Raw genomic sequence first — 72,089 nt, 5'->3', positions numbered from 1 at the left:
GCTTTGCAAACACTGCTCAACAATAAAGCATCGGTGTGTTATCAGCTCTGTTTTGGTCACAGATTCAAAACAGCATTATAATTTACTTATGAAGAAAATTAGATTTATTCCATACAAAACCAGTACACAGTCACAAGACTTGTGGGGAACAAGCTTGAAACCAGTGCCCAAAGTCCACTTATTTAAGGCATCAGGCATTTTTCTTTTCCTTTGTTGACATTATAGTCTTTTTTTTTGTTTATTTGTTTTCCATAATTTCTCTACAGTGTATTGTGACACAAAAATGTACACATTTGCTTATTAACATTCTGTTTTATTTATTAGAAATCAATGTAATATGCAAGAGAATGATGAAAAAAAATAAATTTTTGGTGGAAAAGAAACTAACAAAACAAAACACCCTCACATATTAAATATATACATATATTCCCCAGAAAAATAAAAAATAAAAAAAAAGCAAAGAAATTGCATTAGTATTGTGATCAGTTTAAGATGTTCGGGGAATCCAGAGCATAGAGAATAGCCATTTCATTGTGAATTCTTGCAAGCCTGACCCTGTGTTAGGCTGGTGGGGAGGCAGCTGGGGAACTAGCAAGATCATGCTGGATGTGGTTATTACAGATATCAGCTACCAGGCCATGGATGGTCCACATGGTCAGCATGTCTAAGGTCAGGGAGACACCTATACTAACAGAGCAGGCATCTAACTTATGCATTATGTGTCTGATAACGTGTTTCTAACTTATTTTCATTTCCTTTTTTTGTTTTTTTAATAATTATTATTTTTTTTAATGTATATATTATTTGCAGATAGATGTTATGGAGGCACCAGTAACATGAATAATGGAGATCCAAAGATACAGAAGCTTTAGAAAATCGGAGCTTGCAGTCAGAGTAAAGAAATATTTATCAGGTCATAAAAACTCCTGTATATATTTATAGCTGATTTTTATTATTTGTTGATTTAGAGGAATGCATTTATGATTATTATTGGGAAGTAAGAAAAAGAGGATAGTTGGGACCAATTAAAAAGATGTATTCTAAAAGTTAGTTGTTTTTGTATTATTATTTTTTAAACTGATCATTTAGAAAAATATTTTGTTTGCTTTATGTATAGTTAGTGTAACATTATGAATAATAAACTCAAATCACCAATGTGTAACAAAAAAGAGATTTTAATCCTTACTGACTTGTTTAAATCAAATTCAATGTCATCTCTCAGGTTGCAACAGATGTCTGTATTGACTGGAAACTGAAATTCCTTTTCTGATAATATTCAAAGCACTCAGTGTTCATTCCACAGAACCTGTTTTCATGTTTGCTGTCTACTACAATGAATTTTCTCTCCATTGGAATGAAGAGAAGTTTTACATATGACTGTAGTAAACCCAGTTTTCACTTCAGGACTCTAGTTGTTATTTTGCAAGCAGAAAACATAAGAACTGGATCTTAAAAGGCCAGAGTTTTTGTGTTTATTTATATATATTTATATTTTCCTGTTTTCTTTTAAGTACTTACCCTACTTTCCCTTCTTTAATTACTGTCTCATTAATAAGAAGTCCAAACTATTAAAACAAGTACTGTTTTAATGGTTGCTTGACTTGTAAAATGACAGTTTATGTACTAAATTATTCAGGTTAAAATAAACACGGCCGGCTTGGTAACAATCTGAATAATGAATTCATGAAAAACAGTGTAAATATTTATAGGTAAATTTAACTGTGAGGATTAAGTAAAGGGAAGAGAGATAATTTTATTTAAAGAAAAAGATAAATTAAAGTAAAGGTTCTTCCTTGTGTTAGGTTCACAGGGAGACAGTACTGGGGGAAGAAATAGCTGTGCATGCAGGGTATTGCCAAGGATTATTCCACATTCCTAATGACTTCATGGTCATTCCATAGGTGGTTCAAATTACACGAGGAGACCTTTACATAATGGTTGGTTTTAATTTAGGTCATTTCATTAATTAATCGCTCCCTGAACAGGTGCAAAAGGAGGGAAATTTCTATGTCATCCCATTAATACATAGATACTCTGTCCTGTTGTATACACCTAGGTGTGCACTGCTGTTTTTTAGGTGAATTTATTTTTAATGTTGATTGATTTCTGATGTGGCTCCGGTTGGGTTTCAGTGTCACAAGTGCATATTTCACCTGTGCAAAGGACACCTACAGATGAGATATTCAAGATCTGGACTCTGAACATTTGTTGTATGTCCATCTAATTACTGTGCTAATTACCATACAAGTCAACATCCCCCAAGAGGCATCCACAGCTGACAAATTTTCATGCTCAAAATTTTCAGATGCTCTCATGCCTATGCTGCTGGTAGACACCCTCATACGGGGGCTGCAAAAGCTCCACAAGGGGTGCAAACAGTCCCCATGACACCTGTGCTCTGGGTGCAAAGTTTGGTCAGGGTGCAAATGGTCAGGATAGACACTTTTTAATGAGGGCAATCTGACATAAATAGAGCTGTTTATATAGAGAAATGGATGGCATCTTTCTGCACATATTTATGTTAACTAGATGGGACCCAGAGATTCCTGTGCAAGTAACTGAGTTAATTGTCTATTTTTCATCAAGTTCTAAAACAGAGAAGGTAAATTCAGAGGGCTGAGTGAGAATCCAGTAACTCATGAAGAAAAGGTAGTTGTTTTGAATTAGATGATCCGAGGAAATGGGAAGATTGATACCAGTTATAAGTAAAATGTAAACTTATAGTGTATAGGTAAAATAGTAAAGTGTCCAGGACAAAGAGGTACAGTGCCAACCAGTTCAGACTGGGCAAGCCAAAACATGAGGTCTTTTTTTTTTTTCAATTACATAGATTTTTTCTGATTTTGTTCCTGGACATCCTGCACTAAGACGAGGATGATTTGTACCTTGCTGTTATATCACACAATGCTATTATGTTTCTGAGGCAGAATTGTGAAGACCTGTAGTCTTTCATTTAACTGTTACTGTGATTTGTGAGCATGTGTGGTAGCTCTTCACAGTGCCTATGAACTGGGATTCCGTTGTGATGTCAAAACAAAGTTCCAGCCCCGAGGAATAATCTAAATTTCCCAGTATTTCCAGATGTTGCAGAGTACCTCCTGCAGAGCCCCAAATCCCACTACTTATTACTTATTACAATTATTTTAGACATTATTCATATTTAGACAGCACTCTGTACAAAATACATTTATCAACTGACTTTTTTTTTTCCACTGTTCATCAAATAAAAGCAAGGTATGTATAAATTCATATATACTTCAGTCATGTAAATAAGTTTCCAGGCACACGTAGTATTTCATTGTGGCTTATGTTTTTGATTACATTTTAAGGACTGCATTATTCTCTTCTATCTGAACTTAGAGATGCACAGCAGAGAAATATGTGCAGGAATTAGCTTTTATTTATTTCATTTTGTTTGTGACAGATTCATTGTTTGCTTTTGCCAGGCTGCAAACCACCCACTGAACAACATGAATATTCAAGAGTTGTGAGCAGCTGCAGCCAGTTTGATTTTTCTCAAGAATTCTAATACATGCAATGACAATGGATTCACTTTTGTATGCAGTGTTTGCACATGAGATGTTCCTTGATATTATTATTTTGGAAACTTTTTTGGCAAAGACTGAGAAATACTCATGGTTACGCTGGAAATCCATCAGCTGGGGTGGTGGCGGGGGATGGAGTGGGGTGGTGGTGCAGGAATCCACCAACCTAAAGATCTCTCTGTCTAGACATGAATATCTGCTCCATTAAAGACAGATTTAGGAAAGCACACAGTTGAATAATTTTATGCATACAGGCAGGCACAGTGAACTCAGCAGGACACATGAATTAAGTTACTTGTGTGTGATTTAAGAATAGGTTATCAGTCTTCAGTGAATAAGTAAATGTTCTTGGAGGAGATGGTTTGTGATTAACCAGAGAAAGAAATCACAGCATAAGCCATAAGATTCTGGACCAGTATATGAAATTTTTAATGGATTTTGTGAATGCCTCTTTGTCAAATTTCTGGAGACCTAATATATGTGTATACACAATGTTCATGTTGCAGGAAGAAAGACAGTGGTGACTGCAGCAAATAATGGGATCTGTGCTAACAGAAAAACAGAGCAGCAACAATAACCTGAAAAAATCTATAATTAGGTGTGCTTGGGAATGCTGCAGTGCTCTGAGAGATCCCAGATATACTGTTACAGGAAGAGAACAGATTGCTCTCCATACTTGGGAAAGAGTCAATAATATTCAATCAGACTCCTAAACAGCATAGTATTTGCTGTAAGAACAGCTTAGATTTTTACAAGAACTAATTGAAGTTTCCTTTTAAGAGGCTATTGTTTAATACCAACATGGATAAGAACCTGCCTTTACTGAAGAGTTTGGTCAATGTGAATATTCCCTTATGGGCCATGTCTACTCTTTTGAAGAGCACCGCTATCCTTTAAATGGACAAAGTTAAAATAGATTCTGTCTCTTTGAAATAAATTAGTAACTATCATTTAGGGTGGAGAGGTTTTTATGTAGTTAAGTTTGTGGAATAGTCTGCTATCTATAATTGAACTCTAGTATTGGTTACTCCTACTTTCCTGAAACAACACTGAGGGGTGGGGATTAAATTTTCAATTCTTGCTAGGAATTTATTTGGAATTTTGATTGCAATGCAGGTGACTTTATGAGGAATATAAAATTATACAATTGTGAGTGTCCATTTTAAATAATGGTCTTTCACATTAAACATGAATAATTACTAGCAAAGATGATGCTAATAGCCAGTAAAGTTTTTCCAAATTCAGAATATAACATAGATGGCAATTGTAAAAGACACCTTTCCTGCTTGTTTCATTGCCATCTTATGGACCTTTAATGATTTTCTTCATGCTTCCACTACAAGAAGGTCTAGCTCTCCAAACATTGTTTCACTGGATCTTTGTATTTAGCTTGTTTTCAGTTAATAATAGAGAATCAGAGCAACATAAAACGTACCTAAGTATAGTCCTTATGGTATACTTGTCACTATTCATATGCATATGTAAAAACAATCAATAGATTAAACAAAGCAAAGTGCATCTTCCTTTCCTGAGAGATCTTCCCCAGACTCTGCATTGGGTAGGCATTCCCCAGGCAGCACCACATTACACAGAACTGTATCAGGACTTCAGTTATTAACAGTTCATTTTGTATGTGGTTATCACAAAGGAAAGATATTTTACCTCATTGGGCCTCAGCAAAATAAATCTGAGAGCCCTGAGCACTGAGAGCTTGAAAAATATTTCCTCTAGCCTATATTTTATCTCAGGAGGAAATGCTCCAAACCTGGCTCAACCATAAGCAAAGCAAACAAAAATAAATAAAACATGACACTGACACCAAAAGCCTGACTGCAGTGAAAGGCTTTGTACCAAGCCTGTTCTATCTTGCTGCCCATTGAAAAAGAAAGAACATGATCTTAATGCTCCTACAGGTTCCTCACTATGCAAAGTTTTCCAAAGGCAGTTATACTTTCTTGGCTGTTTGTTCTACTTCTCTTACAGAAGATGATGATGATGAAAATGAGAAGATGATGGTGATGACGATGATGATGATGATGATGATGAATAGCAATGAGAGGTAATTAAGGGGAAATCTGAATTTATTATTTGCATGAAATAAGTAGCCAAGTAAACAACTGCTATAAATCAAGAAGACAACTGGAATTTACTTTCTTATTGGTACAACCTCAGCTGGCTTTCTCCTTCTGCTCTTTCTTTTCTTTCATGCTTTGATTACTAAGTATTCATACAGATTTGGGGCTCCTACAAATTTTTCAGCTGCACTTTACTGTGAAATACTGAGGATAAAGACCACCTGGAAGTGAAAAAACTTCCTATTTTGGCTTTGAAAAATTCTAGCAACACCTGTGCCAGGTTTGCCACTGTAGACTAATTCCAAGTCTCCACTGTTCAGCTTTCACTCACTTTCTTTGTATTGCAGCTTTGAGGGTTTTAATAAATTTGCAAGAAGTTTCATTGTAGTAAAAATTGATTCTAAGTTCCAGCAAACTATAAAACTCTTGGGGTGAAGAGGGAGAAGTAAAAAGAAAGAAATATGGAGCAATAAAACTGCATGGTGTTTGCAAACAAAGCAGAAAAAAAGGTTTTAAACAATACTTGTTACTAATGAAAGTTAATGACACAGAAACAACTGAGTGCCATTCAAAACCCTCTCCAAAGCTGCTTCTGCCTTTGATTCTTCTTCCCTAATCAAAGTCATTCCTCAGGAAATGTTATGATGATGTTGAGCTATTTCTTCTTCCTTCATATCTGTCATGTGCAAAACTTTTTCACCTGTTTAATAGTTTGTATGAAGAATGTATATGGTTGAGCCTGAACCACAACATCATTTAACAGTGAGAATATTGAAATATTTAATTTTGATACAAAGAATCTTTTTTTTTTTTTTGGGGGGGGGTGGGAGACAAATAGTGCTTTTGTTTGTTTGTTTGTTTTGTTTTGTTTTGTTTTTCAAGCGAAGTACCAAAAAAATAATTTCATAGACAGACCAGTTTTGGCAAATAACCTCAGGGGGCCACCAGGACTCCTGTTTTCCTCAAAAACTGGGAAAGTTTATTCTGGGTCTGTGACCAGGTTCAAAGCTGTTCCAGTGTTGGGGGATCAGTCCAGCAGGAATCTAGAAATAATTAATCTGACACCTGGATTGCATTTGCTAAAACTGCATTGATCCTCAGGTCTTCCGAAGGACCTTCAGACCTGTTTTATTTGAAAAGTTCAAAACATTTGTTTTCATACTTGCTTCACTTGTTCACCTTCTTTCTTCATGTCTTAACTTGAATAATGATGTTGCTGGGAGACAGAGACATCTGATTTTTTTTTTTTTGAAATAAAAGTTTGATCCCTGTATTGTCAATTTTCTGTTTAATTTTCTACTTAGACTGTGAGAATAGCTTTTTATACCAAAGTGTCTTTCTTTTAGTTGTATGCAGGACTTTGTGGATGCTGCAAGAAATTCTTCTTAGATGCTGCAAGAAATTCTTCTTAAATACAGCGATTCTACAGCTTTCTTTATTTACTTTTACAGATTACATTTCATAATAGACACGCCTAATGTGCTTCTATAATGCAGTGAGATAACTTGTTGTTTCAAGCACTTTGCAGATCAACCTCACATGAACTGCACGCAGAGCAGTTCTTTTCAGAGTTCACTTCTTAATAATTACATTACCTTCATGGAGAATTGGCTGGAAGTCACACAGTTGAAAATAAATATTGCTATTACTTTGCCTGTTCATTTATAGACAGAAATTGACATTTGGTCCATAGTATATTGATATAAACTTATCATTATGTTTACTATAATACTTCAAAGTATTTTTTTTTATAGGCATTTGACCATAGTACCCTTTTTCAATGCTCAGAGTTGTGTGCTCTTGTGAAGGACAAAAGAAAAGTTGTTTTTGTAAACATTCAATAATCTAAATCTAAATCTCCCACAGACCACCTAAAGAAAGAATGGTTCTTTCTCTGCTATTACTCTGTTGTGTTACTCTGTTGTCTCACTTGGTAAGGCTAAAAACTTATCACACGAATTATCCCTATTTTTCGTACAACGTATGTAACAACTCAAAAATTACTTTCATTGTGGTCTTGAAAAGTCATTTTGGAGATTTGTTTGCAGTCTTCCAGCCATCATTAACATAATGCCAAGGTTCGTGTGACCTTTTATATGCCAATATTATATTTTAAGGCCGGAATATGTTTTAAATAGTATAACCTGCATGCATTAGCACGAGTATAGAAGAATCTTGATTATTAGATATTTAGATGTTAAAAGTTGTCTCCTTCTTTTCCCTTATGTTTTCCACCTCTTTAAATGCATTACTTTGTTCGGTCAATAGAGGAGTAAGGGGACAATAATTCATCAGGCTCTGCAAGTCTGTACACACTGTATTGCAAATGGTACCTCCTTTCCTTAGTGGAGAAAGGACTGAAGTTCTCAGGCTCTCCCGTTTAAGAAGACTTAACATGCTTAGGTGAGCTAGATCAAGTTTCATGAACTTCATAAAATGTGTTTAGTTTACTTTGAACTTGTGAGTTTTTCTTTATTCTTCCAGAGGGTTCCATTTGAACATGTTGGTCACTTAGCATATATTACTCTTTGCTCAAGCCTTTTATGAGCAAACCAAATGGCTCAAACTAGTAGGTGGAGAAGCTCTTCTACAATAGTTCTGTAATGTGATTCAGTGTTTTCTCCTTTACAAAAATTTATATTTGGATGCAGTAGTAAGCCTGCTGTTTGCAGAAGTCTCAAAATTAACTTTTCTTTATATGCATATTGAAAATTATTCAAAAAAAATAATCAGAAAATGTCACCAATTACTTTGGAAGATTTTTTTCTCTGATCATTCATAATAGATTGACTCTTCTATTGTCTGACACATGATCATTAATTCATTTTGTAGAACTTTTCCTTAGGTATCACAAGGATTTCCATAGTCTGATATAGCAAGAAAAAATTTTGTTGTTGTTTCTGTAAGAATGGTTCAGTAGCAAACTCATAGTATTTATTAGGCCTTTGGTCTCTGTCCCTCTTTTTAAGTTCTTTTTTGGAAAGTCCTATGTAAGGTCTGGTATGAGAGGTATTACCAGAAACAAAATTCTTACCAACAAGCTTTTAATATCATAGATCTTGCAAAGTTTACACCCAGTCACTCACTAGAGAAGAAAAATATATAGATATCTATAGATGAATGACAAGCAAAAGCAAAAAATAAAAAAATAAAAAATGAGGAAATAAAAAGCAGTTCATAATATAGATTTCTTCTGCAAAATTAAAAGTATGCTAGTATATTTATGTGAACTGCTGACTGTGAAACAATTAGTTCTCTCTCCTTCAAGGAGTTCAACTTGTTCAATGTGGGACAACGTCAAAAATATATGTTTAGTTCATAGTTAAGTACAAAATATATGGGATCTCTGCAGTCCTGCAAGCAACACATACCAAATACTTGTGATGTTCAGAGAGATGCTCTGCAAAGAGGCTTTAAAATTTGTTTGGAATGAATGTGTTGTTTTCTACCTGTAGCCATTGGACACTATTTCTGTAGAAGCTGCAGTAATATGAATGAACTAGCTAGCAATAGATGTTTTTGTTTGTTTGTTTGTTTGCTTGTGTTTTTTTTTTTTGTTTTCATTTTTGTTTGGTTGGTTTTGCTTTTATGTTGATTTTTTTTTAAGGTAAAACCAGAAAGAAATGGTAAAATATAAAACAGTTCTTCTCTTAGGTATGTATAGCATAGTTTTTCCTCAGAACATAAAGAACTCCTTTCAGGTACCAGAAGATTTATAACATTTTATTATTAACCATTTTACTCATGTTTTATAGCATACATTTTGGCAGATGCCTGTGATTCTCTTTCACTGAGGAAACATGATTGTTAACTCACTTTGTAGACGTTTTCCTTAGGTATCACAAGGATTTCCATTTTCATCTGACTGAAGTAATACAGCTCAATAAATAACTAAATTCTGATAAATTATCCAATTTTGCTCAAGTAATGAGACAGAAGACAAGAAAAAAATGAAAGAATTAGAATAAATAGAGGAATTAGAGGGTCCAATAATCCAAGTCTGATCAGACGTCAGATTCCTAGGGATCTAGACATCCTTCTAGCCTATTAGAAATAATAATCAAATCTTTAAATAATAATGAACAAATCTTTAGATACCATGACTTGCTGTAAAAGCTTGATTCAAAATAACCTTGTAAAGCTAAAAATAGAAAATATATGCAAACTGATATAAATGTATGTATAAATGTATTATATTTCTCAAACAGCATTGAAAAGTACAACAATCAAGATTCTAGTTTGGCAATCCCACTTTTACACTTCAAAAATGTGTTAAAAGGAATACAGACATTTTACTTACTTTTGTGTGTGTGTGTGTGTGTGTGTCTGAGGAATCTAAACATTTTGCATTCCGTGTTCTAATATATGTTAAAATGAAACTTGATCCTTAGATGAAATCTTGTATCGATCTTCACTATTTAAGATATACTTATTAACTTTGAAAATGTGTGTTATACACAAGAATCTAAAAGTTACTGTAGAACACATTATTATCAACTTCTTCAGTGATTCCTGGTTAATGGTGCAGATCAGAAATTTGTCATGTCTGTGGTACACACATTCATAAAAAGAGAAAACATCATTCAGACTTATCTTAAGATATTAAAAATGATTGAAAGCGTGATTCATAGAGCATGCCCAGTTTGTCTGGGCATGAATACTCTAGACAAGCCAAACTGACAAATATTTTTACTCTTGTTGAATAAAGGATATCATCTATTAATATTATTTTATTTGTAACATATAATTCATTCTCATTGAAAGAAACTGATTACTATGTATATATGACAGACAAACCTCTTTCATATGTCTTGATTTACTAATATATACAGATATTTTCTTGTGGACAGTGCAAACAAGTCCATTTTCTGGTTTGGCTGTTGTGTCTTTCAAGTTATGCAACACTTGCTTTGGCTTTATATGCAGAAATCAGTCAGCACTACCTGGTAGGATGTAAAATTTTGCTCCAGCTTATGCAGAGAGCAATTCAGACTAGTAAGGAAAAAAAAAAAAAAAAAAAAAAAGGAGGATGAGGACTCCACCATTTGAGCATCTCTTATTTTCTCCTTTATGCCATGGTTGTTGTATCTGGCTTTGTCATTAGGGAATGAAATTTTAGTTCCCACTGCACATCCTTAGGGAACAAAATCTATAGTTACCTGCTTCCAGTCCATGTCTATTTTTCTCTTTCCTCTCTCCTTGTAATATAAAACACAGATGGTAACATTTAGTGAGCTTTTACACTAAACAATTTTGTATTTTGGGGGTAGAAATTGATTTTACTTATCTTCACATGTAAATACTCTGAGTGCACTCCTTCTCCCTCTCCATGGGTGGTGTTCAGTGAAACCAGAAGCACAGGATAAGAAGGCACTGCCTTTAGGGCACAAACAAGAAAGAGCAAACTTCCTTTAAGGTTGTTTTCTCTCATTTTGGAAGGAAGGAACCTGAATCAATTATGAAACAACAACAACAAAAAAAAAGTAATAAAAAGTATACTGTTCAGATGAAAAATAAAGTATATCAACTGAAATTGGAAGGAAAAAAGAAACAAAGAAAGAAAACCTATAAATAAGACAAAGGTCCAGCTAAACATAATGTTTACATATTTTGCTGAGCTGGATTATGGGGATGGCATGCATATTCATTTTTTTATGAGAATCCTGTGTCTTCAATCAGTGAATGTAAATTTTTTTCCTCGTGGACAAAACCTTGATAGAACCTATGCAATACTTCCATTTTATTGTTCTGAATATCTAAATAGGATTATAATAGAACAAGGACCTTTTCCTGGCCTTATTCCACGGGCTTGCTTTTACCCACCACATCTGCCAATTCTGATTTCAAATGTAGCACAGCATTGTATGGGACTCATTAGTCCTATATACATTCAGGAAATACAGTTTTCCTATGGATAACTGCAGGTAGATGAAGGTATTTGGACCTAAGGTGATTTCCTACATTAAGTCAATAGTAAAATACTCCTAGATGACACAGAGGTAAGGATTTCACTCATTAGTTTGTTACATTTATATTTTTAAAATATATATGCAAAAGACAGAGGGTTAATTTTAAGAAAACTTGTTTTCTCAGTGATCTTTAGACATGATTCCAGGAAATCAGACAAGTTCAAAGTTTCTGTCTAATGCTTGTGGCAAAACTGCCCAGGAAAAAGGGATAGATCAAGACTATATAAAATAAAACTTTAGGGAAGACATGATCTACAAGTGATGCTTGTAGTGCTCCATTTATGGTAAACAACTGTGCAGTTAAATGCTCAAGATGGAAATAAATAGCTTTCAATGGATATAAAATATGATCATCATCAGTGCAGAAGGGACATAAACAAATGTTAAGAAAAGTGAGAATCATACTTTGTAACAAATAGCTGCAAAGAAAATGACTCACATTCTAGATAATGGAAATAACAATTACAGTATAGTAGACAACAATAAGGGAATGAGTCATAAACTACTTGAACCAGAAGAAAGAAACATAACTGACAGTTTTGTAGTGGGGAGAAATGCAGCGACTGAGATTTCTGAAAAATAATACTAATAATAACAACAACAAAAAATGTTGTGAAAAAACAATTCTCTTTGAAGAGGCAAAAAATGTGACTTTTGGTTTATAGCTCCAAGCGCTGTCTCTGTCATTCTAATTTAATGGTCACACAGTGACAAATTTCTCTGTATTTGCATTTTTTTCTCACTGAGCACAAAGGATGGGCGATTCTTCATTCATGCTGTATAAGTCATGAGCAAGAGCACTGAAATGTCATTAAAATGGCTAAACCAGTATCTCAAAGAATAAAGATGCATCTGATTGAACTTTGCTCAGCTCAGCGGGGTTTAGAAAATCAAATTGCTCTGTGAGCCCCAAATCCTCTCTGGAGCTTTCCAGTTCCTTTGCTCCAAGCCCCAAAGTGATCATCATGTAGCAAGGGACACTGGGCACAAGGAAAGCACAAGCGCTGTGGCCTGTTTTGGTGTGCTAGCTGGTGCTGACAGGTATGCAGACTCACATACATGGCACAACTCGCCTCTGAACTTGATTCTCAGGATTCTCTTCATCAAAAAGCAAAAAGTGAAGCTTGTTGGGAATATCCTTTTCACTATGTCAGATCCACAGTAATCTGGCAGAATTGCCAGAGCAGGAATACTTCTGGTGGCAACATTTCCTTAATTTCCTTCATGCCTGTGAGTAACCAACATTTGAAATTTATGATTCTTAAGAATTTGAGTTAGTTTTGGTTTAAAATTTTAAGGATTAAATTCATAACATAGTGGTGCCTTGGAGTGAGTTAGCAATCTCCTCATGCATTCAGATATTACTGAATTTGAATTCACATCTACAGAGACAGCTTGGAGAAACTTAAAACTCTCTGTAAAACTCCACCTGCTGTCAAATCCCTGAAAAATACCAGTTTGACTTCCAACTTTCTCTGAATGCTCTGTTTCCAGATAAGAGACCAATACTTTCCAATTAGCTTTCATATCTCTACAGAGCACTTGGCATCTGATCCTTTTCCACTCAAGTTCCTGTCTGTTCTTCCTCCGTGCCACAGAGATGGTCAGGATGGCTGCAGGCCACATACTGAAAAAACAAAAAAAGCACCCCAGCCCTCATTGCTTAAAACAAGGAAACCTGGAATATTCCATAGTTCCAAAAATAGGAAATAGAATATGGAAAGATAGTAATATAGGCTAAGATCCAAACGAGGAAACAGCAACATACATGGCACTAGTAGATTCTGATGGACTTTAAATACCTAAGATCTATCTACTTTTTTTCCTTAATTTCAGAAAATTGTTTTCTAATTATTTTGTTAGACACATTCAGTTTAGGAAAAAAAAAAAAAAAAGAAGTTCAGATTTTTCTTTATGCCAAACTGCTGTTTTAAAATTTCTAGTAAAACAAACAATATTTGAAGCTTGGCCAAGTCTTAAGCCCAGACAAGAATAACTCTATGTGCCACTGGTCTGGAAATAAAGGCTGTACCATGCAGTATTTAGGGACTTTCCACCAGTGACTAGACCCAAAATAATTTTGTCTGGAATTTAATTCCTATCAAAAGATATTCTGATTCTATTTTCTGATATTCTATTAAACTTGAAATACTTTTTTTTTTTTTTTTTAATGGAAGTAATGCAAGTTTTGTTATATGAAGCTTAAGAAATTGCATGAATTCCTTCTACGAGACTGTACAATTATTCTGGAATTTATTTATTCCTTTCAACATCAATTTCCTTTGTGTAAATTTCCATAGTATAATAAGGAAGTTGCACTTGCTTTTTGCCTTTCTTATTATAAAATATTATTGTCACAACTAGACTATCAGAAAGAAGTGAGGAAATACTTCTGAACTAAAATGGTTATTTATAAATCATATTTTTTTCTATGTTGATATTTTCTTGCTTTGAGGTTGGTTCCTATTGTATTGATAGTATTTTATGAAATCAGACTAGATGGAGTCAATGCAAATCTGTTTTGTTGTTGTAGTTACTGTTGTTATTTTAAATTGGAATAGGGTAGAATCTTGAAAAAATAAAGCCTAACATTTTTACTTTTACAAAACATCATATGCAGTTCATTTAAATCTAGAGAACCATTTTCAAACAGAGACAGTGCAACAGAACATCATGCCATTCTTTAAGTTATTTTGGGGAAAACAGTAAATAAGCAATGTCAAACAGTATGATGATTTTTTTCTAAGTATGATTGTTTAAATTTTATAAAAAAATACAAGGAACTAAAAAGAAATTGAGGAGGAGAAAAAAGTTATTAAAAAAAAAAAGTTGTTCTTGTCTAATTATACTTCTCACATATATTTTGAAATCACCTGTATTTTACATCTGCATTAGTGTATTTGTCACTACACATATCACTCTGTAGAAAATATTGGACTGACTGTGAAAGACAGGATGTAAAATCTATCAGAAATAAATGTATTGGGCTGAAGCATCAAGAGTGATCTTGGACAGCAAACTTTGTGTTCATTTTATTCAAGATCAGATATCAAAAGATTGAAGTACAAGCTGAAAAAAAGAAAAAGCTAATGAAGATCCGTGTTAGAGGTGAAGGAAAGTGATAAGGAAAACTCTTATTGCTGACAAAGGCTTAGATGTTCAGACACACTTACTACTTGAAATATAAAGAAACTCTCTGAGATTCTCAGCTCCTGCAGCTCTACTTAACAAAGATTTTAGTAACGTAAAACTTAGTAAAACTGCTTTTGATTAGCCCACAGTTTGGTCCTATGGGACAACTGAGTATTGCAGAAACATATCTGATGGGGAAAGCAGGAACTGCAAATCTATTAATGCTATGCCATGCAAACTTCCCCCACATCATGCACAGGCCTGCTTGAGAGCATGAGATTATACAATCGGTATTGCAGTGCATTTCTCTGGTTGCCCTTCAAATACCTAAAGAAAGCTCAAGAAGGAAAGCAAACTGGAGAACTGACTACCGTACACATGCCTCAAAACTCAAGGAGGAACCTAAAGTCTAGTAGTGTTAGGGCTTACTGGGCTTGGCTGACTAGAAAGTACTGCACAGCTCCTTCACACTGATTTCACAGTTTTTTATAATATAGCAGTTTTGAATGGAAAACAGATTTTCCACACCTATAATTTTGTCACTGTGCTGTGAAATGACAACAAATTACATGGAATTGCAAAGAGGATGGAGTTAATGGAGGAAATGCTGCAGAATTAATAAAGAATGCAAGTAGGAGTGGGAGGTAGTTTCTAGGCACAGTGGGAGGTCTGAGACACATCTTTTTTTTTCTCTAATTGGGTGAAAAAGAGATCACTCATGCATGCCCCATGCTGGTTTTCAAAACACTTGAACTAAAGTCCAATTTACCTTTATGGACTAATCAGGGGAAAAGAGTGTGCAGAAAACACTCTTCAAAATGCAGCTGAGAGAACCAGATCCTCAACCTGTGGTAAAGTATCCGTTGCCGTCAGTGGAACTCTTGTAGGGAATCTTGCCCATTGAACTAACTCCTATTATTGTCTAACCTGATTGCCAGGTTTACACTGTAAGTTAGAGTACTTTTCTATAACTACTGAAGAAACTCTCAGTGGGTTCAGCATGTGCTGCGTCTCCCCTACAGCACAGACCACCTAGCTGAAATGAACAGTGTTTGGTGTTGGTGTGAAGAACTCAGTAGAGCTTGGAATGATATGTGTAAAGTCTTTCACTTGTGTGATTGGAATGAGTTTTCATTAACCTGCAAACTTTATTTTTTTCCTTTAGTATTGTCATTGAGGAGTTTTTCCATGGAAATCATGGTTCACAAAAAATTATTAGTATTTTGGATTTTTTTTTTTTTAACTCATGAAAGGTTTCTATACTGATATTGATGTCAAAAACACTAGACAAAAAACGCACTGTACTTTCTCACAATTGAGCTTAAAGGATGGATGAGTTAGTAAGAAATTCTTCTCAGCATACCCAAGACTGTAAGTTGTGTCATGCTGTGACAAACCTTTTGCTTGGAAACTCATTTTACTAACATATATCTTCAAATCTGTATGAAGTACAGAAAGAAAACACACAAAAATTAGGTTAGTTTCTGTCTCATGACAAATAGCAGAACTTAATCAGGAGTCATCTATCAAAATGAATTCACAGTATAAAATTTGTTCTCAGTAGAACTGGCAATACTGTGATTTTATTGACACTTTAAATTCATTCCACAGCATTCTTGCTGACATACTTAGAAGAAGTCAGAAGTGCTTGGATGTACATATAAATCTTTTGCTTCATTATTCACTCGTGAACCTGAAAATAGAAAAATGTCCAGCCTATGGACAAATATCTATGAATTCAACCTTTGCAAATAACTGTATTTAAAATCATACCCATTGAATCATATCAGTGAATTTTTTTCCATTTCTCTATTAGTTTATTATGCAATAGTTTGTAAATACATTCTAGAAAGGCCAAGATTTTTTCTTTGCTTGTTTACAAAACATAAATACAAAAAAGTTCAAAAATTTACTCAGAAGAAAAGTTGTATGGAATTTTTTTTCCCAAAAACATTTATTTTTTTTGGGAAAAAAATAATAATTATCATTTTCTGATGAACACACACACACACAAAAGATGGTTATGTGTATAATACCTGAATAGCTCTAAAGAATGCTGCTGCTACTACTCTGAACGAGTGCGTGAGTGTGTATGTACATGCATAAAGCAATTGGTGCACTCTGAAATCAACACAAACCATTATATTTGGTACAGAAGTACCATAAAAAACAGCCTATATCCAAAATGGTTTTCAAAATAATGAACCTTTTCCTGAAGTATATGGGAATGGTAATATTTGTCTGACTCTGAATAGTGTATTAATCTGAATTTGTTCCTGTTTGCAGTCTTCAGAACTGTGTTGCTCCTTGATCACTATGCTGTTCTTCCTCACTGGATTTAATCAGTTTTCCAGAAACTGTGGTCTTAGAAAGGCCAGTTGTTGTGAATGTAAACCTGCTGTAGAAATCTGAATTTCCTGTGAAATAAACATCTTGTTTTCACCTCCATGAAATTTCTGTGATTAACTTTCAGTGACTGTTTCTACAATGAGCAACTTGTTACACACACCCATTGGCCATCTCTGTGCTCCTTACGGACCTGGAGACATGATGCACACCCAGCATTGGAAGGGAGATGCAGCATCTTCTAAACTGTTTTGTTGCTTGGGACTATCAATGGATCATGCTGTTTTTTGTGAGATGCACCACAGAGAGAATCTGCTAGTGAGGTAGGAAGGGCCAACAGTGTATTGATTTCATTCATTATCCTAAAGATGTTTGTAGACTGGGCCTCCACAATGAAAATATGGTGATCTGAGGTCTTCCCTTCCATTTTTGCGCTGTAAAAATAGTTCTTTCAGGAACTATGCAGACAAATTTCTACCTTGGTATAGATAAAGCATTCCTTATTTCTTATTCACAGTCTTTCCTGTCCAGACCCCTCCTGCCTGCAGCAGGACTCCTCTGACATAGAAAATAGAATCCTGAAAATTTGATTGCACAAGGTTGTTTTTCCTCAGAGCAAATGAAATATAATGTTATGCTGAAAAACTATTTCTCATGCCTTTTTACATGCTCTGGTCAGGTTCCCCACTGAATTCTGTTTCTTTTTCTGATAATTTTAGCAGCGGAAATCATATCAGATATAATCAAGGAAATCTTTCAGTAGAAAGCATATTCTGTTAATTAACAGATTCATCCATGATGTAAGAAGAATTCACTTTTGTGGATATTTCTGTTCAAATTAGTGCTTTTGTGTGCTTCAGAAACATACCACGGTTTTCATCCACCTTTAATATTAGACTGGATATCACCTGATTTAGCCTCTAATTTGTCTCTTTTGTTGTTTTACCCTTAGATTGCCATAATGTTATGTCATAACTTGTTGAGCTTTCTCTGAGGATATCTAGAATCTCCTTTCTTTATTAAATAAACTAAAATAACCCAAACCTATTTAGCTTTACAGAGATTTCCTATTTGTTTATTTATTTATTTTATTTTCCTTCTGAAATAACAGACTTAGTGTTGCCAAGTTTCCTGGCAAAGGGAGTTAAATTCATGAAAGCTCTTACGAAGTCTTTTAATTGTAGGACCTCTGTTCTCCTATATAGACAAGTAACAGTTTAGAAATACTTTCATCATTCGCAGTAAGATGTTTTCAAACATGAGCAACATGGCTATTTTTTCTGGCAGATGATCAACAAACTTCTTCAAAGGCATTACATCAAAATGCTCTGATGAAGCTTTTGAATTTCTGTTCTGGCACAGTTCAGGCAAATAGGAACATTCAACATTCAAAACCAAGTTAAAATTCAATATGCCATTTGTTGCTCATGTGTCCAACATTTCTATAATAGACGTTCTCTCAAATACAAGCTCTTTCAAGATTTTTTGACTTACTTGATTTCAGATAAATCTTAATACTTCAGTGTGGACAATTTCTTCCATATCACTCCAGTTCTTTTTTCTCTCCTGTACAAAATGATATAGGATAAGGAATACCAGACAGCATTGTTAAAAGGAAGATTTCTTTGCATTTAAATATTGTTATTCATATAAAACTTGGTTACTTTTTACCAAATAAAACAAGCACCAACCACAAACATTATACTACTCTCTCTTGCATGTGTGTATGGGATGAGGAAGCAATTATATTTCAGAGCAGAACAGATGCAAGAGGTGACAGACTCTTTCTAAAATTCAGTGTAGTCATCTAAACATCAATTTCTCTTGATATTCAGTTCAGAAAAGGAAGCTGCAAGTGCTCAGAAATGCTGAGCAAAACTTTCCTCTCTAGCTAAATTGAAGTTTAGATGGCTGACAGTTCTCCTAAATGTTAGAGTGACCCAGTCCTTTCATTATGCAGTACTACCTATTCTTACATTTGCCTAAATCTACTACACACATTAAACATTTTGTACTTGATATTTTCTGTTTGTTTAAGCTTTAGTACCTGTTCCTCACAGGTGTTTGGAATTCCTTATCATTCTCAATATAGCCAGAGGTCACAGGAGTTCCCTGGTTAATCTGAATCTCACTTTAAAGGTACTCACCTCTTTCTTTTGTCTTTGGAAGGAGTTGAAGTGTTTACTTTGCTAAAGATATTTTCATCTCCCACAAGAACAGAATACAAAAGGTGAGTAAATCAACAGAGGGGGGGAAAAAAAAAAAAGCATCAATGTCAGATATATGTCAAAGTGTCTTAATTTCTACCCGAAATTAGTCTGATATATTTTCTGACATCCTACTTTTTATTTATGTGCATCTTTCAAAAACCTGAAAAGCTTGGTAAGATTTCAAGGTTTTATTTGCAACAGTACTGATGAGTCATAGTAGCGAGTCCTGATATAACAGTGAAAGCTTCTATAAAAATATGGTCTCTTAACATTAATGGACGTTTGAAAAATGTAGCTCAAAATCTTCCTGGACCTCAGTACTCCATTGATAATTTAGAAATAATCCCCTACGAAGAGTCCTGGTTTAACCATTGCTGTGAACATCTGTCTGAAGATCTGTTTATATCCAGTGCTGTGGGATCCATGTGGAAGCTTTCTTATTATTGAGGAAAAATCTCTATGATTCATCTTGTCCATTGAATCCTATGGGAATTTACTGTCTGTCCAGGTTTTTGGCACAGTGTCAATGGGATCAGAGGGAGACTGAACTGGAAAATAACAGAAAGCAGGGACTATGGAGAGGAGTGGAGTCCATCGTTTTTCTGCTTGCTGGAGAGGTTAAGGACAGGTAGGGAGTGAACTGCTGGTCCTTTCCTTGAATGGAAGGCAGCCTTCCTTCTGGATTACTCAGCCTTCCCTCCCCCTTCTTAGCACTCCAGTGTTTTCTCCCTTAACACTGCCATGTCTTCATACCTACCACCTTTACAAAAGTATTCCACATTCTCTCTCTCTCTCTCTTTTATTTTTTTTTCCTTCAAGGGGAAAGAATATTCATTGATACTTGTGAGGCTATTGGTTGATATGGAAATTAACACAAAGGAGGATCTTATATTTAATATGTGAATACATAATTTGCTCAAAATCAATGTTAAGGGAAAATATATGTAGCTGGGGAACATTTTTTGTACATTCAAAAAAACAAAAAGGAAAAAAAACAACAGCAACAACAAACACCAGAAAATATTAATGTTTTGTCTGGAAGTTACTCTTAGAAATTCTGGCAATTTGCTTGTAATAAGGTACAGATTTTTAATTGTTTGGCAAAAGTAACACATTTAGCCCTGCTACATAGAATTACATCCTAATCTGTCATGTTGAGAACAAGAAAAACTTGTAATACAAGCAGAGTATTTCAGTATTGAAATATTTATTTACCAAGTCTTTGGGCACTAGAGTTTGTTTTGTTTTGTTCTAACAATCACATGCTCCATTACTGATTTACAGGATTAATTTTCCTTTCAAGGTTTTAAGGATCTATTCTGAAAGCTTAAAAAAAAAGTACTTTATTTCAAATGATAGAGTTTGAGGTTTCATCATTTGAGAGAGCTCTTATCCTGAAAAACTTACAAACTGGCATAAAACCTAAAAGAGCATCCACCCCTGCATGGGCTGCCATGTAGAGAAATACATGTGCTGGGTTTTGAGAAACCAACAGTTAAATAGGTACCCATTGTTAAATGAGAAGACCTGTGAATGTCATTTTGTTTATTTATTTAGTCAGTTATTTTAAGTTATTTTCTGGTCACATTTCTCTATGAAAACTTGAAAAAATGCATATTTCCATTCCTGGGAAGGAATGACTTATTCTATTTTATTTGCTTTTATACGGTTTAAGTTCCCACAGCTATGCTGTGTCCTTCTGCTTCATGGCTCATTCTGTGTTCTTGGTTTTCCTGATTCCCTGCCCTCTCAGTAGAGTTCCAATAAATGAGTCAGTTAAGCTGAACACTGACTTTCACGATACTAAATAGAGACTACTTATTTATAAGCGTCAAGTAGTGTTCTTTAGAAAGTCTATGGGCCATATCTAGTTAGCTTAAGTGACTAAAGTTTTCTGGTGAGACCTGGCAGCATTTCCACCTCCTGAATCTGAATGTGACCCTGTTAGGCTATATCCTAACTCAATATCAGGATGAGATCTCAGCATGTGCTTTTCTCCACCTCCATCACTTTGGTTTCTGTGGGTAATAAACTCAAAGGCATAGCCCTGAAAGCAGTCATGGAGGGCTGTAGTTGGTCTCTGATTGGTGCTGAGGGAAAGCAGAATAGGAGAAGGTGGCAAGGACTCTTATTCTTCCATGGAAGAGGAAAAGAATATCTAAACCTGGCAGCACAGACCAATGATCTGGGCTGTGACTGCCTAATGCCAAGGCCACCTAAGAGACATAGGTGACACTGCTTGTGAAATTAAAGTTTCCCATGCATCTGAAGTTTTTTTGTTTTTTTTTTTTTTCCTGCACAGATGCAGAAGTGCCCAAGCTTCATAGGACTGAGGAGCTTGTGCTGTCATTCGTACCAAAGCCCAGCTTTCAGAAAATATGACAACTTCTGCATAAATTCTGTTTTATATAGTACATAAAATCGTTATTGGCTATCACACATCAGATGTCTTCTCCCAGGACTATATATTTTTTCCACTGTTTTATCTCCCATACTTTGGTCACATACCACAGATCACACTGCGTTATAGTAAGACATACTCTGTGAAAGGATGTGGGAGAGAAGATTAAAATAAGGACACAGAGTTGTAGGTGGGGGATGCAGGGCAAATAGGAATTAAAATCTTGATTCCTGGATTCTGTGTGTAGTATAATAAAAGATGGCAGTCTATTGGATTAGTGTGGTAAGAGATATTGAATTTAATTCCTGTAGACAGAATGAAAAGATTTCTGAAAGAATGGTTCAATTGCAAGAGTAAGGAGCACCATTGTTCTCTTTCATAGCACAGTCAGGAGCTCTTGCATCAAGCAAAACTGCAAAATATCATGGAAATCTTAGAAATCTTAGAAACATGCTCTGTTATTTTTCCTCTTCCACCCCCCCCACCCCCCCCCACACCTTGGTGTTTTCAACTGATTATGATAAAAATAATCACATGAATTTTATTTTGATCTGTTGAAAGTATATTAGGAGCTTGGGTCTCATTCTAATGCCCACAGGAATTTTACTCTTCCTGGAGTGCTTTAATGTTCTTATTCTATGGTACTAATATGGCAGGAATCTAAGAGAAAGAATTTAAGCAGAATCACACTTGCTTCATTTTCAAAGTTAAATTTTTTTTGACCATATCTTTTTTGAATTAGGCAAGGCCTTTATTTATTCTATTTAGAATAGAATAAAATCATAGAATATATCCTGAGTTGGAAGGGACCCACAAGGATGGATCATTGAGTCCAGCTCCTGGCTCCACACAGGTCTACCCAAAAATCAGAATTCAGACCATATGACTGAGAGCATAGTCCAAACGCTTCTTAAATTCTGACAGGCTTAGTGCCGTGACTATGTCCCTGGGGAGTCTGTTGCAGTGCATGACCACCGTCTTGGTGAAGAACCTTTTCCTAATATCCAACCTGAACCTCCCCTGTCGCAGCTTGACTCCATTCCCTCAGGTCCTATTGCTGGTCACTAAAGAGAATAGATCGGTGCCTGCACCTCTGCTTCCCCTCATGAGGAAGCTGTAGACTGCAATGAGGTCTCCCCTCAGCCTCCTCTTTTCCAGGCTGAACAGGCCGAGTGACCTCAACCGCTCCTCTCCCTCGGGCCCTTCACCATCTTTGTAGCCCTTCTCTGGACACTCTCCAACAGTTTCACGTCCTTTTTGTACTGTGGTGCCCAAAACTGTACACAGTACTTGAGTTGAGGCCGCACCAGCACAGAGTAGAGCAGGACAATCATTTCCATTGACCGAGTAGCAATGCTGTGCTTGATGCACCCCAGGGTACGGTTGGCCCTCCTGGCTGCCAGGGCACACTGCTGACTCATATTCAAACTTGCTATCTATCAAAACCCCCAGATCCCTCTCTGTGGGGCTGCTCTCCAGCATCTCGTTCCCCAGTCTGTACGTATAGCCAGGGTTGCCCCTTCTCAAGTACAGGACCTGGCACTTGCTCTTGTTAAACTTCATACAGTTGGAGATTGCCCAGCTCTCCAATTTGTCCAGATGTTTCTGCAAGGCCTTTCCACCCTCGACAGAGTCAACAGCTCTTCACAGTTTAGTATCATCAACAAACTTACTCAAAACACCTTCTAGTCCTACATCCAAATCATTTATGGAAACATTGAAAAGAACTGGCCCTAAAATGGAGCCCTGGGGGACCCCACTGGTGACAGGCTGCCAGCATGAGGTAAACCTGTTTCCCATGACCCTTTGAGCCCTACCGGTCAGTCAAATGTTCACCCATCATATGATGTTTTTATCTAGCTGTATGCTGGACATTTTGTCCAGTAAGATCCTATGAGAAACCATATCGAAAACTTTACTGAAATCCAAAAAATAACATCAACTGGCTTCCCTTGATCAACTAGATGGGTGATCTTATCATAAAATTAAATTGAATTTGTTAAGCAGGACCCTTGTGAACCCATGTTGGTTGTGATTTATGACTGCATTGTCCCCCAGGTGCATTTCAATAACTCCCAGGATAATCTTCATAATTTTACCAGGTACTGACATGAGACTGACAGGCCTGTAATTAGCAGGGTCTTCTTTCTTGCCCAGCTTCCAGTCAACTTTCTTGCCCAGCTTCCACTCAATTGGAACCTCGCGAGATTCCCAAGACCATTGAAAAATAGTTGAGAGAGGTCCTGCAATGATGTCAGCCAGCTCTCTGAGCACCCTGGGATGAATTCCATCAGGCCCCATGAACTTGTATGGATCCAGGTGGAGCACCAAATCCAGCACACGTTCAGGGTTGGCTGGGAGATCCCACCAGCACAGTCCTCCAGCTCAAGGCACTTCAGGTCCCAACGTCCATCATCGGTGTTGAAGATAGAGGCAAAGAAGGCATTAAATGTCTCTGCTTTGCCCATGTCCTTGTTTGTGAGGTGACTATTCCAATCAAGCAGTGGACATATGTTTTCTCTTTATTTTAATTGCATGTGAAATTATAGTAATTTTAATGGATAATGAAGATTTTGAATTCAGAAAACTTAAACTAGTTCTTTCTGGGTTATAAGTCATGGGGGAACTCTTTCATAAGTGTTTTATGATGAACTGGAACTGACCTCTTTTAATCTTACTGAACATAAAGGCAGGAACATTTTGGGTTCTATTTTAGGGAAAGGAGACTGCTATTTCTTGCCTGTTCTTGAAAGGTACAGGTAAAAAACAGTAGTCCTACTTGTTTATTTTTGGATCTGAAGATGCAAGTGCATAGTTTCTATAGATACCACTGGGTAATCCAGCAAATATGTAGGCTGCTCTGTGTAGAGAGTTCAAATACAAGGCTGGTCAATCTGCTCAGGAGAGCTGCAAGTCTCCTTTTCATGCTGCCTCTATGACTCATGCTTTGAGCGGTGCATTTGCTACTAAGAAGTTTTCAGATATTTATTCTGAAAGCAGCCACCTATCCTCCCAAAATTAATTTCTCTCTACAAATTTCAGCATACTGAAACGTATCACTATTCTTTGCTTCAAAATGAAAAGAGGATTAAAAACATTTTTTTTTACTGCTTCTGACTGCTAATGTTTGAAAGAGATCATAAGAAAAATATAAGAAAAATACATTTTTTATTGATTAAAATGTGATGCTTTTTCTTTCTTCTCCTTGATGTTATTATGTTCCTGTTGAAGTCTAAGTTGGTGACTTCAGGAAAGTAGGTGACTGGAAAATTTAAGTAAGGTGACTCTGAAATCTAACTCACCCTGGGCTAGAAATATTTCTCAACTGATTGCAGGAAAATAAAATAAAATAAAATGCTCCATTCGTGCAGTGTTTGACTAGTTTGTAAGAGGGAAACCACCATACAATAATAATGAGCGATAAGAATGCAGAGAGCAACTTTGAAGCTGATACTTGGGCATTCTTAGTGAGACACAACTCCCTGCAAACACTGCATTTCTATTCCTGGGAAAGAAGAAGCCCACAGGCAGTTGCATTCAGTGTTGGGTTGAAAGGCATGACGTAGTGAGGATGCCATGCTCATTTTGTCATTTTTCTGTCCAGTTTGCTCTGCATTAAAAATGTATCTCTCAGATTTGCAGATTGTATATGATCTGAAAACCAAGCCAGACTCATACCATCACTAATAACAATCACTACAGAAAGAAAATATTGGCAAGTTCAATTTGCTAAGTTTTGCAGTCAGATTTTACTTGATAGTCAACAATTGCATATAAACACAGCTGAGTTCTCCAGTGATTAATTGGTCTTAGAGGTGTAACAGTTAGAAACTTTTTTTTTTTTTCTGTCAATTCAACTATAATTAATCACAATTGGAGGTCACTTTGAAAAGCAGAATTGGTACATTGTCTATTATGGGCATGTCATTTTAACCAGTCATTTTTTATATGTAAACTTATGTTAAAATGTGGCCAAAAAAAAAATAATAACAATAACAATAAAAACAGCTTAGAATAAACATTATAAAGCAAAAGATAAAAAGGAATCAGTCACTTAAGAATTTTTTTTTTAATGAACTATGTTGGGTTTGATGTTTCTCAGTTTTAAACATCACAGATTTATTTAGTATTCCAATAAAAAACTGCATATGAATTTTTTCAATTAAACCAGGCTAGTGGTATTTCCTTTTTACATAATAAGATGGAAAGGCTGAGAAACTTTACTTCAAGATTAATTAGCTAATTGATCTCCATTGCCTTTTACTTCTGTCTTCCTTATTGCTTTTGCACCTTTCATGTGCAAATTTATCTCTGACATAAATACATTGACTTTCAGCCAAGTTGTATCATAGATTTCTGTTATATCTTTCAATTTAAAGGAGGGCTGTAAGCAGTCAGGAGTTGTATGGGATACCTTCAAGAAGAAATCAGATGTTGTAGTAAAAAAGTTGATGATTCAATAGGGGATTTTTTCTCTGTGACAGATTTAAAAAGTTCCTCAGTAATTTCCTGGCCCAATAATATTTTCCCTCAACAACTTCTTAAATTCTCCCTTCTGAGTTCACCTGTAAAGATAAGCAACAGTTTTCTATGCTAATGAACCCTCAAATGTAATATGATTGTAAGACACAGACCATTTTCTCTGAATTTCACCCTGAGTGTCCTAGGGATCCAAAATCAGTGAAAATGAAGACAGAGCGAAGAGATCATTCCATAGCAGAGAAATAGTCCTGGATATTCCTTCTGTACTGGAAAGGGCAGTAGGTGATCTCCCAGAGACCAAGTGGTCTTTCCTTCTGACCTTTTTAGACAGGCCAGGGCAGAACAGCAGCTTGTTCCTGTGCTTAATTGCTGCAGAACACCTTAGCAATGATTTATACCAACATATGGAAAATAAAACCTTAATTTATACAGATGAAATGTTTGCCTACCACAGATTTTTTTTTTTTTTTTTTTTAATGGTGGATTTGGACAATAACCCTGACTCACCCATGTCTGTGACATTTCCAAGCTTGTAAATTGTTCACGAGTTAACATCCTATTCAGTATTTGACAAACAGGGAGTCAGGGTTGACAGTTGCTATCCTTTCCTCATACTGCCTAAGGCTAGGATTTGTCTCTGGTTTCATTTATTAGTTATATAACCTACATGCTATTTTTGAGCTATTAATAAATAAATATTAAAAAAAAAAAAAAAAAAGAGAGAGAAATAAGCTGATGTAGAGAAAGAGAAATCCCCATCTGGGAATTACCCACCAGGTAACTGCTACATGCAGTGGACTGATCTACATATGCATGTATTAATTTGCAGTTAAAATGTTCAAGTCAGGGAAAACTGAGCCAACAAAGCCTTTTAGGGTTATGTAACAATGATAAATGTACTGCAACAGTTCCGGGTGAGTACTGGGCCCCTGAAATTTATGGTTTGTTTGTCTCTCTCTTTTTTTTTTCCTTTTTTTTTTAACCCCTTAACCAGAAAAGCTCAGCTGCAGTGAAGTGTCTGTATTTTGCAACGTGATCTTGCTTATTTTTATCTTATTGCCTGAACCCTGTCCAAGTCATAAAAAGAATCTGAATCTCAGATACTATCAGCCACCACCTGACTCCTAGTATATTCTCTTATGTTAGCAAGGAGCGAGGAAAACAATACATGTAGTGCCATTAGCTCTCATTATTGAGGTAGCATCCCAGGCCAATTTTGGTGTACAGCAATGAGGGCAGCAGCAGGGGACATTAAGCTGAGTTAGGTAAAAAGGCAAATCAAGCAACTTCACCTATAAGTAGACAGCTTTGCTGCTCAGGGCTTCAAGTTGGGCATTACAGCTCAGATGCCACAGCAACTGTTTGAAACCACTGTGCTGGCAGCCCGTGGCTCTGCTTTCCATCAGAGGACACAGACTGCAGTGTCAACAATAAGGAAAAAAGTGATTAAATGAGGAGGAAAAGTGTACGAAACGATGTCAGAGGTTCTTCACTCCAGTACAGCTGATGTGACTCAGTTCTACAGAAAGAGCTGTAGCCCAGCTCTTCGCCCAGGGAGGGCCTGCAACTCTTCACTGGTCGCAGGTAACATCTCAAAGGTAACTACAGAAATAGTTATTGTCTTTGGAAAGTGTGAAGGATTTGCCTTACAAAAGTTTTGTACAAGTATACAGACATTCAGCTAGGTTTTGCTCCTTAAAAGGAAAACTTTGATTTAAATTTAGTTTACCATCTCTTTATCAGTTCTGGGGCTGAAAACACTCTAGGGAATGGGTAAGTCAGTCTATCAAGTTTAGTTTCTTTGTTTGTTGTGAAAGAAATTAAATATAAAAGACAGAGCCAGCAAAGTAAGTCACCTTACCTTGAAACTGCCTGTCACAGCAAGATAAAACTGAAAAAAAGACTTTCAGCTTTGTCAGCAGAGGAACCTATGCATTATCTGTTACTGAAACTAACATTTTTTGTGCTACCTAATGATTAAACAAAGATGATGGCAGTAATAGAGCACTACTAGCAGAAAACAGTTTAAAAAATATAGTTTCTGCAAAACTCACAGTCCCAAACTCTCTGATCATCGATACAGACTGTTTTCAGAGAGGAATATAGCACTTCAACTTGATGAAAATGTGAATCATATTTTCAGGTTCAATTGCTTAATTATTTTGCTTTCTTTCTATCACTTCTACCTTCAGGTTGCAGCTTAGATTTTCCCTCATGGATTTGTATGTGCAATGTAATACCAGCTTTTCAAATTGACAAATGGGTTTTCTACACACTTGCATTCAGTAAGTTAACTGTTCTGCTGCAGGCCTTAATTATATCATCAGTTTTAATTTGTTTTATTTTACTTTAGTTTGTCTCATTGAATGTAAGACTGAAATATTTAAGCTGATAAAACTCACACTGTTATATCAGACTGATTAAACTGTTTACATATATATATGTTTAATAACAGTTATAACAGTTTAATCAGTCTGTATATATATATATATCCCACACAAACAACCAAACTGGGATTGCATGGCAATTTATCAAATATTTATGTTTTCAATAAATTCAATAATTCAATTATGGGCATTTTTATTGCACCACTTTTTGCCCAAATATCATGCTGTTGTGAAATATCACCAGAGCACTTTCCACAGAAAAATTATTTTTTTCCCATGGGAAGACTTTTCTCTCTTACTCTGCCCAACATACAGACAAGAAACTTAGGATGTCTGTTCAATTCTGCCCAGTCCTCTCTGCTCAGTAAAGGGGAAATCAATTCGAAATAGTCAATAGTAGAAGGTCCACATAGAAGTGTAACTATGATTTGATGGATTCTCCTGTGTAATATTTCAATATGTCTGATTTTTCGTTAGATTTCTAAAATCCACATTCTACAGCTCTTTGGAATACACACCTGAACTGAAGATGCTTTGAAATTTATGGAATCATCTTAAGCTGATTAACCGCTCTTTTGTGTCAACACAAGCAAGAATAAGTTTAGCTTGATCTTAGATCCTGCATTTGCAGAGAATTAATTTAATTTTGTTCAGCTCAATGGAATAGTGCAACTAATTATTTCAACTCACTCTTTTATCTGAAATACATTCTGGTGACTGGCCATGCAGTGACAAATGTTTGGCAGCCCATCTGTGCCATGACCTGCAGTTCAGTCTGACAATTTTAATGGTATACGGCTAACTGCACCTAGCTAATTTAAATTGTTTTTCATGCCATTACCGGTCTAAACACTGCATTCTATATGTAGACAAAATAAATAAATCTTTTTTATTTTTATTTTAAAATATCTGTCTGTGAAAATGGTGGTCTAAGGAAACTGAGATTTTAGCCACATGAGGCAACATGACTCTAAGCCACATTATAATGTCATTGTATACTTAGAGGTGGAAATCTTATGGCAATTTCCAGTCTCTTTAGAACTGTCAGTTTGATATGTATGACAAAATAATCAGTATAATTTTGTAGTGACATTGCATACAGAATTATTTATTTATTTATTTATAAGAAATAAAACACAGTTTATATTCCATAAATATTTTCCCTAAGAAGATAAGCAGCCAGCATCCTTCTACTATGAATAGGAGTATGCTGGCATCCTTCACCTGAAATCATAATGGCTTGAAACCGGTGTAATTCTAATGGCCCGGGTTTACAGGGAAAATGAGAGCTTTTTCAAAATACATGTGTTGTTCACAGAAAGCTTTTTAATTTCTCACAGAGATTGTAAGAAAAATATCACACAGGAAAAACACATGAAATGTGAGATTTGGGATGTCTGACTTCTTCCTTTTGTTTGCACTGGTTTTCAGCAGTGTTTCTGTTGTTTCACTGTGGTCACCTCTCCAGTAAGAGCAGAAGAGAGCAACTGAATCACAGGAATCATAAAATGCTCTCAGGAGAACCAGTGGGGAAGCTCAATCATAGCAAAGAGTGTGAATGAGAACAGAAAGAAAATAAACAGTACCTAAGATGAGTCACTACAGAAGCCAAGCCAAGTGGAAATATTTGGGATTTGTGCTGACACTTCTTGGTTTTGGTTCAGCTTCAAAAGAAAAAAAATCTCACAAGAAAAAATAGCAACCTTAACTGAACAAAAGGAGAATAACAATTTAACTAAAATCAATTTTACATCCAATACTTTAGACAGGGATTTTGAACAGCCTATATTTATATATCGCATGTTCTGCAGAACAAATGTATAATCAGTGAAGCAGTCTATCTATAATTTTCAAATAGTTTTTCTATGTAAGTGTCTCACTTTGTTCAGTGTAGTTCAACTTAGCAGGGACACTTCACTAAATTATTCTGTTCTGCCACATAACTCCAGTACTGGAAGAGACAAGGGACTCCAGAAATGTCATAGACATGCTTTGAAAAAACTTGCAGAAAGAAATAGTGATGGGATAAGCAAACCATAAAAACCTGCCAGACCGAAACAGGTACTACCCTGGGCTTGTCTCAGAATCTGCACGTATGCAGATAATTCAAGTCTTGTTTACACTACAGAACTAAAAAAAAAAAAAAAAAATCTTATAACACATCCTAGCACCGAGTCTCATGCAATTTTGCAGATTAGAAGATACATGACACAATTAAACATGCATGCAGGTATATTTTAGTTATTCATGAATAGCTACGTAGAAAGATTAATTTAAAAACTTCACTGCTTTCTCTTAACAGATCTCAACAAAGTACTGGGAAAGGATTTGATAAGAAGTAAGAACAGACTTTTCTCAAGACAATGCAGCTATAAACAAGAGTCAGGAAAACAGATTAATTTAGTGGTCAGATAATCTTTGAAAATCCTTGGATTGACTATGGTATATATCTGACTATGTACTGGCATTTGAAAAAGAAAATGGAAAATTAGATTTTGGCTACAGTACTTGTTTCCTTCTGTTTTTCTTGTAGTCTAAACACGCAAATCCATACAGTGTAGTGGAAATTTAGCAGTCATATTATGTAGCCATTAACACCAGAAAACTTTCTATGACCATGGTACAGCATAAAAAAATAATCAAAATCTACCAACACTTCCTCACGGTGGATCATATATTCTAAATGTAGCTGGTTCTCTGATGCCGTGCCTTGAAGCTGTGAATAAACCCTGATACTTAAAGACAGCAGACTAGATTTAAGCTTTTTAGTAGAAATAATGAGCTAAACTTATCTTCCTTAAAATACTCTATGAAAAACAATTTTGTCACAAGAGCCTGCCTATGTAGGCTTTGCCCTCAATAAAGTCCTGATGCCTGCGGCTACAGATTCACAGCACCTAATTTTGGAATGAAAGGCTGGGAGTATCAGGACACTGCTTTCAAACAGAGTATCAAGGGTTTATTTTTCCCAGCACTCTGAGGCACAGGTCATCTTGATAATCTCTTCTGGTGCCTGAGAGACACAAGAGAAGTTTTCACAGAATGGCCAAGGTTTGAAGGGACCTCTGAAGATCATCAATCCACCCTCCCTGCCAAGCAGGATCATCTAGAGCACATTGCACAGGATGGCATCCAGGCAGGTTTTGAATATTTCCGGAGAAGGAGACTCCACAGCCTCTCTGGGCAACCTGTTCTAGTCCTCTGTCACCCTCAAAGTAAAGAAGTGCCCTCTCATATTCAGCTGGAACTTCCTGTGTTTCAGTTTGTGCTCGTTGCCTTTCATTCTGTTGCTAGGTAAAACCGAAAAGAGTCTGGTTCCATCCTCTTGACACCCTCCCTTCAGATATTTATACGTGTATTGATGAGATCAATATCATGCCTTACCTACCCAGGGCAGTAAATTGTTTTCTCCATACAACAACCACATTGTAGATGTTAAAGACAAAACCAGCTCAGAGAGATTTAATTGACACTTGCAGAGCTGAGGTTTGCTGACCAAAGGATGGGTGGCCATGGCAAAGCTAGACCTCATGAAAAAAAAAAAGGGGGGGGGAGAGGGAGCTGAGACAAAACTGTACTCTGAACTTTGGTTTCTTGTTTTTCATTATGCAAGAGGAACAGTGGAACAGTGAGAGATGGTCCCTAGCCACTGAAGATGACTTCCAAATATGACATTCTCATTTAGGAATAATAGCACAATCCTTTCCCCAGCATCAGGTTCTTATTTAGCTTTCCAAGGCTTTGGCTGAAACAAAATTGGAGTGTCAAAATGGCAGTGGAGCCTGCTTGCTAAGAGATGGTGCTTAATAATGCCTGAGCCTAAAGACAGCCCAGACAATCAAAGCGGTACATAGGAACCAAAGTGCCACCCCAGGCCTTCTACACTCTGTGCTCTTCTTCCATTTCTCATGCCATGGATGAGCACCACAACATGGAAAGCCTTCTTGCATACAAACACACTTCAACAGTGAGGATTGCCTTGACAGAATTCCCTTCAGGGTCACACAAACAAGGAGATGCTGTGTTTCGACTGATCCTAAGCATAGGTATAATAAGGTTAGAGGATCTAGTTCTTCACATTGTAAAGCCTTTTCAAGTGCTGACTTTGATATATCTGTGCTCTCTGTAGTCATGTGTGGATTTGTAGTGCTCTACAAATAACAATAGAATATGGCAGTGCAAATATTTGACTTAATTTTGCATCCAGTGTGATTTAAGGATGCTGACATACTCAGATATTAATTCCACATACTGTTTGTTTTTTTTTTAATTAGAATTTGCCAACTGCAGTGCATTAAAAACAATCATATATATATATTATTCCAGAAATGTATATATTCTATATTTTTTAAATCAGTCAATTTTAGCTTATATATAAGGCAACATATTAATTACACTGAGTACCATTTTAAATTTAGTATCACTTTTCAATTATTTTATAATATTATTTTGCATTAATTCATTTTCTAATTTGTAAGAGCTATATTTTTCAATACTTAAGTTTAGCAAATGTTGATTTGTCAAAGTTGCTTCAAGTGACTGTTGCTGGAAGCCTAGGCAGGTATTCTGAATAAAAAACAAGGAAGGAGGTATGAGTTTCACCTTCCTCAGGAACCAAGAATTTCAAGCATTTGTTCTGAGTTCAGGCTGGTATTGGTAGCTAAGCATATATATTTTCTCCTTTGTCTACTTGCCAATTTAAGTGTCCAGAGTAAACACGGCATGATAAAAATTAATATTTTGCGAGTTTGGAAAAAGTAACACTACTCACTTTTCATTATCACTTTTGTTATCATGCCAATGCTATTATGTATCTCCATTTGATAATTCCTTTGTAATTATAAATATATATATATATATGTATATTGCCAATCAATGTGGTAAACTCCAATGGTTATCTTTCCCTTTTTCAGTAATTCATCCGACCTTGTGGAAGATCCTGCATTTATTTGAATTGTTCTTGGCTGGGATTTTCTCAACTCTATATCCAACAGATCAAAGCTGAACTGATTTCTGCAAGCCTTGTGATCAGAATAAGCCATGAAAAGATAATATAGATATATTTTGAAAAGCAACAACTTTTTTCAAAGACAGAAAAAAAATAAAAATCTCCTATTCATAATTTAGTCTTAGACTGACCCCTGAACCTAGGAAGGGACCTACACCCTTGGGTCTTCAGATTTTGCTTTTGCTTCACCTGTCTCCCTTGAGCTCAAAGAAGATGTTAGCTAAACTTTTCTTGCAGCTTTCTCATACAGCTGGTTTCTCCCCTTCCACCTCCTGGAACAAAAAGGCATGCCAGCTCTGGTGTGCCTGCTGGAATTTCACAGATGTGGGTTTCAATGCCTATTCTGGCTTTCCTGGATGTTAATTGCCCTCATGAAAATTCTCGCAGTACTTTATTATTGGTTGGGCAACACACAACTATTAATTTAAAATAATTTTACGAATTAGCAGCTTGTTGTAGTCAGTGGAGCTGAGAATTTAAGGTCAAATTATTCATAGAAATAGGTCTCAGTAGAGCTACATTAGGAGAGGATTTGTCTTTTGGTTTTCAGGTAATGTGGTATTTCTGTGAACTTTATAATTGAAGAGGATGCGAACTTGTTACTACATCACTCTATAGACAAAGTTGCTGTACAAATGCTAATGACTTCACCTCTCTTACCTCTTGTAGAAAAACACTAATGTCTTCTTTTTTATTGTCATAAAACAAAGGTTCCATGAAACTGTCTCATGGTTATGGACTGCAACCTAATAAATTTGAGAATACATGGAGATCGTGTGTATCCTTTAACTTAATATCCATTAAGCTTCTGGTGCAAATTGCATTCCCTACTTTTTTTTTTTTTTCTTTTTTTTTTTTTTTCCCTTTGGTATGTATGTGTTATAGTTAAAAATTAGGCAAGCCATTGAAATGATGGTCATGGCTTTGTGAGAAATTTGTCATGCCAAGTTGTGAAGACTCAGCTGATAACTTAATGATGAATTCCCTGTGGGCTATTCTCTTCCCCTCTCTCCCAAGAGATCTTGATCTTTCATTTTCAAAGATGCGGTATTTTTGTAAAATGTGTAATTAATCAGGGAACACAATGTAATTGAAATACTAATTACAGTTGCTTATTCAGGTACCAACATTTCTGTTACAATATTAGTTGCTTAAATAATTTTGTGACTGTGGATTTTGAATCCACATTAATCCAATTACCTGGAATCAGTTGCAAAATAATTTGATATGGACAGTATCCTAAGCCAAAGCAAATTACAATTAAGGTTAGTGAAACTTCTGGAGGCAAAGGAGCCTTGGAGACAGTATAGCAAATTACAACCCAATTGTATCTGGATTCATGATTTTTCTCCATGATTTTTAAAATGAGTGTTTCACCTTTATTGTTTTTAACCCATCCTTCTTATCACCTGGGACTTGCATGTTTGATTTAAATGTTCTGAGATAACCCCCCATGTTCTAGTATGTGGCTGTAAGATGACCTGAGTTTGATGTCATTATCATATCCTGTATGATAGTTTCTCTGAAAATAATGATTGCTGTTATTTTTTGAGCCTGTTATTTATCCTGTGACATGTTTCTGTATGTCTGTGGGTACTTCTTGTGCTGAGGTGCTTGGAAGTGATGTGGGATTTGAAAGAAGGAAGTCAAATTGGAGTGTGCCATTAAATTCTTAGGTTGGACACAACGTGTGTGATATTGCCAGCATAAATTGATAGAATGTGCAAGCCTGTGGTGATCATGAAACCTCTTTTTCCTCCAAATCCACCCTTTGGTGGAAATGAGCCCTCTTATATTATGTGCAAATGACCCCTTCTGGAGCACACTTGGCATGGCCCTGCCATATACACAGCAGCTTTGCCAAGCCCACTGCTTTTAAACAGTTCCCCTTCACATTGGCATGTATAAAAATAGGGAGCATAAGAACCCTTAAGTGTACTCACGACTAAAATAAAATCAAACTGTATCACTGAAAGTAGTTCTCTTGTGGATTACTCCCAGGTAGCTTTTTTCCACCAATGCATTTCTGTGAAGCTTATTTCTTGGCTTACCCACACACCATCTGCCTATTGCTATAGTTGTCTTATGATTATACAGTTCCAGCTCACATGCTGACTGGACAAAAAAGGAAAACAAAGCAGTTTAAAAATCTGTGTGGTACTTTCTGTCCAATGTATTTCTAGTCCAAATATAATGTTTGTTGGATTAGTTGCTTGTGGGTTTTTTTGTTTGTTTTTTACTTGTCATAGTGGAATGGAGTGATCTAGGAATTTCAGGTACCCCCAATTCTACCTGTCTTTGTTTTTACAAGATGAGATGAGAATATATTCCAGCTTTAAGAGTAGGATGGATTTTAACCCTGAGAGTGAGCAAAATCTGATAGGGACATTAATGACAATAAAATAATAATAATAATAAAAATGGTCAATAGAGTTTGAATACTAATACATGAGATTTAGTTCATCTATAATAAACAAAATGTTCTCTCAGTGGCAACTTGTTGTTAGTGATAATAATTAGTGATGATAATTTGAAATTATAATGTATCATGCCTTTCCTCACAGGACGTCATATTACTCTGAATATTAACTGCTGAAATATTGCATACCCTTGCAGTAAATTAAGTAAAATACACTTTTTTTTTTTTCCCATTTCTCAACTGAAGAAAATATGTCTGATTTTTCTGTAGAGCAGAATACTGTAATTTCCAAAGGCCTAGCACATCTAAATGGTGAGGCTGCAAGACTGAGGAGATCCAAATCTAGAATGAAGATTTTCTGGGCATATAGCTCATGTGTTGATAGAGGTTGCTTTACATTTTTCTCCATTCTGAGTACAGTAGTTCTCTGTGACATGTAAGTCCATGATTCTTTAACATGGACTTTATTCTTTATCCCACTAAAATATTAACCAACAATACTGAGCAATGAGCTACCTTTTGTTTTTTCTTAAAGAAAGATGAACTTCAAGGTTTTCTGATGAGAAGAAATTGTCTGAGAGCTATTGTACTCATCACTGACACAGGTTGCATACAAGAAAAACTCTTTTACTCCCAACTCTGATCTTCGAGTCCAGTCAGGGCTTCTGGGCTCATCTGGTGGTGAAGTCTAATGATGTTTAAATGGGTTTATTCCCAGCTGGCAATAACAACTCGTGGATGTGTTTCATAGCAATGTTGTTGTTTAGACTGTTGGACTGTTTTAATCTTAATGAATTTTTAACATTTAATGGTACTCTCTCTTCTCAGTGTGAATGTATTTGAACATGTGGTAGCTGTACAAGTCTCTTTGTTGTTGCTTATATATGTTCTTGGAACTCAAGCTTAGAAATCCTATGAGGCTAGCTCTTAAAATATGCAATAAACAATGATGTTTTGGGTTATTATTTAAATTATTACTATGCAAGCTATTGTACAATTGTTCCTACAAATTCCAAATTGTTTGGAATCAAAGTTAAAAGGACATTTTACAGATTTATTTGGCTGAATTAGGAATTGAGCTTGAAATAGGTTTAAAAATTCTAGCAGTAAGATGTTTAGTAGTGTAATGTGAAAGAAAGCAGTTTACGATGCCACAACTATTCGAATAAATATAGAAACAATCAGCAAGATCTTCTCCCCCACCTCCCCCCAAATAAATACACATATAAAAAGAAAGCCTTATGGGAAGCAGAGGATGTTGCGTTAAGCTTAGATTGATAGCTACAGTCTGAATGAGTCAATATCATTTGCAGGTAGATGACGAGTAAGGAATCCTGTTTAAACCAGTCGTATCAATAACAACCCTGATTTTACTCAGAAGATGAGAGGTCAAATTTAGAGATTTTTGTGAAAATTTAATAAATGAAAAAGTTATCTCTTAGGGGCATCTGCAATTTTATTCTCCCTTCATATAATGCAATATTTACAGAATGTCTTCATTATAAGGATATTCATTACTATTATATTCCTCTGAACCTTGACATTACCCTGATTGTAAAAAAAATAATCTTGATGACAGCCATGATTTTGTGATCTCTCTACAATACTAATTTGTAGAGATATTTTCTATTTCCAATCCTCCACCTAGCTAAATACATGTAACTGCAAGGAAAAACATTTTAATAAACAGGGTAGAAGGAAGAGTATAATGGAAGTCATACTTTGACATGCAAATATAATGGACAAAACATTTCAGAAGTAAATTTTATTTCAGCATTCTAAACAAATATTTTATTTCAGAAGAGTTACAAGATTACAAGATGACCTTTAAACAAACAAAAGACATTATTATCTTTTGATTCTAAACATGCAAATTTTTATTTATTTTATTTTGCTAAGAGGTAGTGCCGCTTATTCAGAAGGTTTTAGTTCTGTGTTTATAATGCTTAACAGCTCTAAATCATTCTCGTTAAACAGTCCTTTTCTGAATAAGACAGGCAGCAAGAAAGCATTTTTTAAATCTGTTAAATTTTATCTGAGAGGAATGAAGGGTCATCAGGGTACCTCATAAGGGTAAATTTGAAATATATCTCCAGAGAGCAAAGCGTAATGAACTCATTTCTATAATGGAGTACTATTATACCTTTATATATGTGTACATTACCTTTCTTTTTGTCTGTAACACTTTTTATTGATAAAAACTTCATAGTTTCTTCGCATATGGTTGTGAAATCACAGTCACAGTGCCTCTTGCTTGATGAGAAGGCAGTGCTTGCTTTGAAATCTGTTCTGTTCTGTGAAATGCAGCTCCATGAGCTTCACAATAGTTTTTAAGTTACAATTTTGTAAATAAAGCACCTTAATGAACACACTTAAAAAGTTAATAGTCTGTAACATTGCTTAGAGTATGCATTCATTTTCTTGGTTTGCAAATTATGTCTTCTGTTTTCTATATTTAAAGCAAGTACTCATAACTGCCATTACTGAAGTTCAGGTTAAAATTTCCTACCAATAAAGCAATTTTATCGATTTTTATTGCCACCATTTTATTTATTTATTTATTTATTTATTTATTTATTTATTTTTGCCCATAGAGAACTAATTCCTCATGTCTCCTTAAAACAAAAACAACCATTTTTTGACAGGTGTCATCCTGTCTCTGCCATGTTTCCTCTCCCCCCCCCCCCCCCTTTTTTTTTCTTTTATTATAGATGATGCATTCTGCTTAAAATAATATGTCTGTTATTATTTTGGAAAGTAACTTCCTATTTGTAACATCATCCTTTCTGTAAGTGTTTCACTGGCTTTTAGAGGGCTCATCTCCACACTCTAGGGCTCAGTCAATCAGTAACAATTGTCTGACTCCTGGCTGTTATGTTAGAAAGCAAAACAAAGCACATCATTATAAAGGTAGAAAAGCAATTAGTGACAATTTTCCAATAAAAAGCTCACAGAGAAGGATGAGAAAATACACACCACATTTTTGCCTGAATTTACAGTCACCAGAATAATGATTGCAGCTGGGCTTATGGGATAAAATTTAGCAAGATTCTTGACAACTGAGGACAGATCAGCTTGTCACATCCAGAGAGAGATGGAGGTTTTCTCAGATTATTTAGTGATGCCAGATTCAGAAACACATTCTATTAGTCTTTTTCATGGTTTCACGAAAAGTGAAGAATTCTGACAGTTACAAAAATGCTAGGTCACTATCTTAATGCTAAGTGCTTATTTTGAGCAAAACGGTGTTTCCAAAATGCTGAAAAGTATGTTGAGCTGCACGAATGGATCATTTAAAACCCATCTGCATACTTTTAATGGTACGAAACATTTGCTGTAACCCACTACACTGTTATGAAAGGGTTTTTTGTTCATCTTACTGAATCGTTAAAATGAAAGGCTACCCCAGTAGCTGTTAAACAGACTTTAGCCTAACAGTTTTAATTATGTAATTTAGTTTTCCTTCATAAATTAGTATACCAGTAGATATTTTCCTCATTTATCTGTTATTCAGTTTTCATGGTTTCTCGAGGACTAGCTTATAGTGGAAGTACAGTTAGACTCAGATTTCAAGAATGTGATTATCAGTAGGATCTTGACTATGTGTTATTATTTTTTTCATGAAAAACATATTATTTTTCAACGTTTTGTAAAGCACTATAATTTCATTGGGTTTGTTGTGGTTTAACCCGTCTGGCAGCTAAACACCACACAGCCGTTCGCTCACCCTCCCCCCTCCCTCTCTGGGATGGGGGAGAGAAACGGGAAAGTGAAGCCGGTGAGTTGAGATAAAGACAGTTTATTAAGACAGGAATATAATAATAACAATAATAATAATAATAGTGATAATGATAATAGTATTAATAATAATAATAATGTGTAAGAAAACAAGTGATGCACAATGCAATTGCTCACCACCCGCTGACCGATGCCCAGCCTATTCCCGAGCAGCCGGCCCCCCCACCCCGGCCAGCCACCCCTATATATTGTTTAGCATGACGTCAGATGGTATGGAATACCCCTTTGGCCAGTTTGGGTCAGCTGTCCTGGGTCTGTCCCCTCCCAGCTCCTGCTGCACCCCTAGCCTGCTCACTGGCAGGACAGAGCGAGAAGCTGAAAAGTCCTTGGCCTGGTGTAAACACTGCTCTGCAACAATTAAAACATCAGCGTGTTATCAGCGCTCTTCTCATCCTAATCCAAAACATAGCACCCTACCAGCTACTATGAGGAAAATTAACTCTGTCCTAACTGGAACCAGGACAGGGTTGTAGTTATTTCATGTTATTAATAATCTATTTTCACAATAAATAAATAAATAAATAAAGCCTTAATTTTAGAAATGTCCCAGGTGTTAACGCACTTAATTGAATTGAAAAAGGTGTTTGCACTTAATTGAATTGTATTGTCACAGATCAGCAACCCAAGTGCAAAACTTTACAAAGCAAAGAAAATAATGTAATACTTAAAATTGTCTCAAATCTAAAAATAGAATACACCATCAGAGAGCACACCTCCTTGATATGTGCCACATTCATTCCACTTCTAATAAATACTTGATCACAACTTGCACTAGGTTTTGTTTGTATGGTATCTCCCACAGCTTTTGTATCCAAGAAATAATGCTTATTTAAGTTCTATTGTTTGAATATATATATATACATTAAAGAAAATCAGATTCATATGTCAGATATAATGACCAATATTGAGCAATCCCTTACAGATCTACATTTAAATAGCATTTGGATCAATTTTATGAGGTCATTTTGAATAGCAGTGTTCCTGCATGTTTAAAATAAACCTTATTCTGAGCATGATTTATAGAATTTTTAAGCATTTTGAAACTCTGTTTTAGGAAATATTTAATAAATTAACTATTTGTAGGTTTGGGGGAAGAACAGTTCTGTAACACATGAATTCAGTTATGAAATTTCTAGAAAATACATGCAAGTGTTCTCATTGTTGTGACCATAGAGATTGTATTAAATTCTTAAAAAGATTTTTTTTTTTAAACAGAAAAGATTCACAGAGCACTGCTAAAACTTTTCTTTAAATTGTCATTAAGCACAGTAAGTATCCCACATTAAGATACTACCGACTCATCAGAACATTTCAGGTAACTTCCTAAGTGAAGTTTGGCCAAGATACTCATTGGATTCCAGCAATGTTTTTATCTTTTTTTGAATTAGCATTTCAGCATGCTCTAAACCTTGTTAAGTGCACCAAAACTTCCTACCACAAATGCAGAAGCAAATAACTTTTTAAAATATAGTATGCATTTTAGAAGACCCATACTTATTACCATTGTTAAATTATTGAAAGCCTTTGCAAGTTTTTCTTCAGTGTTTGTAATGGATAAAGGACAAAAAATCAGAGTCTGTGTTGTTTCAAATTGATTGTTTAAAATCAAAATAACTTAAAAATGGATCACAATATTAGAAAGAGACTGGTAGCCTGCTGTGTTATAGCTGTATTTTCTACATCGAAGTTATTATTTCTCAGCTGCCCTTCTAGCTTTATGAAACCCATGAGCATGAAACCCATTAAAACTTTCAAGGCATACATAAAAGTATGGAATCCTACACTAATAACATCGTTGTGCAGCTGATGCTTAGGAAAGCTTCAAGTTTTGCCAATGACAATATAAAACATTCACAAATAACACTCACCCCAAATGCCAGATCTCTGATTTGACAGTTCTAGTTTATCATTTTCCTATTACAACATGACAAACAACTTTGGTCATTTTCAGTATTTCCTTTTTTCTCTTTTGGGTTTGCATTCTGTTTCCCAAAGACTATTTCTGAAGTTGTCAGCCAACCCTGATAAAAATGAGAAAGAAAATATATATTAACTTTAAACAAGCTACCAGTGCTGTGCATCTCTGCACCTCCAGTTGTTGTGAGTCATTGTGCTATTCCTGGGTGACTGTCACATTTACACTCCAAACAGTCCCTTGATTACGCTGCAATTGATTTATATTATGTTTTATACAATCGCAAAAAAATGATTTTCCAGGTCTTTTTACAGTTTCAAAAGGAGTTCTGATTAATCTGATAATAAAAGTTATCCAATAACAAAGATTGTTTAAATATCTTCTGCAAAAGGAAAATGTGGAAGAAGGAAAACAAAACAAATCTGAAGGCAAGTAGCTTTTTCTCCTATTCTTTTCTCAACAATTTCTGAAGGTAAATTTTGAGGTAGTACAACTGTAAACTTTTTTTTCCTTTTTTTTTTTTTTGCATTTAGTAATTTAAGCAAATCAGTATAGAACTTCTGAACTTGAATTTATCCTAGATGTTAGAATTGAGGAAATTGGAAGATGTAAACCATGAGTTCAAATGTGTATCTCATTTTCTGCTTAGAAAATTAAAATGGGATCCTTCTTTTGAAGATCTGCTGCTGAGCTACTAGCACCAGCTCTTCCCCATGATGCACATAAATCTGGTCTCCACACCAAAACATTAGATTTTTGTCATTACTTTCATTCTCTTTATATCAATTACTCCTTTAGAGTGTCTAGGACAGCTTAAGCATAATTTCTCTCTTGTAGGGAAAAGGCCTTCAGAGCTGACCCTATTTTGAGCAAACTTGATGATCTCTAGAAATCCCTTTCCAGCTTAAATTATTTTCTGACTCAAAGCACAAAGATGTAGTCTGTACCTGAAGTATTTTGCTATTGAAAATGCCTTTTCTTAGTGAGTATAACTATCCTTGCCTTTCCTTTATTACTGAGACATCTTTCTCTTTCACTTCCTTTCCCACCCGTTCTTTGATACAAAGAAGTATCCGTAACAAAGTAAATTACACAAATATATGGTCAATGCTAGGATTTATTCATTTGACAGAATTAATTAGATAATTAACCTTAATGAAAACTTTGTACTTAGGCATATCACAGCTACAACATTTCTTATCTATTCTAACCAGGTTACTGAAGGTCATTATCAAATACGTCACTGAGTACCAATTGTAAGGAAATGGTAACGTGTTAAAAGTTTTCCTTCCTTCCTTCCTTCCTTCCTTCCTTCCTTCCTTCCTTCCTTCCTTCCTTCCTTCCTTCTTAATCTGTAAGCCTCTCTAAATTGATCTATTTATGTCCTGTTACTTCTGGTGTTGTTTTTTGTTTGTTTTTATTTAATTTTCTTTATGCTAATTATTTTCTTACTCTTTCTGCTTTATTTCAAAAATTTCTATATTTACTTCCATCCCACTGAACTCACTATAGCATATTTCAGGTCTGGGTACTGTGGTACCTATTGTGTTAGACCATGTCTGTGTAGAGATAAAAGAAGAGTACCACTCTGCTTCTAGGACATTGTTCTGAAAGCAGTACCATTTTGAAGTAGCTGGCCTACAACGCAAATATAGATAGAAAGTCACATAAAGCAGTTTGAAGTGAACTTTGTTGAAAATGAGGGTATTAAATGAAAGAATATTATGATAACCTTGATTTTCATTGAACACAGCTTTTTGTAGACTGCTCTCACCTGTTCTTTTAATTTCAATATAAACAAAGTCTTTGATGAATTTTTATGTAAATAAAACTATTTTTCTTGTATTTAGATTCTTTCTCTTTCTTTCTTTCTCTCTCTTTCTCTTTCTTTCTCTCCTTCCTCTTTTTTTTTTTCCGAAACACTGAAGCAACTCTTGCAATTATTTATAACTTGTTCACCTTCATTTAAAGCCATGTTTATCTTATTTTTTTCTAATATTCTTCTTTTTAAAAGATTATTAAAAAAATACATTTTAAAATATTCTCCTTAAAGTCCCGGATACTATACACACTTAATATACTATATAAATCAAAATGTTTGAAATAATATATCAGATTTGGCAAAATACATCGATTTTAAAGTCTTTGTATCAGGCTGCGTACACAGAAGTTCAGCAAACTGGCAATCAAGAAGAACAAATTTGGGATTAAAGACTATAGCTTTGTGGAAACAGGGACAAAAACTATTATTTTTCAGAATTGTTTGAAATCATAGAGAGTAACTGTTGCATGAAATCTTAGTATCATGTAACTCTTAATGAATAGACAGGGTATCATTTTGAGGAAAAAATGGTTTGTCTCATGCCTCTAAGGCACCAGATACAGAAGGTCGTTTAATGTATTCTCCATTGACCTTTAGAGATCGTTCCACATGACAGTAAAAAAAAAAAAAAAGACATTTTTTAGAAGTTCTAACTATTTTATAACACCTTTTTATTACATCCATTTATAGTTCTCAATTCTATTCCCCAAAATCATTCCACATTAAATTGTTCTTGCTCTTCTTTTTCTGTAAGTGATAAAATAAGACTACAACTAAACTAGGGACCCAGGAGTGCTTCTCATGCCCTGAGTGCAAGGTGAATACTCAGCTGCATCTCGCTTCTTCCCAGAATGATATCTGGGCAAAAATGATCCTTCCTTCACATCTTGTTTTCCATGATTGAATGCATAGACCAGAATGGAGCTGTAATATACTACAGCCATATCCCCATCTGCACAGCTACTGAAGTCCCTTTTAGCTGTCAATTCAATCAGCTACACATACCTACCTAACCTCCAAATATGAAAGTTCCCAAATTCCCAAGCATTTGTAGTCTCAAACATGCCCCAAAACAGTTTTTTTCATTTTATATTTCTTGTTACAAACTGCTTCTGTGATTGTGGCACCAGACTTGTAGGTAGTGGGATGGATGTACTCCATGTTCACTGAAGTATTTTTGCAAAAGAGCCCTGAAATGCAGTGCCCACAGGTATTTTGCCTAATTGTTTATCAAACTAGTGACTAATCTGGCATTACTTCTAAGCTCAGGTCAACAAGAATATTGATTCCTCTACAATAACTAGCTCCAATTTATTTTTCACAGAATACATTTCTAGTCTTTGTAATTTATCTCTGTCATTTCTTTGTCTGGTTGAGTGTTTAATTTCCAGTTTTAAGGACACAAGAATCCTTATTTAATTTTTCTTCTCTCCAAATATTGCATGTTTTATTGAAACAACTGCATCTTTATTTCTATAGACCCATGGTAGCAGAAATAAATTCTCTGATTATTCAGTTTCTTAAAAATTGTCATTCAATAGTGCCTTTGTCAGCCATGCAATGTGATCACAGAATTGCTGTTCTATATAGTAAATAGCATACATCGTGACTTTCACTCTGCTTAGACAAATATGATATTTTCATTGGAATTTAGTGAACTATAGGGAAACCACATGTTCATATGTCTGTGTAAATCACAATCAAAATAGAGAAGATACACAGTCTGACTCACACCCCTGTGCAACAATTCATTACAAATTAACATGGACATTCATTTTCATTTTCTTCTGCTTAAGCAATACATACTTAGTGACTCAAAAACCAGATTACCACAGAGTTAAAGAATTTTCCACTCTGTTTAACGCAACCTTTTGGATGGCAGGAAATGCAGCCACCTAAGAGAATATTTCTTGAGGATTAAAGTAATTTCACTGTTCACCCTGAATAATATATTAAATGCGTGTAATTAGGAAAATAAATAAATAAATAAAAAAGCTTTAATCACACACATAATTTATAATCTATCAAATGCATTGTGATTTCTTTCAGTAAAATAAGAGCAATAATTTTGTGTTCTTGGTTCTATGAGATGATAGGAAAAGAAGGAATGTATAACTATTCAGCTTACTTCTTGGCTACCTATTAAACTCTTCCATTATTATCATTCTTCTTTATTATTGGTATTCCTCTTTTGGAAAAACAAAAACAAAACCAACAATGAAATACATGGGTTGGAATCTATTGCATTACTTACCATTTGCAATGAGCATTATTGTATATGCAGTAGTTCCAATTCTCTACCAAATTAAATCTGGATTTGCAAATCAAAGTTTATTTTGACTGACTATGGGCAAAAGTGGTCAGGATATATTTGTGTATATTACCTGCATCTGTGTAACACCCACATGTACTTTGACACACCTGCTGCTTTCAGCTCCAGCAGTTCAGTAGAAAATGCTCTCCTTAAATCTCAAAGTTGTATCAAATTCTTTCACATAAAATTGTATTTATTTTTGTGTCTTGCACACATGCTGTGAGTAGAAATGCAAAAGAGGATGAAGAGGAAAGGAGAGATAGAGAGACATGTGAAGGAGTAAAAGATAGCACAAATAATATAAATAACTCAAAAAAAATTTCCTGGAACTGACTTGTATGAGCTCAGGTGTGAGCATTAGTCACTTCAAGCTGAATCTTAGGGGGCCCAGGAAGGAACAAGCATTATAAGCATTTTCTTCAGCTGCAATTTACATACATTTACTTTTTTTTTTCTTTTCTTTCTTCTTTTTGGCTGCACAATTATTTCTTACAATTGGCCTATGAGTTAGACGTTTTGCCACAGTTGGATTCCAGGAGTCATATCAGAGTTATTGTGAAATAAAAGGTAATTTTGTGTCAGTAAGTGGGTGTGAGCCTAAGGGAGTCTGACTGAAGCTAAATGAGTAATTGAGCCTGTGAAAGTTGGAGCAAATGTGATGTGCATTCAAAAGTCTTCAAAAAGAGATTCTTCATCTTTCTGTCCCTTCTGCCCTTAGAAGGCCATGGCATGGGCAGGATACTTTGGTTTGTTTGTTCAATGAAATACTGTTCCAATTCTAAACGTCAAACATTAAAACACATTTGATTATCAAATGCCAAACCATCAAAATATATTTGATTAGCAACTGAAGAACTTCATAAAATGTGAACTCTTGAAATCCAGTGGCTGAAGATCTCCTACAGAATATACTGAAGGGAATGAGAAGAATGAGGAAACAACAACAACAAAAACTATGAAAAAATGACTGGTTTTGGTGAGGTGATGGAAAAGTCTGGAAAAGATGGAAGTCTTCCAGATGGAAGTCTGGAAAATTTTGGGACCAGCAGTAAACTGAATTATTATGTCATAAATAAAACAATTAAAATAATAGGATTGGAAAAAGAAATGTTTTCTGGATTAAAATAATTCCATACTTCCACCATTCCAGAACTCCTCCACAGCACAGTGTAGTCCTGTAAAATGACATCTGTGTTACAGTAAAAGTGCATAATTTACTCATTATATTTTGTTACAGAGCAGATCCTTTGACTAGTCTGGTTACAGTATTACATTAAATATGTATATATACACTGTACAGGCTACGAATCTAACAGGTGTTCATTTCAACAGATAATCAAAACAAAATATGATTAAGGAATTAGTAATGAACAAATCAATTCAGATCAGCAGATGACCGATGAGTTTCAGAACTGTTTTGGAATTTATGATGTATCCCTCAAAAGAATGAAAATTGCCTTTTCTACCAAATACTGCTTTAATATAGCTCAGGAATGATTACAATAAGAAGGCCTCACCACAGACTCTGTTTTTCAGAAAAATAATTAATTAATTAATTAATTAAATAAGTTTAATATAAATTAAGGGAGAGTGTTTTTTGAAAAAAAAAAAAAAAAAAAAAGGACAACTTCCATTCCAAAGTCTCTGAAACTTTTGGAGTGCAATTAATCACAATTTACATAGCTTCTATAAACTAAACTAGCAATTTTAATACTTATCTATTTGTTATTAGCTGCAGCTAGATAATCAAAAAAAAAGATAATTATTCAACATTTTCACTTATTGGTTATTTTTGTGCTGCCTATATTGCCAAGCAATTAGGACAGAAATATTGCTTTGCTTTATGTTCCTTTCAGTGCTAGAATATGGTGCATGCTGGACTAGCATTTGCATTAAAAAAAAAGTTGGAAATTTTAGAATTGTGTTGCATAAAGTTTGGTCTATAATTTTCATTGGAATGCAGAATGTATTAAAAAACTCACGTACCTGTTTTCAGGTATAGATAGATACCTAACTGAATAGTGTGAACATGTGCATAACCAATCATAAGAAGTGTATGTAACAGTTTGGAGGGAATCTCTCAGCTACTGCAGGGTCCATATTTTAGGAAATATTAATGTTGAGACTAATGATGACTATATCCTAGCATTCAGTTGAACTAAGCTGGAACTTGGAGAACCACAAACCTAATTCAAATACTCACTTACCTCCCATTATAGGTCTAAATAAGCCAAGGATCCATGAAGTAAAATACATGAATGGTATATGTTGCGTAGATGAAAAATACTTAATTTTGTTTTGCAGACAGTTAGAAACCATGTTGTGATTTTTATTGGAAAGCAGTAATTTGTGTTTTAAAAGCTGTAGCTACGAACTTTGTATTCCAGCTGTTGGATAGGTAACATTTGCTGCTCGTCCATCAACATATACTCTGCTTTGCTTACTGCTCTACTGTCCTATTAATGGAAACTTAAGTAATGAATTTGGTGTTAATCTGAGACTGGGGTTAGGAAGGTCAGGAATCTCCAGCTAATGGGAATGACAAACTTTAAGGAAGAGCAAGCAACTGATTAGTCGAGTTGGAGACGATTTCAAACACTGTATAAGAATTTTGAGTTGATACTAAGACTAGAAATTGTAGCTTTGACTTCACTGAGTCTAAGATTCTACACTGCGTTTCTGCCTGAGTGCAGCCAGTCATACTGATTTTGAGTGGAATTTGGCTAGTTCTGCATTCCTGGTATGTAACATTCTGACTTTTTTTTTTTAACATATATATGTGTGTATATATATATATATATTTTTTTTTTTTCCAATCATATGTAATGCTTGTCTGTAGAAATCAAAATTTCTGTATGGAACCATAGCCATATTTTTTATCATAGATTTATCTTTTCGATTGAATTTAGTATTTAACAGTTAATTTCAGGTTCGTTTAGGAAGACAGTGAAATGTTATTACTTTTATCAGTCTCTGTTCTTTCATGAGTGATTACTCTGTAACTCATTTGGTGATTCATTTTCACTGTTATTTTTCATTGCCTTTCTTTGAATTTTATTTATTTTATTTTTATTTTGCTTTAGGGCAGAGAGTTAAGGCAAAGTAATCATAAGATAAAATAAAGACTGTTCTCTGCTATCTTCTTTCAGCTGAGATTAAACAATTTGTGTTGATTGACAGAATGGAGTTTTCATTGAGTGCAGTGTGCTTCTTCTTGAGACTACTTTTAAACCCAGAATATTTTTATGTTATCAAAATAATGATGTCAACTGAAACAAAGCTTCAGAACTTTGTAAGAAAAGGAATAGCACTTAATGAGTTCTCTCTCATAAAAAAGAAAAAAAAGTATATAAAATAGTGTTATAGATATAATATGTACATTTTTGATCAATAAATTTGATCAATAAAAGTTTGTTCATCCTAGAGAAGAATAAGCTAATAGGGTTTGGAAGAGTTTAACTACTGTTTTCATGACCTAGGGAGGATTACAGGACCATTCTCTTCTCAAATGTTCACAGCAGAAGGACAAGAGGCAACAACTGCAATTTGCAGCAAGGGGAATTCTAAATATATATAAAGGAGAAAAAAGAAAAAAAAAAAAAAAGTCTGCAAAAGAAAGGTTATAACAGTAAAAAATTTCTCTGATGGCACCAGCCTCTGAGCCATGTGTTTATCAGGTGGGCTTTCTGGGTCCTGTCTGTACCCATTCCTGCCACTGAAGGGATAGAGGAAAACACCACCTGTACTCCCGCTCCATCTACTAACTGCCTCAGTCCCCTGAAGTCCCTTTTGATAGCCTTCAGGCTTCTCTCAGCAATTTCATTGCTGCCAGCCTGGTCTATCAATAGAGGACAGTAATCAGAGTGGCGAAACAGGTTGAGAAGGTTTCTGGCAATATCCCTGACCCAGGCCCCAGGGAGGCAGCAGACTTCCCTCTGGGTAGGGTCAGGCCGAGATATAGGGCCTTCTGTTCCCCTGAGAAGGGAGTCACCTACAACGATCACCCTTCTTTCTTTCTTGGTGGAGGCAGTCTTGAGGCGTGGAGTCAACTTCCTTGCCCTAGGCAACCTTCTGGGTGGACTTTTGACCACATCCTCACCCACCAGTCTCTCAAGCTCCAAGGCCTCTTACCTGTTGTGTAAGGGCACCTGGGAAGGTGAGGCTGGTAGGGAGGGAGACTCCCTGTGACTCCAAGCAGGGACCTGTTTCCATTCCTCCTCATCTCCTAGTTCCCCTCCCTCTGCCTCACAGTGACAGGGCAGGGGGTCCACCACTATTTGGGGTGTCTCACCCTGGTGCCTTTCTTTCAGGCCTGGCAGGGAGCTGCTCCACCGTTCTATCTCCTGTTCACACTCGCTGATAGCAGTTAACCTCTCCACTTCACACATATGGTGTCTCTGACACCCTCTGATGGCAGCAACAGGCTCAGGCACTCCCTGCATCCAGAGACCTGAACTGCCGCATTTCTGAGCAGGCAGTCAGCCTGGGTCACCACAGACTTTCTGTAAAGAGCTTTCTGCCTAGTGCAGGCCATGGCTGGTTTAGCTACAGGTAGGTGAGCTATTCTGCTGAGTGGGGAGGGACACTGCCCTGGCCAAGAGCGCGCTGCCCTGACTGATGCGCCGTGCCCTGTTTGCCTGCTCTGTTCCCCGAACTCCAGGCCGCTTGGGCTCCCTAGGGGCTGCCTTTGAAGGGGAGGCAGGGAACAGACACAGCTCCTGGCTCCTGGCAACAACATGCCTCACAACGGCTGCCGGGGCCTGGAGGCCTACTCGGCTGCCTTGAGGGGCCTTGAAGAAGGAAAACACCCTCACACAGCGAGATCCCCCCACTCTGCTAAAGAATGTCTGCCCCAGAGCTGATTGCCTCAGTGATCACATTATGAACTGTCACACTGCTGAGAAAAAAATATAATAGTACTAAGAGAACAATATGACCATGAAATGATCACTGAACCCAACTTCAGGAACAAAGCATGTGGAAAGTAAAAATTTGATCAGATTTCGACAGACAAATAAAACTGAAGACTAAGTATGCAAGGACAAAATTAGACAAGCCATGGGAAAGAAATACGGACAACTCTCCAGGCATGTCACATGAGAAAGTAAATAGCTAGGCAAGCACTGTAGGAGTCTAGGAAAATATCCCTCGACAATCACCATGTTTGGTATTATTTTTCAAGAGTTTACAGGAAAATACAAAGCACGATCATGTGGCTAATGAAATTGCTACCATTGACACTGGGAAGATTTTCTCCAGACATAGTGTACGAACAGGTTAAAGCATATTTAGAAAAAAAAAAACAACTACATTTTATATTGCCAGGGTCAGAATAAATTCTCGGTGCTAAAAAAAAAAAGAATAAATAATTATCCTAATGGTAGTCTTTGAGTGCTCAGGTTCAATTTTGCAGAACATTTGCTTAGTTTCTTGTTCTTCATTTATGCAGCTGATTTTCATTTAGACTTTTCCACTTATTCCATTGCACTGCATTTTCAGTTCAGTTTACTCTAAAAGAGGAGTAGTGATTTAAGAAATGGTTGCTGGTAAGTGATTGTAATGCCTACCTTCAAAAAGGAAGAAAAAAGGAGACTGAGGTAATTATGGATGGAGTGTTTAGCTTGAATTCCTAGAAAATGGACAAGAACAATGTCTAAGCACCTAAAAGAAAACAGCTTAGATGAGTAACTGCTAACCTGGACTTGTTATGAACAATTTGTGTTGAACAGACCTAATTTTCTTCTTTAAAAAAAAGTACCAGAGCTGTACGTAAAAAGGGATGTATCCCGATGTTAGTACGGATTTTGCCAGTCACACTCTGACATGACATTCTCATAAGTAGACTGAGGAGGCACTGAGAAGTAATAAGCCACTATAGAAAAACAAATCTCAAATACATAACTGGTTGGAAAACTACTCAGAAGTGGGTTACAGTGAAAATGAAAGTGTAAAGAATAGACAGTCCAAGTTCACCTCTGATTCCATTGCCACTAATAGTTTCATTATTAAACTGAATGATTGAACAGAGAGTATGTGCATTATATTTACAGCTGCTGTTGGAAAGAATGGGAAGTATTTGAAGAACGGGAAGCATAAATGCCTAGAAAAAAACTCAAAGCACTCTTAAACCTGAAAGGAGCTGGAACTCAGAATTCAGTTGAAAAGGACAAGTTGAAAATTCTACATTTAAACCAGAATGATCAACTACATAGAGACTAGGGAACTGGATAAATCATTAGGATGCAGAACAAAATCTGAGTGTGGTTGACTTCAGTCTAAACGTAAATACAAAATGTATGCTATTGCCAATGGAGGGCACACACTTTTTCCTCTAAGCAGGAGAATAACCAATAAAATATATGCAGGAAATACAATATTATTCTCAGCTTTGCTGAAGTTTTGGTGAATATTGTGTCCAGGTTCTGGCACTGCACAACAAAAAAGGCATGGACTAAATGATAAAACCATAGAAGAGACCATAAGAGTGTTTTGAAAGAGATCATGTATGAGGAAAGAGTACCGGTATTGCTTAGCTGTAAGAACAGATGTTTCAAAGGTGATACAGTAACCTTTGTAAGGATATGTAGAAGGAGAATGTCTGCTCCTCCAAAGTCAAGGACCTTTTCAAATTCAGTAAGGGATAATAAGAAATGGAGGTAGTGATGGAACTCAAGTCTGGTCGGTCACATTAATTTATGAGAGTATGTGAGAAAATAGGAACATTTATTCCAGCAGGATAATCTGATGGAGGATTTCCAAGCTGGGAGACAATGGCCAGATAAAAACCTCCCAGTCGCACTAATTGGCAGGCTAGCAAGCTACAGGCACCACTTCTAGCAAGAATGAGACCTGAAGCTGATGAGACTGTAAACCAAGGGGCCCTAGATTAGGAGGATGCAGGAAACTGCAGAGCTTTGTAAACCCATGGGGGACATGTAGATGAAGGAGGAACAAGAAGGGAGGTAGAAAAGTATATAAAAGGACCTGTTGTGTAAAATGGTGCCAGTCAGGACACTTGTCTGCCAGAGCCCTGCAACCGATCACTACAGTCTGATCTACCTTCTTATATTTTCTCATTAAATCTTCTATTAACTCTGTCTTTTTGTGTATTAATGCTCTCTCTCCCATGTGTATGTGACTGCAAGGAGTGCATGCCCACTACTGGCAAGACCAGTACACATACATGTGAGTGAAGCTTGTGCCAGCTACTGGAATCAGGCCAGGGATGTAGGCACCCGCAACCTGTGGTGCCAGCTACTGGAGCGAGTGGGGTCCTAGCGTCATCTACTGGAGCTTGTGGTGGTCTTCTACCCACAGCCTCTGGGGTGGGAGCAGTTTGTGTTCCCAAACTAGCTACTGAGGGGGACCAGCATGAGTGAGGTGTGTATGGAGCTCTGTACCAGTGGCTGGAGTGGGGAAAGAAGCAGGTACATTCCCCTGCCTGGGTGGAGCCCCTCGGTTCCTGGGCACTTGGCTGGACCCCAGGGACAAAATAGGAGTGGTCTTGGACCAGAGTGGCTAAAGGAGGAGCCTGTGCCTCTTTATTTCACTTAATAACCCTCTTTAAATATGCAGAAGATAACTGTAAAGAGACATAAAACCAATTCCTGGCCATATGAAAGACGATAAAACAAGCTGAAGCTTCCAACTAAACGAGTTAGAGTCAGGTAAGACATTAAGAAAATTGTCTAATATTATGGATAGTGAAGCATCAAAATAGATTACATGACGGGGCATGGAGTCTGTATTTGGAAGTCTTAGACAAGTATCTGTTAAGAATAGTACCTAATGATAACGCGAGCACAATTGCAAGATGGTATGCTATTTCCATTTTGTATGCATGCACTGACACTGCACTGGGGAAAAAAGACTGACTAGATGACCTTTGGAAGATCCTTCCTATCCACATTTTTGGTTATACAAGAAACAAAAGTAGCAAAGGAATCTTTTATATCTTTTATTTCAATTTATCTACAACTAATTGCTTTTTTTTTTTTTTTTTTTGAAACAGGATTCTGTGAAGTATTATAACACTAACAGTGTATGATGCTGAAAGTTCAGTAGCAAGGATTTTTTGAAGAACCTGTCATCTTCTACCTGTAGAATAGTAAAACCAAACATGCGTAAGTCCCATTAGTCTGACCTTACTACCACATGAGCTTTTAGAACAAATTCTGAAGGGAAGCTCAAGGGTGTAGCGATCGGAGGAAAATGTGATAAAATGCAACAAAGTCCTGTTGCAGGTAGGTTGTGTCAGACAAATGTAGATGGATTTAAATTTGCTGAACTTAATATATCTGCAGTCTGTCTGTGAAAACATTTGATATGGTGATTCACAAGGACATATAATTTAAGATGAAGTAGGCATACAAGAAATGTAAAATGGATACAGTTTGCCCTCCGTTCTGTCAATTATATTGGCAAAACTAGAAGACAAATTCCACTTTTGGTGAGAAAAAGTTCTTGTTTTGTTCAACTAAAAAAGAAAATGGTCATGAATGTCAAAAAAAATCTGTTCAGAAATTTTAGAAAAAGGACATTGCTAACTCATTCAGGAGCTGCATTTAAAAACAAACACAAAAATTCAACAGAAAACAAAACAGATAAACAGTAGAAATATATATATATATATATGTATTCCTGTCCAGTTCCAAGAGGCGCTTTATCTGGTAAACTAGTTGTGTGGGAGAAGACTTGAAGGAGGGAAAGACGTGAAAAGTATAAGATGCAAGTAATATTTAGGCATTAGTAAAACATGGCATAAAGAAATGTCTAAACTGTACTGTTAGAACTAATACGTTAAACTTCTGTTCTGGAGGTATCTTATGGAAATGTTCTTTTTTTTTTCTTTTCTTTTTTTTTTTTTTTTCCTTTTCAGAATTTAGAGAAACGAACAAGCTGTATCGACTGGTGTGCATTTCCTACTGTCTTTCAAACCCTGAGAAAATTTGAAAAATATCCTGGAGAGATGTTAGAGATTATCTTAATAAGAAAATAAATCTGTCTTTCTAAATAAAAGACTTATATGTGGGGAAAATCATATATACTTCTCTGATTTGCTTCCTAATGCTAGAGAATTATTAGAGGCTGAGGAAGGAGGGAGGAAGCATGGGTCATTGAATACTAAAGGAAATAAAGTGTTTGAGTGCCTTTCAGGGCCTGCTATATATATGGCATAATATATCATAAACTTAGCTTTGGGATATGTTTTCTCAGACATTCCTTCTTAAAAAAAAATATATATATATATAAAAAAAAATCAAAGTGAATCTTTGTTAAAACTAGCTGGCTATGGTTCACTTTATCAGCTCATGTATGAGTTAAAAAAACTGCCAGTGGGCTGAACTGCATCTGAACTTTCTGAGGTTCATCATAGCGAAAAATCAGTGCAATCTTAAACACTGGTGAGAAAAATCTTCACATGAGAGAGGCAATGTTTGGAGTCTGGAGATCTGAGTTGAAAGTTCTAGTTTTGGGTTGATAGCCCCATAGCCACTATGCAGTCCTCCCACCAATTTAAGTGAGGCTAGATTGAATTAAAGTGGACTCACTTACATGAAACTAAAGAGAAAGGCTGAGAAAGAGATGTTTTTCCTCTTAGCTTCCTATATGTCTTGTGACAGGGAGCTGCTGCTAGCAGATCACTTTTTATTTATCTTCCAGGAACACTTTCTGTAGGCTTGTGTGTGTCTTCATGGACAAGGTACTGGGCAAGCACCTTAGATTTCCCAGTTTCTAATATTCGAGTTCCCTAAATTTTGGGACTCTTAGGTTATCAGTTCTAAGGGTTTCCAGGATAATTTCTTATCACCTCTCTAGGAAGTGTACCAAGAAAACATGTAGCTCAGAGGCTATAGATATCCAGCTCTCCAATTTTTCAACATCTTGTGGGAACTGATGAGATGGTCAACCACTGGGATGACCATGTCATCCATTTTGACTTCCATGGGAAACTTGCATGTGAAGTAAGATATTCTGACATATTCTAATAGCAAAAAATCAGTAACAACAAAATGTAAGATCTAGGCTTTTTATCCAAATTCAGGATGTTATTTATATAAGGTGGACTTTTTTTTTTTTTTTCATAACGTATATTTAGTTTCCTGGACAGAGCTAAATCAGAGCTAAATAATTCCATCTCTCCCAAATACACGGTATCCTCAAGTGGCAGAGGCTCAGAAAGAAACCTGAAGACACACGAATGTGACAGAGTTTTCCGTGCTGTCTGGAGACCAACAGCAGACATGGAGACAAAGCTTAGGGGTGCTCTCCAAAGTTGTTTATTGATTCTTCTGTTGAGTCAAAGAAATGGGGGAACAATATCATAGCTGGGATACAGACAATGGAGAAAATATACACAAGCTAGAGCATGGGACTGGAGGAAAGAAAGAAACCTACTGCTGCAAATTCACACTTCAAACAAACAAACAAAAAATGTGAGGGGAGAAGCCTTTAGGATAACAAGGACAAGGATCTGTTAGAAATACACTATATAATGTGTTTCATTTTTCCAGAGCCTGTAAAATAAAATAGATATCATACCTCTTAGCAGGAGATGTCCAATGATCATAGTTCTAAGGATTTTGTCTAGATTGTTTCTGTAAGTAATGGAATACAAGTTATAGTTCATTTATATATATATATATTTTTTTTTTTCTGTCAGAAAAGTATCTTACAGAACCCAATCAAGTGTTAAGCACTAATGTATTGTCAAGTGGAATAAAAATCCCTTAATTAGCACTTCAAATAACGTAAACAAACTGCACTACATTTCACAGAGTAAAGCAAATAAAAACTTGTTTGATTTGCAGATTCAGATTCGGGCTCATGTAAACTTATATTAAATCATGTGTATCTTGTACAAGTTACAAGCAAGCAAGTTGCAACACATTCCACAAACTAAGATTGGAGAAAAGGAAAACTGAAAAAAAAATTAAGGCTGGAATTTAATCACACTTCACCATTCAGCTCATTTCCACATTTTTTGATATTAGATTGCTAAAAGCAAGCCTTGACAAGCTATACGAGCACTACTGCTGATCCTATTTTATTGTAGAATCATAGAGTGGTTTGGGTTGGAAAGGACCTTTAAGATCATCTAGTTCCAAACCCCTGTCCTGCTCAGGGATTCAGTGGGAATTTTCACCAGTTATGTAAAATATTGATTTTGGTAAAAGAGTGTGAGGTAAATGAACAGTTTGTCAAATGCCAAAAGAGTTCATCATAATTTTCTTCCTTTTTCTTCCCCATGTCAAGACTGTGAAGTATCTCCAAAAACATTTTAAAGTCCATATATGTTGTGTCTCCCAAAAAACAAATTAAGTGTTCCCCCTGAAGGGCATGAGCCTATACGTTGTCTGGAGCCTATGCAGCAAGCACCTCATACTGAGCTCTTATGCATGCTGGCCCTGCCTTGGCTCTCTGAACTACTTCACTGCTTGGACACCATGCTGAGTAGCTATTTCGAAACCTTCTTTGATTCCTAAGCTCTGAACACATCCCTGCTCTCTTAGCTAGCTCTCTTTTCAAGTTTCCTTTTCTTCAGTCCTCTCCATCAATTACATCAACTTCAACTCTTCATTACACAGCTATCTCTTTGCCTTGTTCCTTGCTCTGGGATACCTCTTCTACTTTGATCACCACATTTACCAGTTTGTTAGACTTTGATCTCCCTTAATTCTCATTTACTTTTGAAATCTAGTTAATCTATCTAATTTATAAGGGAAATCTCATCATTTCAAGCAAGATATGAAGTAGTCAAGCTGAAGCAATCATTTCTCATTTTTTTTCTCTTGCCCTGTTTCCATGTTCATTTCTTTTTATGCAGTTTTATACTAGTTTTGATTTGTGGTCACTTCCATGCAACAAATATCTTTTGAGAAAGAGCCTGACTTACTATAGATCACTTGACAAATAGCAGCTATAAGAAGAACACTCTGGAGAATCAAGTTTTCCTTAAATATAGATATTCTCAGGCGCAATTCTTGGGTCACTGTTGTTACCAGATGGGATGTGAGCCATAGCTGGCAGAAAAAGTTCTTTTGCTGTTGAAAGTGATCTTAGTGTGAGGTCAAAGTCCTTCTGTACTTCTTTTTATATTTAGAAAAAAAAATCAAATTAATTTCAACTGTGCATGCATCCTGGAAAAAAAGTAAGTCCAGAGACAGTTGAAAACATTGGTTTTGTTATGGTTTACAAAAACAGTCATAAAATGCAAGGGTGGAAAATTACTATCTGACCCTCACCGTAAAAAAAAAAAAAAATAAAAAATTGATGGAGATAATTTTCATATTCTCTAATTTGAAAATTTGCAATCTACAATTATGTTGTAGTTGTCACAAAGTCTGAATGATGTACATTTCAGAATTAGAATTTAGAAACAGGTATTCCTTCCAGTATTTCTTATAGTAGAATGGCTGTATACTATGACATCATCTTCAGAAAAGGAACACACATAAGAATTTAATTTTAAAACTGAAATACCTAGGAACTGAGGTTAATAAAGAGCAAGTACTACACTTGAATATTTTTCTATTCATATTTATTATGTATGATTATTACGGGCAGAAAGTATTGTAAAATATTTTAATTTTTAAATATACAAATTCGTAATGAGCTCTATAAAATGCATCCCCTTATGTCATTAATACTTTAATTTCCATTGACACAGTAGACCTTTCCAATCATATCCATTTTTAAATACTCAGACTCAGATGATAGATCTATGCAGGCCAGGCTGTGCCTAGAATAAAAATCTGTAATCACTTGCTTTTGTGGATTAAGATAAATGGAAAAACTGTATGCCAAAGACGAGGCAAGTATCTTTGGTACACCTCTATTAACCTCTCAAATTTCTTCAGCTTTTCTGCCTTTTAAAGTGATATAGGATATGTAATTTTTTAGAAAATGTGTGAATTGAAGTCCCATCTCTTTTGCCATTCCCTTTCTTTGGATTTAAAAGACAGTAACTTACAACATTTCACTTCCAGGCTGTCACACAAAACTACATTGGTCCTTCCCAAGTTCCTAATAGAAGTTTTTCCTTTCTGAACTGCTGGTCTAGCTAGAGACTTTTCATCTTCATCCTACCTTTCCAATATGACAGCTATCAAAAAAAAAAATAATCCTTGTTGCTTTCTCTCTGCTTGTATAACAGTGTAGCAGCGTAGTAGTCAACACAAGAAGTATACTGTTACTGACTGTACTTCTGTAGGGGCTATATTGAATTCTCTGTGCTTTCTCTTTTCTCTTGAGTGATATTCGGGTTTCTGAGAGAAAAAGCACAATCACTCTTTAAGATTCTTTCTCAAAATTCCATGTCTCAGAGGAGCTGATAGTTTCAAAGAAGATTTGTAATAGCTCTTCTGTCTCCTACAGACCTACATTTAGGAAACTGAACAATGTATTGCATATTTTGCCCTGGTTTGTTTGACAGCATAGTGGGCTCTAAGTGTTCGGTGTTCATATTGTTAATGGGAGAAGAGAAGATATGAGGGGTTAGATTTAAAAGTATATTGGCAGCAATGTTTTCATTTGCATTGATGACTTCTTAACTAACATCTGAAAGGGCATTTTTGTCTTTCAAATGTCATTGCTTTTCTACCAATGACATTCTCATTTTCGTTCAGTATTGTGTATGTTGGAAACAAGGTAAGTTCACCTGTTACGTTCTCTGTGTGAAAACTTCTAGATCACAACTGAAAGTCTGTCTTTCAAGACAGGTCCTTAGTCAGTGCTAATTTTATTTGCTCTCAATGTTCCCTGGAAAGGCACTGAAGCAGAACTCTAATAATGGTTCAATGCTACACACAGCATTAGTCAGAAGTTTAAGAAGTGAAACAGAGGCAAGGTGATTCCAAAATAAAAGTGTTATTGAATCGTTTAAAATGTTCAGAGGAAACTTTCTGACTCCTGAATGATCTTCAGACAGGTCTATTTTCACTCATGGTAAGAGTTCAATTTAGAGCAAGAGGAATATCTACATGACTAGAAAGATCAGGATATAGAATATCCTTGGTGCAGAAGTTAGAGAATTTTACACAACATCGACAGTGTAATATAAACTTGCAACTGTACCTGCAAAAATGAGGAGCTTATCTTGAGTGAGACTAGTTGATAAAATACATGAAATAAGTGGTACGGTAGTAGAAAGGATTTTCTTCTAGTATAGAAGTAGAAAACAGTTACGAACTTAAGACTTAATGATGCAGCCCCTGGTCATTTTAATGACCCTGAAAGTTCCTTCACAGTGGCCTGTGGAACTATTTGTGTTATGTAGTAATAAGAAATACAAATAACATCATGTTATGGTATGAATATATGTCAGCAGATATAAAATTCACAATAGAGCATTGAATGATATTTCCAGGACCCAATACAGTTTCTCTAGAGATTACTTGATTGTTTCTATATGATAATGCACTGTGACATGCAAGCATAACCTGAATGCCTGGCAACAGGAGTACAAATTGCATGACTGAGTCTTAATGGTATGTTGCTGAAGTCATTACTATAATGAGAAAAAATTACTTTACTTAATATTAGGGAGAATGAAAGAAGAAACATTCAGACATTTTCTGTCTGTAGTTAAGCTATTAAATTCATATTTAGCCACTTAAATTCTAATGTCTTAATTTTTAAAAATTCTGCATACTGATTTCTCAGTGAACGCCACTGATATCACTAAGTGATTGGCATCTCTGGAAATCAAACTGTCTATTTAGGTGCCAGGAGCTCACAAGCTTTCTAAATCTACCTGCAAGATATAATGATAGTATCTGTGATATCTGAAGACTGTGCATAAGCTTGATCCCAGACTCTCATGATCAGAGTGATTCGGTGCCAGGCAGCAGTTAAGTGCAAGTTTGCGTCATGGTGGAGGAGAACATCTGAGCTGATAGCACTGCAGGTCATGATGTGGATGAAAACAATGACTGTCCTGTCCTAGCCAAGTTTCCCTCTACACTCAAACCTATTTGTCTTACGGTGATATCATACACTCACCAATGATCCATGGTCCTTCCTAAAGGATTTTATGTCCTGTAAAGCAAGAAAAAGTGGCCTCCGCAGGCAGAAAAACTGCTGTCAGAACAGAAGAATGGAGAATGGGTGAGGGATCACTGCTTACTTCAGTCCACTCCCTGACTCAGGCAATTTATGGCCTCATCATCATAGTCTGGCAGTTAATTTAAGCTCCTTCATATGGAATGTCACTTTTCAGCGTAACTCCTGATTTTAATTGTGGTTCAGTATCTCAGGATGGAAAAGGTGAGAAACACACACTTATGCTTAGAAATAATTCTGGTTTAAATAATTGTCCTTTTTGGTCATAGTCTTATGTTACCGCAATAGACAAAACAACAGTATAAGCTTAGAAGTTGAAAAATTGGATATTTTTTTTCAATTTCTTGTGCATACCAATCATGAATGCCACCTCAGGAACAATAAATCAGATTTAATCATAATGTCTAGTTTAAAGAGGGTAGGTTACTCCTCTCCTCGTATCCTTAAAACATCCAGCTACAATACTGAGTTTAATACCATTAAATATACCACTGGAATGTACTTAGGTAATCCTTCAAGCACAAGGGAAAAGGTTATATTCTGTTTATAGTATGCTAAGTAGGCAGATGTCCTTAAAGTAGATTTCACTTCAATGTAAGGCTTTCTGATACCAATTAGAAATCATATGCCATATTGCCTCGACATCCTGTTATCAGGGATGAATGTTTATGATCATAAATGAAATATGTAAAGTAACACTGAAAGTAATCTTTTATTTAAAAGTGTTAAAATACATACTGTGTAGAATGTCTACCAGGTGTTCTGCAATGCAGATTTTCGGGGATGTATTTCTACGGGGGTTTGTTAAATACTACAATAGATTTCTATGCCACTTCAAGTACTGAGATGCATTTCCAATTCCATAATTTTTCTTCAAATGCTAACAGCAACACTAGATGCCTGACCATGTGACAGTAAAAAGTATTCAGATGTATAAGAGACTTTGAAAACAAAGCTATGGTTGTACATTGGTAAATAGTTTGGTTTGGAGAAGACTGACAACTAGATTTGGAATCAGCTTTGGAATCATACTTTGCAGTGCCCACTGCCACCTCTATCCCTCGTTGTACAGACTGCTTCTGAAGATGCAGCTTCCTTGCTGCTCTTGTTGCAGGTGGGAGTCTGAGGCTGTTTAGGGCATATGAAGTTGATGGTGTCTGATCCTGACATAAGAATGGGATAAGAATTTGGCATGGACCGAAACCTAGGATCTGGGAGTATGTTTCAGTTCAACATTTTAGGTGTAGACAAACAGGCTGCAATTAAACTGTTGACTTTCCCAGGGATTGAATGATTACGTTCCATATATATTTTATGGATATATATCATATCATATGTATTATATATGCTGCATCTTAGCTACAAATTATATATATTCAATCATAAGAGCAGCAATGATATTCCAGTTTCAGTGTTTTTCATTAATCTCCCAATCATCTTTAGTGTTGCCTTTAAACACTAGATTAAATAATAAATACCTTATATAGCAAAGCTACGTATATAGGATAATCAAGTTAAATCATGCTCTTAATTTTAGTATTCTAAATAGAGATCATAAATCTAAATTTTCTTTAGCCCTTAAAATTTTCTTATGGCTTTCTCACACACTATTTCCATTTCAATTCAATTACATTAATATCCATTTCCATCTTTCTGAAATGCATATATACCTGAAGTGTTCCCAGGGTTTACTATCTCAATGAACAATGCTGAATTCATCGATGTATCTTTTTAACACATCCATTTTAAAATCAGCATTGTTCCTTTTTAGTTCTGTCACTGCTAGCCCCTAACCTTTGGTAAAGCCACTATCTTCTAGAACAAGACCTTCATTTTGTGGGTACTTCCCTTTCAACTTCAGTGAAAACATCTCAGTTCAAACATGATTTCCCACTTTTTAAACATCAGCTGGATATTTATTAATCCTTTTACCTGAATTTTACTGGTCTTGTACTGTGATTTTATTTTTTTTTTAAATTAATATGACAGAGCAGTAAGCTAAATGTACTAAGAAGGATGAAGTTGATGTAAAAAATATCCCTATCCTTTAATGCTCTTTATTAATATACTTCTTTATCAGCTTCTCAATTATTTCAACTGGAATCACTGTATTTATAGCCAACTTATAGTTGACTCTCTGATTCCACTTTAGATGTTGGCAATAGGAAGAGATTTTTCAGTCCATTAGGAATTCTGGCAAGTAATTCTCTCTCTTCTCTTCCTCCTTTCCTCCCTTCCTCCTTTTTATTTTTTTTTTCTTTTTTCCCCCCTTCTCTCCTCTACAGAACAGACTACAATTTTAAATGATACTGACATTAAATATTTCACAATGGTTAATTTTCAAAATCTCAAAAATACTGTATAAAAGCTACTATTTATAATCATTCAATAGAGATTAAATATTTTATTTTGATATTATCATTTTACCTTTGTGTAAAAATATGTTTGTATGTATATAACAGTATATATTAAAAAGTTACTGTTTAGAACTTCAAACTCTTACAGGCATCCCAACAAAACATATTGGTTTTGATGAAACACGCTGGATATTCAGACGGTAATTAATTCTTCATCTTCACCAGATCAAAGCATATATTCTAATTTCTTTCAACATACTGAAGTATTCACTGAACATATTTTCATTTTCATCATTTTTATGTATTTTATCATGTCCATGTGATAATGAGGATATGTCATTTGGGGGATTTATTACACCTGTAATATACTTGAATATACTGCCAGAAAATGTACTCCTGATGCCATGTTTCCCTTTCAGTTTTCCACATCTATTTTGTTCTCACTTATACTTTCTTTCTGCTGTTTCCTCCCCAGTCTTCACATTTCCTATACTTTGTTGTTAGTGCTCTCTTTTTCCTTTCTTTCACCAAGTTGCTGTTAAACCAATTTGTTCCAAACTATTGTCTGCATTTTTTTTCTCCTGCTTTTTCTTAATTTCTATAGATTTTCATCAGTATCATGAAAAGATGTAACAAAGTGTTGTATCTATATAAACTGTTCTTTTTACTGTTGACTTGAACTAGAAAAGTATGTAGAATGTGTTATATGATCTTAAAGAAGTATAGGCTGAAAAAGTCTTAGTGGATCAAAGAAAATGTATTTCTGTGGAAACAAGATAGAAATAAAAATAATAGAAATAACAGGGTACTTCATTATACTCACAGCACAATCTAGTCCTGCATACACTGACACTCCCCCTCCCCACCCCCCAGTGTTTTACTTTCCCAAATCTCTATAAGCCTCTTGACTTAGATGTAAAATAAGGAGTAGAAATGTTATTAAATATATATATATATATAAAAAATGTGTCAATCAATCATGAACTGCAGGATTTTGATATCAAACTTCAAGAGATCCTGGTCCTTCAATAGACAGAAAAGGAATTATGGTATTTATATCCCAACATTTTGATGCACTTTCAAAACATAGAGATGATATCCACTGATGATGATAGTAAGCCATCCAAAAACTATGCTTGTATCTTTTGTCAGTATCATATCTTTTGTATGTTTAAACCGACAACAGTCTTTGAAGGGTTCTTGCAACATCTCTAATCAATTTCTAACACTTAACTCTATATGATGCCACTGAACACTTCATTATATATACTTTTACTCTATCAAATTAATGAAAACTACATAATTCTTTTTCTATGAATCTTTATATGTAACTATGAATTAATATTATCATTTTAAGTGCTATACACTTAGTGAACGTTGTTGTTGAATATACATAGTTGTCTACAGATTCCTTTATTTAATCTATTTTAATGTCAGTTATTCTGGATCACTGATAACATTCTTTCCACATCCCTGGTTCTCCATGTATATTTTGAAAGTATTAATTTAATTTCTGATTATTGCTGTAACCATAAAAAAAGAATTTACTGACATTCAAAAACACTGCGGTTTGTCTTCAGTTAGAAATTTCTTCAGCATTGTTTTCCCCCTTATCTGTTCTATAGATTCTTTTGAAGACTAGAGTCATTTGGATTCTTTAAGTTAGCAGTGGAAGACTTTTGAGACTACCACTGGAAAAAACAGTGAATTAAAAATGAATGCTTAGTGGGGCAGACTGAACTAAATAAATGAGCTGCCAGGAAGAAGGTCTTAAAATGTCATTGTTTACTGTAGTTTTCAGTACAAGTAACAATTTTATTTATTTAAGATCTGCATGCTTTCATTACAATGATTTGCAAGCCTCAGATATTCCTAGAACATCCAGAAATGATCTGTGCTTTCATGTAATATAAAGCATACATGACCTCATATTTATACTAGAAACTCTTTACCAGCTGTTATTTCAAGTATTATGATTAATCATTGATTGCTCTCAAAAACTTAGATAGCATGGAAAATATTAATGCAATTTTATAAAAAAAAATACTTACTTCTCCAAGACTAGCAGAATTAATTCTCCTAGGTAAGGCTTTGGCCAGTAAGTTGTTTTGCAAACAAAATCATAAAAACCAAAACATGGAAAAATTACAGATATGCCTGTGAAAATCAACGTTAAAAAATGCCCACAGAGTATCAAAACAAGACTTAGCTATAAAATAAGCCTTGAGAAATGCTGAGCCAAAGGTTTTTAGGATTTCTGCTAAAAGAATAATTTGTTTGCCCTTAGGGCACTGTCTTGGCCCTAAACTAGCATAAATAAAGAAATAAATATCTCATTTTATAAATGCTGGCTGCCTATCTTTGTTTGCTAGTATACTTTTTCCCATTACTTTTTCCCCATTTTTTTTTTTTATAGCTAATAAATTTTGTCATAGCCTTTAGTGAATGAAAGCCTAGAAACACCATGGAAGACTATTGCTATAAGCACAAAACTAAAAATAAGTAAATACTTTTGGGCACCATCTGTGGACAAGTACATACAAAGTCAGACCTACAAACCTATGCTTTAGTGAATAGTCATGCTGAAGGTAGAGCACATACTGGGCTCAGTTTCAGGGAAGTGTTAGAAATTGTACATATTGGACATTACTACAGTCATTTGGACAGACAGAACTATCTTTTTTTATGCTTCTGTCTGAACTTCTCACCATGAGTAGGAACATAATAACCACAAAGCAATGAACAAATACATATTAGAGCATATTAGAGGAAAGGAAAATGATAGAGATGTGACAGTAACATGTTAATTAAAGGTTTGTGCTAGCAAGATTTTTTCCTGTTCAAACCCTCTTCCACTGGGCCCCTCATCCTGATCCAGCAGACCTTCCTGACACTTGTCTGAAGCCCTGAGATCTACAGGCAACACTTTGATTTTTGTATCTGCTTGTTCATGTACTGCAGTGCTGGAAATTCTCCTCAAATATAGTTGCTCCTAAATAGGAGTCTCCATGGCAACCTACACAGAGGTGCACATTTGAGCCAGCTGCAAAAAGACAGACATATAATATAAATTAAGAGGATTTCTACTTTTCAGCTTGCCACCCTGAGATTGGCAGAGAGGTAGAAGGTAAATAATAATATAAAACTCTGGTAGAACCTATTAAAAGTGCATGATATCACAAAGCTAGTTAAAATAACGTACAAGTGTGAGGTATGAAGGAGTTATATAAAGCACTTATATTCTTTGTTTATGTGTTTAAAAGCCAAAGTTATGAAGTAGAGAGAGTAAGGTGATGTCAACATCAGCTCTATGTCAGCCTACTGACAGCTAAATCAAATCTCTATGCCAATTAGCTAACATTGGAAATAGATCAGGAATAGCATGGTTGATAATGTGTGCAGAAAATATTCAGAACAGAGAGATTTTAAAGAATGATATTTTGGCTTTCCCAGAGTAACTGTGAGGTAATCAGTCTGAAAGCTCAGCATGTTGATTGGATTTAGGTGTGGAGCTGAGGAGTAGTTAAACAGAGATAAGACTTAGGAGAAACTGGAGAGACTATCTGAATCACCATTCATATTTGGAAGGACTATTAATCACGTCATTATTTAAAATAAGCAAATTAGCTGTCAGACCCTTTTTGGCAGCAGAAAATGTTTAAGTGAAAGAAAATGCTCTGAAACTTCCCTTTTCACATACTACAATGCAGAAGAGTATGTATTTTTCTGAACTTATGGCACATGCTCGTATTGCAGTCATTGGTTATTTACTTCTCTGGTAATAATTTTTTCAGTTCTTTGACCATGAATGTGCATCTGTGTATTAAAGGAAATAGCATTTATCTTGAAATCAATTGGGTCATATAAAAATCTAAAATTTCTTTCAAGACTTGTTAAGAACGTGTGACAGAGAATGCTTAGGTAATTTTAATGTTTATGTAAGGATTATTTATTTATTTATTTATTTTTATTTTTTCCCTCCAGAACTGACTGAATAACATACAAATACCTGTTTCCCTTTGCGGTGTATTAGATTTCAGATGTTGTATTCTGCCTAGCTTCATTTACAAAACATTTGTATGCATTTTCAACACAGAAACCCAGTTCCCAGAATGTTTCTGCTGGGCAGCAATGGTGTTTGGGACGACTGCATGCATATCCAATCTTATTTTATCACTCATAAAACTCAGGTTGTGATACTAATATGAACAGCTTCACAGTCATCCATGAAGACACATTTGTGATTCTTTCTCCTGCCAAGGATAATGAGGAAATCATTCAACAAAAACTTCTTCAGAACAAGCAAATCTTCCTGCTTTAGATTGCCCTGTTTCCTCTCTGTATTCTCAGAAGCAGTTTCAATGTCTTAGTACACATTCATGTCACACAACGCATGAAGGCTTATTTTTTTTTCGCTTTAATAATGAATAAATACACAGATAAAATAAAGGAGGTTGGGGGGGGGGGCGGGAATAAAAGAGAAAGAGCAGAAGGCTAGCAGTTAATAAGTCTCTGCAGCTGAACCAAAACATGGGATTTGGATAAGATCAGCCCCGGAACAGCATGGCTAATTTAACGTTTACCTATCTCATTAAAGTCATGGCTACCCTTCTATAACACCCTTAACATAAGTGTATTTTCAGTTTCTCATGAAGGTTTTCTTTGGCTTCATGAACACTTGTTGTGCATCAGTAATAGTTTGCATAAATGCAAAAACAATGAAAATCTGAACTGTAGAATCTCCATCATGGAGAGCTACAATCTTTCTCTACAGCTTTTCATGAGTTACCCCATTGCACAATTTAATTTTTGTCCAGTGGAAAGATATACATCAGTTCATCCAGGTGCAATGGCTGACACTAGACTTCTTACTCTTGATAATGTACTTACATGAGGAATGAAAAGTAATTCTGAGAGAGAGATTTTAGACTGTTACTGGACATACATGCTGTCCTTTTGTGTCAAATTTATGTCAATTTTCAACTAAAAAGCTTAACCTCAGGTGCTGTAATATTTTATTATTATTATTTTATTTTTATTTTATTTTAGAGGGACTTCAGGAAGATGTAGGCAAATCTGCCTACAGATTTGCATATATGCTAAAGATTTGACCCCAACTGGAACTTCTGGCTCACCAGAAATTCTGGCATTTCACTTTATTTTATTTTCAAATTCATTTAATAAAGAGAGAATCAGACATATTAGATGTGGCAAGTGAGCAAACATAAATACTGAATATCTTTGGAAATAAATCTAATCAATGTACAAATAAACTCAAAATAAATAAGTATCCACAACTGAAATGTGCAAAACAAACAAACAAAAACAGTGCTTAGCATACTCAAATTTACATTAAAATGTACTTATCAAGTTGTATTTAATATTTTTGAGTAAGAAGTGTTTGATATTAGATTGTGTTGTAAATATATAAAAACTGGTTTCCAGAGGAACAAGATTACTCTTGACTGAGTCTGAATTTTGTCAATGGCATTGGTCAAATACATCAGAAAATTTTTGAAATTATTTCTTTTAACATTTATATCAGTAAAATATCTTTACTTACTACATGTTTACATTTATAAATATATTTAAAGAAAAATGAAGTAAAAGATGGATAAAAAAAAAGATAAAATAATTGAAAAGGAAATATTTCACTTCACTTGCAAAATATACTTCAAGCAGGCCCAGGAAGATGATCTTCTCTTTTTTCTCCTCTTTTGAAAAGAATAAAAAGCTGAAGATGTGCAACAAAATCAGTTTTTTCCTGTTACCTACAACTAGTCTTTTTCTAACAACTTTTTCAGTTCAGCACCTAAACTGAAAGAATCATCTATACCGATGTTTTCTTCAGCAACATTTTATAAGAAAAAGACTGAAGAGTAACTGTAGGCACTTCTCCACCTCCTGAATAGCTTTGCAATCCTTTGTGGCATTGTTCAGGGAGGGAATTCTCATCCAAAATAGATTTTGACATTCGAGGCCCCAAGCAGCAAATCACACAGCCAACCAGGAAGAGAAAGCTGCCAGGGGTATCTCACAGCAGGACATCGCCCACAGGGCACATCAGTGGCTTGCTCTTCCAGGCGGGACCTAGGGGGACTGAACCCCACACAGAGGGACAAACCCCACCATGCCACGGCACACCACAGTGCTGTAATGCTTTGCCTCTTCCATAATTTCACACACAGTGGATCTTGAAGCCATAGACAGGCTTTTTCCTGCAAATATGTGAGGCAGTGGAACAGCAGAGGGAAGGGGAATAGGAACCTGACATGTGGTAGGTTGAAAAAATTGCACTGGCAATAAGAATGTGGTGTTTTAGTGATGCCTATTAAGATGACAAACATCTACTAATTTGAGTTTTAATTTTATTTCCAAGTCATAATTATTAAGGTGCTAGCCTTTACATATTATAAATTACAGATCTGAGTAGTGCAGGCAGCAGGGAGCACGCAGGGAAAGTTTCCTTCACAGACAAAGCTTCCAAGAGGGAATTTCTACACCAGTTTCTGTCCCTATGTTTACAAATTTGAATCACAGCATAAGTAAAATTCCATCTGAATGGCAATGGCTAGGCACCCCACTGGAACAGAGAACACAGAATTTACCTGCCTCTTGTCAATTAGGTGAAAGCAGAGTATATATCTCGTGTTGGGGAAGGAAATTTCAGGGGAGACCTATCAAAGGCAGAACTGTATGGAAGGCATCAGGCTTGCATTTTTGCCTTTCGCAGTCTCCCCCACTCAGTTTCAGCATATTATAAATTTCTTGCCTCACATCAATCACAAGACTTTCTGCAGAATTCTTTTCCAGTGGCTACAACTTATACATACCTAATTAGCAATCCTCAAAAAAGCCTTAAGTGTAACATTCCTACTGAAAGAGATTTAATTTTATCTAACACTAAACAGGAACAATTTATCATGCCTTTAGCTCTTATGTTCCCTCCCCCTCTCTGACTGACGTTGTTTAAGCCAAACTCAATATTGACACATAAAAAGCAACTATGCTCATAGCTAGTGTAGAACTCTGCATTCTGGTATCTCTGTATCCACATTTTTACCTCCAAGATGGCAAGAAACCGGCAGGAGGAAAGTGGAGATCCTCAAAGAACAATTTTTATTAGCTTTACTTCACACCTTCTGATTTCTGTCACTGCACCTTGCTTGAAAGTATAATTTTACCATCTTCCCCTGCAACTCTGTGTGTGTGTGTGTGTGTTTTCAGTGTAATTTTTATATCTAGGTTCATTTAAATGATGGTACCTCTAGGCAATCACAAGTATAGAAACAATAGCTTTTATGCTAAGACCCATACTCCATTTCTGAATTTGAATCATTCTTCCTATCTTGGTTTGTTTGTAATGAGCAAGGTACCTGTTTACAGAGCACCTTCCTTTCACCTAATTCTCTAAAGTAAATACCACTCTGTTCAAGTGGGATAAAAGTGTTAGAAACTTTAAAAACATTCTGCCATAGAAACAATAGCAAGCATTAAAATCTTGATGTTCTTTCCATCTATAGATTTTTCTATGTATTTATCTTTGTCTAACATTCTGCAGTTGCTAGTATAGCCATGGAGGAATGAGCTTGAATTGAAGCCTACATATAAAGGACTTGGTTTCATACTTTTCCATTTATATATTATAATTATACAGGGAATTTCAATACATCAGGTAAAAGTACATCATAAAAAGTTCACTAAATAGGGAATAAAATAGATGAATATCAAAACAAGATACTGGGGGGAAACCAAAAAGAAACAAACAAAACATGTTCTGAAAGAAATGAAACACCTTATGTTTATCAAATACTTTGTAGATCTATTTTATCTAAATTTAACAGAGTTAAACTCAGGTATGAACTATGAAATTTCACACTGTTATAAAGATTAAGTGTAATATTTTCAATGCTTACTGTTCAAACCAGCAGAGTAGCCAACATGTAAGTTAGTTGGTTGTGTCTGAACTTCTCACCAAGAGTAAGAACATAATAACTACAAAGCAATGCACAAATATATATTATAGAAAACAATGAAAAGTTTCAAATTGCTGTGTTCTAATTATCTAGACAGATTGGTAGATGTTTCTTTTAGCACAATATTTACCATAATGTATCGTTATTAATTTAATTAATATAATATTGTATTGGATACATCCATAGGATCTGGCACAATTGTGTATTAGTTTACTATATCAATTCCAAAGCCAGTTCCTTTAGGGATGTAGCTGGTAAAGGTCTGGCCATTATTTACATCAAAAACCAGCATTTATACTTGCCACGTTCTCTTTGATGTCCACCTATTTTCTTGAACCATTTCCTGAAGAAAAATGTCCCTATTATATCATTCTCAAATGTGTTATAGTACTGAAGAATGGTAAGCTGAACTGTGTTTGTGAATTGCTGTTCAGGTTTTCACACACTGGTTGTTGGAAGAATCATAGTGTACTCTAGTTGATGGCCAAAAATAATATATATAGCATGAGATATGCAGCTTGATGGTTACTAGCTTTGGCCATACATTGCGGTTATAGAAACATTATTATACAGTGATTGACACAAAAGGATTGATAATTGGTGTAATTAATCAAATGCCATTCAGTATCAAGGAGTTACTGATATCACATACACATGCACTACCCTCCCCCCCACACATACACACTCCGTGCAACAAACACTCGTATGGAAATGCCTTACCCAAGCGATTCCCACACAACCACAAAATGACTAATTTATGTTTTCTTCTGAAAAACAAAAAAAAAAAGAAAAAGAAAAAAGAAAAAAATACCAACCAAACAAAAACAAAAAAAAAAACATTCTATATACACCTCTTCAGTGCTGTACCCC

At 35.5% G+C, this 72,089-nt stretch overlaps 3 long non-coding RNA genes across 3 annotated transcripts; 2 read left to right on the top strand and 1 right to left on the bottom strand.

The window, feature by feature from the left end:
- The first annotated feature begins 19,177 nt into the window (after positions 1 to 19,177).
- On the top strand, positions 19,178 to 22,068 carry LOC310899129. Its single transcript, XR_014584022.1, has 3 exons — positions 19,178 to 19,297; positions 19,786 to 19,905; positions 21,580 to 22,068. It is a non-coding gene; the product is annotated as an uncharacterized lncRNA (long non-coding RNA).
- Positions 22,069 to 37,865: 15,797 nt separating this feature from the next.
- LOC310899131 lies at positions 37,866 to 58,236 on the bottom strand. Its single transcript, XR_014584024.1, has 3 exons — positions 56,366 to 58,236; positions 41,641 to 41,793; positions 37,866 to 38,268 (listed from the first exon to the last, which is right to left on the bottom strand). It is a non-coding gene; the product is annotated as an uncharacterized lncRNA (long non-coding RNA).
- LOC310899130 lies at positions 48,067 to 54,865 on the top strand. The gene is made up of 3 exons (XR_014584023.1): positions 48,067 to 48,563; positions 53,835 to 54,066; positions 54,702 to 54,865. It is a non-coding gene; the product is annotated as an uncharacterized lncRNA (long non-coding RNA).
- Positions 58,237 to 72,089: the final 13,853 nt, after the last annotated feature.

This window comes from Anser anser, assembly GCF_964211835.1.
Source record: "Anser anser genome assembly, chromosome: 4".
Lineage (NCBI taxonomy): Eukaryota > Metazoa > Chordata > Aves > Anseriformes > Anatidae > Anser > Anser anser.
This window is presented reverse-complemented; position numbering and strand designations above follow the sequence as displayed.